The following is a 72089-nucleotide window of genomic DNA, read 5'->3' as shown; positions in this document are numbered from 1 at the left end:
GGATGCTGCTGGATATTTGGATTTGAGGCCTTTTTGACTTTCTTTGGATCACTTTTGGATTCGAAATTCGACAAGTAAGTTGATGTTGTTTGTTTGGGGCATTACAGTTGCTGCAACTACAATTTTGGAACTTTTTCAGAACATTAAATAAAATATATTGTGGGTAGCCACAGTATCCAGTAGGACCAGGGTTAGTTATGGGTGCATGATGCAACTGTTTTGTTGAATTTCAACATCATTTAGGGCATGGATGGCATTGGATTGTGGTGATTTTTGTGTGTTTTTCGATTTTTTGGCTGTTGTTGGGGCCTTTTGCCCAGGGGTACTCAGTGGTGCATGGGCCTAGTCTTTCTGTGGGGTCTCTTTAATGTAACCATCATGGAGGGCATGGATGTCATTGGATTGTGGTGATTTGTGTGTGTTTTTCGATTTTTTGGCTGTTGTTGGGGCCTTTTGCCCAGGGGTACTCAGTGGTGCATGGGCCTAGTCTTTCTGTGGGGTCTCTTTAATGTAAACATCATGGAGGGCATGGATGGCATTGGATTGTGGTGATTTTTGTGTGTTTTTCGATTTTTTGGGGTATTGATGGGGCATGGCCATGTGGGTGGGGGCCATTTTGAGGACTGGTACAGGTATGGCCTGGCCATGTGGTGGGGGTCAAGGGGCCATTTTGAATCCAGGCAGTGTGCTTTGTGCCATAGGCCTGCATCCAATGTGCCTTGCTTTCATCCATTATGCCCAGGGTTACCCAGTGGTGTATGGGCCTAGTCTTTCTGTGGGGTCTCTTTAATGTAAACATCATGGAGGTCATGGATGGCATTGGATTGTGGGGATTTTTGTGTGTTTTTTGATTTTTTGGGGTGTTGATGGGGCATGGCCATGTTGGTGGAGGCCATTTTGAGGCCTGGTCCAGGCAGGGCCTGGCCATGTGGGTGGGGGTCTAGGGGCAATGTTGAAGCCAGGCAGTGTGCTTTGTTGTGTCATAGGCCTGCACCCAGTCTGCCATACTTTCATCCGTTATGCCCAGGGGTACTCTGTCAGTGGTGCATTTTATTGGTCTTTCCATTTTGGGGGGTGGGTATAATAAAAATGCTTACTTGCAAACTATTAGTTGAAGCGCTACATATGCAACATTTATTTAACTGATGTTCCTCTGGCTTCATTTGCTTTTAGTTGCAGATAGACGAATCATCAGCCTCATCGTTCCTGATCAGTGCCAGGAAGAAGTCCTGCTGCGGTGTGTGCAGCACAACGTCATGTGTGGCCACAGACAACTCTGCAACTTGTGCAACTGCGGCCTGCTGTTCTGACATCTGAAGAAGATGGCCCCAAAAAAAGTTGCCCGTAGCTCCTCTAGCAAGAAAGTTGCCAGTAAGGAGCAGAAGAAGCAAGTGGCGCCACTTACCAAGGAGACAGGTGTGACAACTGCCACATTTTTTGGGGAAAAAAAGTACGCCTGCAGCAGCAGCGGGGTCTGCTGGGGACCAAGCTGGGAGCAGCACCTCCGCTCCATTGGGCTCATTGCCACCACCACCTCGCCAACTTAGGTCCAAGCCCTTGAGCGCTGCAGAGGCAGCCAGTATAGTTGTTCAATCACCATCAACCAGTGATGTTGGCTCATCGCAAGAGAGTAGCAGCATCCCTCAATCAAAACAGGATGTTGTAACTCATCTGACGAGTGTTCAACAACCACAGCCGCAACAACAACCACATTTGCTGCAAGTACAAGCCCAAGTACATGTGGAAGGAGAGGCGGCGAAAGGAGAGGCGCAAGCAGAGGTGCATGGAGCAGCACAAGTGCCCACAATAGTTGTTCCTCCCGAAGTAGGGGCACATCAGGAAATCGACATTCAAGCTGAGGTATCATATGAGGAAGCCACTCCTCCTGATGAATCATTGTCTTCCAGATCCCCAGCAAGGAAAAGATCAAGGATGGTGTCTACATCTTCTTCAAGCCCCCTTCCTTCTGATGATATGGATGAAACTTGGGAACCACCACTGCTGTCTGAGAGTGAGGCACACCATGATCTGACAAAGGCAGCTAAGCGTAAAAGGAAGGTCCCCGAAAGTCTCAGAGTTATGGAGTGTGATGACGACGCTGAACAAGAAGTGGCGTATACTCCTGCTGATGAAGACTCTCACGACTACGACGCAGTCATCATAGACGTCACTTCAGCCTCAGCGGGCATGCAGCACACAGACATTTTAACCCTAGCCCGAAATGCTGCTGAGCGTGATGATGATGATGATGGCGACGTGGGAATGGGACCACCACGAATGCAGTTAACTAGTACACCACCACCTACAGCTTCCATATTTTCTCGCCAGAAGGGACCTCCATCCACCTTGACCTCCATTTCCTCAATTAGTGGTGCTGTAAGTGCACAACGTACTAAATTTCGGCAACACACATCCTCCAGTTCATCTGGCATTAGCACCATTCCCAGTATCGCCTCCTCCGCCCCCCACAGACATTTGAAGTCCGCAGTTTGGGACTTCTTTAGTGTTAGCCCAACAAGGGAAAATATAGCCATTTGTACCATTTGTAAGGTTCGAGTTAGTTGTGGTAAGCTTGGTACCAACTATGGTACCGGAGGCCAGAGAGGTCATCTTGAGAGACAGCACACTGTCAAATGCCATGCGCACCTAAGGGAGATCAAGGCAGACCGAATTGCAAGTCAACAAATTGTATCCATTGATGTTTCATCTGCTGATGACAAGGAGGAAGAAGCGTCAAACATTTCTTCAGTTACACCCAGTACCCCTGTCAGCAGCACACCCCCTGCAAGATATATGAGCCAAACTAAGAGTGTGGGAGAGAGTGAGACACCAATGCGAAAAAGTTCATCATCACTGAGCGTAATTGGGTCGAAGAAGTCATCATCATCATCCCGTACAATGGTCCAGCCCACCATTATAAGCATGTTGTTTTCAGATGGGCCATTTGAACGCAACCACCCAACGGCACGTCTGTATAACACTAAGCTGGCTAAAATGCTAGCGCTGGACCTTCTCCCTTTTTCTTTTGTGGAAGGGGTGGGTTTTCTTGAAATGGTGGCAACGCTCTGACCTAAATGGAAGGTTCCTAGCCGGTTCTATTTTGCCAGAGTTGCTGTTCCAGCACTACATGAAGATTTGCTGGAGGCAGATTGGGGCAGCTTTGCAGAAGAGTGCTGTTCACACTATACATCTGACAACAGACATGTAGACCAGTTGGACAGCCACTGATTACATGTGCATCACTGCACACTGTGTCTCTTTTTCACGCGTTAAAGCAAAGATAAACGCAGGTGTTGACTCGAACAAAGTTTATAAAGCTGCTCGGAAACATGCAACAATAGCCATGTTTTCCATGGAGAAAAATCATACAGGAGAAAACATTTTGCATGAGTTTAACACAAAGGTCTTTAAATGGCTGTCCCCAAGAAAACGCATGACGCATGATTGGTTATGTTTCCACGGATAATGGCGCCAATGTAGTTAAGGCCATGGATGTGGGTAACTATTTCAGAGTGCCGTGTTTGGCGCACTGTATAAACCTGGTTGTTAAAACATTCTTGAGTGAAGTAAGTCCAGTCTCCAAGTTACTGACCACCTGCCGAAGAATGTGCACCCATTTCAACCATTCTTTAAGTCCCGGAAGCAGCTGAGGTGCTTGCAACATGAACGTAAATTGCCAGTGAAAGCACTCATCCAGGAGGTGGCAACAGGTTGGAACTCAACCTTCTACATGCTTGAGCGTCTGTTTGAGCATTATGCGGTAGTCGATCAGTATTTCTTTAAACTGGGTACACCTATGATAGACATGAGGAAACAGGTGGAGCAATGGGACCTAGTTAAAAGCCTGACAGACATGCTTCGTCCTTTTGATGTCTCCACACGTGCAGTCAGTTGGGAGGACTGTAATTTGGGAAAAGCTATCCCATTGCTGCGCATGCTAGAGCACCGACTGAAGGCGGTGTGTTCTAAGTTTGAAAAAGATGGAAAGGAAGAAGCATTTGAGTTGGCGGAGAAGTTATTACACCGCCTACTTCGCGATGATCGTCTTGAAATGATCTACACAGAACAGCATTACATTTGTGCTACTATTCTGGATCCACGTTACAAAAAAGGCAGTGGCAGGCAGAGTATTCTTTCCTTTTGATGACGCAGATGTTACAAAGTACAAACATTGGCTAGCTGTGTCAGCCACTCAGTTGGAAAGAGAACGGCAGGCAATTGAAGGAAAAGGCAGTACATCAGCATCAGCAGGCCATCCGCAGTCAAAAAAATCCACTTCTGCATCTGTGGCTGTGGCAGAAGTGAGTGATTTTCCCTCTCAGCCGTTAACGACACCAGCAACCGTATCATCTGCACCAGACACAACATTGTGTGAAGAAGAGGATTGGCTTACTCAGCTTGGGTTTGCTTCTCAAATGGTCCCAGAAAAAAGTAAGCAAAGTGGAGGAACCCTGGAGAACCTTGAGTCGATGGTGCAGGCCTATCTGAATGACTCAACAGAGGTCCATGTTCCTCATGACCCATTGGCGTATTGGCATGGGAAAACAGATGTGTGGCCAGAGATCACCAACCTGGCTATAAATTACTTGTCTTGCCCACTCGCAAGCGTGTCTTCTGAGCGTGCTTTCAGTGCTGCTGGTGGCATTGTAACTTTCAAAAGGACCCGCCTCTCGCCCAAAAATGTGGAGAGGTTAACAATGATCAAGATGAATCAGCACTTCATACCACCAAATTACAAAATACGAGAATGCACGCAGGAAGAAGACGAGGAGGACACCAACTTAGATGAGGGAAGTTCTTCCCTGTTAACTGACCTACTCCTGTCTGAATTAGCAGAGTTTGAGGACGAGCTCTTCTTCCCTGACACAGAGCCCTGAATCACCAACTTTTTTTTCGTCCTTATTCACTTTTATTCCTGTGTGTCTGTCTTTCTTTGTTTTGCAAAATCTATATAAAAAAACTTTAATCACCTAATCACAAAAACAAGCCCATCAGCAGAACTGTCTTCACTTATTTGCTTATTGATTTGAAGGTGCCGCAGTCTGCATTCTTCAGGTTCACAAGTTCACAAGAACATGCTCCTCTATCCTCCTCCTCCAGACTCCTATTTCCCTCAAAGCAGATGGCTGGGTTACGCCCAATGAAGAAAGACTCTGCACTTGTGGGGGTGTTCTACTTCTTTGCGGGTGAGTTGACGGGTCTGGGGCATTGCTGTGAAGGTCTAATACCGTATAAAGTGGTTTGGAGAAAATCGGAGCAAAAAAAGATTTTGCGCTTTTGATCACTTGCCTGTCTTTGGGGTGCTGTTTGAAGGGCTTTTAGGTTGTTGTGGGTGGATTTTGGAGTCTGGGAGCACTGCTGGCACAGTCTAATGTTGATTGCATTTGTTTTTCAGGAAATCCATGGTGGAAAAGGGGAGTTAGGGCCTAGCTGCACAGCGTATTTGGACAGAATTGAAGGTAGTAGGCTTATTTTTGCTTTTGTCTGTTTGTCGGTGTTCTGTTTTTTGTGGTTGGCTGCAGGGGTCTGGGGCCATTTCTGGGAATGTCTAATACCGGATAAAAGTGGTTTGGACAAAATCGGAGGTGAATTTTTTTTTAGTTTTTGCTGCCTTGCTTGTCTTTGAGGTGCTGTTTGGGGGGGTTCCGGGTGTTTGTGGGTGGGTTTTGGGGTCTGGGAGCACTGCTGGCACAGTCTAATGTTGATTGCATTTGTTTTTCAGGAAATCCATGGTGGAAAAGGGGAGTTAGGGCCTAGCTGCACAGCGTATTTGGACAGAATTGAAGGTAGTAGGCCCATTTTTGCTTTTTGCCTGTTTTGGGGTGTTCTGCTTTTTTTGCGGGTGGCTGCGGGGGTCTGGGGCCATTGCTGGGAATGTCTAATACCGGATAAAAGTAGTTTGGACAAAATCGGAGGTGAATTTTTTTTGCGTTTTTGCTGACTTGCTTGTCTTTGAGGTGCTGTTTGGGCGGGTTCCGGGTGTTTGTGGGTGGGTTTTGGGGTCTGGGAGCACTGCTGGCACAGTCTAATGTTGATTGCATTTGTTTTTCAGGAAATCCATGGAGGAAAAGGGGAGTTAGGGCCTAGCTGCAGAGCGTATTTGGACAGAATTGAAGGTAGTAGGCCCATTTTTGCATTTTGCCTGTTTGGGGGTGTTCTGCTTTTTTGCGGGTGGCTGCAGGGGTCTGGGGCCATTGCTGGGAATGTCTAATACCGGATAAAATTGGTTTGGACAAAATCGGAGGTGAATTTTTTTTGCGTTTTTGCGGACTTGTTTGTCTTTTAGGTGCTGTTTGGGGGGTTCCGGGTGTTTGTGGGTGGGTTTTGGGGTCTGGGAGCACTGCTGGATATGGATACTTTTGATTGCAAGAGGTTTGAAGCAAATCCATGGTGGCAAAGGGGAGTTAGGGCCTAGCTGCAGAGCGCGCGCGGAGTGATTTTGGAAATTTGCCTGAAAATTTCTAAGTCCCCATTTTTGTAGTTTTGCTTTTTGGCTGTTTGGCGGTCTTCTACTTGTTTCCACCTGGGTTGACGGGTCTGGGGCCATTGCTGGGATGGTCTAATACAGGATAAAAGTGTTTTGGATAAAATACATGGTGAAAATGTTTTTCACTTTTTATAGTTTTCGCTCTCTTTCGTGTTTTTGGGGGCCTGTTTGGGGGGTTCCTGGTGTTTGTGGGTGGGTTTTGGGGTCTGGGAGCACTGCTGGGTATGGATACTTTTGATTGCATGAGGTTTGAAGCAAATCCATGGTGGCAAAGGGGAGTTAGGGCCTAGCTGCAGAGAAAGCGCGTGGAGTGATTTTGGAAATTTGCATGAAAATTTCTAAGTCCCCATTTTTGTAGTATTGCTTTTTGGCTGTTTGGGGGTCTTCTACTTCTTTCCGCCTGGGTTGACGGGTCTGGGGCCATTGCTGGGAATGTCTAATACCCGAAAGAAAGTGTTTTGGAGACAATCCCTGGGGAAAAAGTTTTTGCATTTTCTGAGATTTCGCTCACTCTACCGTTTTCGGGGGGCTGTTTGTGGGGGTTCCTGGTGTTTGTGGGGGGGTTTGCGAGTCTTGGAGCAATGCTGGGTATGGATACTTTTGCTTGCTTGCAAGTGGTTTGAATACAATCCATGGTGGATAAGGGGGGATTTGGGCCTACTTTACTTTCAAAGTACAATTTGTCACCATTTTCTACTAGGCCTCGTTTTTGGAGATCTGATTGGGGGTCTTCTACATTTTTGCGACTGGGTTTAGTAAGGGTCTGGGAGCACTGCTGGGAAGGTCTAATTTTGTTCTAAAACACAGTTTACAGTACACCTAGCTTGAGGGGAAAGATCCGCTAAATTAATTCGCCCATACTTATTTATCCTTCAAAAGGAGACTCAGACAGAGTAGGCACTTTCAAAAATATTGTACTGTCTATTAGGAAACTCAAAGTGTGACTTTTTGCACTACACAGCGTACATACCTTATATTTATTTGTCAGTGGTGTTCTAATATCACTTCCTGTTTTTCCATCAATAATTACAGGCCGGGTTTCAGCCTGTGCAATGGGAAAAAAAGGATGAAGTCAGGCTTAACATTAGCGAGCCGCAATTCAGCATCCGCCAGGCAGACAGTGGACAGGGTGTCTTCTGGTCACCAACATTGATGGACGGAGCGTCAGATGGAATGGAGGAGTCCTGCTAATAAGAGGAATGGTTGGATGCATGCAACGTACCTAATTCAACAGGGACAACTACAACAACATGCAGATACAGTATCCGTTCTTTTCTAATTATCTTTTAAGTAATGTTATTGCTGTGAACTTCTATGAGTGTGACTCTGCATTTCTTTGATCTCTGCTTCTAAATTCATCCCTACAGCCATTCTATAGGTTTTACTTCTGCTATTTTTTAAACCTAATTTAATGTAAGAAGTGTTTCTCTGAGTGCAGAGATAGGCAAGTGAAAATGCATAATTATTACTGCAGCCCTGTACTGTCGCATTCCTTCATTCACGGTTGTCGAAAGTACTACTTACTTTTCAGTAACCATGCATGCAGTAGTGCATGCACTTCCTTTATGTCACTTAAAAGATTTATGGATAGCTTTGTACCCAAAGATTTGTTTATCTTCAATTATTGTTTGTCCAAGCTGTGCTTTTTTTTTCTTCTCTCAACAAAACTTTCCCAAAAACCCCCATTCCCATCCATTTTCCAAACCCTAACACTCTTCCCCTGGGCTGTGTGGTTTTGATTGATGTGTGATTAAATGACAGCAATAATTCCACACACTTGCTGGGGAGGATAAGGTCATAGCAACAGGCTGGTGAAGGAATCCGAGGATATACTCTTACTCAGCTTGACACTGAGTCACTATTGGCAAATGAAAGCAGATTTTCATGTGCGCCATCAACTTGATTGGTCATCAAGAACATCCTCCTCCTAGACGTGGCAAATTATTACGCTGCTGTGTCCTTCACCTTCAGTACTATTTCTTGTAGTATTAGCCAATGTCAAAGAAATTCAACGCAAGTACTAGTTATACTTTCAATACTTTACCATTTGTTCGGCTACATTGTGGCACTGTTCTAGTGTACTGTCACCTGCTATATTGATTCTCTATCGTACCGCTCTAATGCTACGGTAAGGACAAACAAGGTTTCATTTTCTTTTTTTTCAGATGCTGCAACTGCCACTGTGTAACACCACAAGTACCACTGCAATGATGACATTTCATCCCCCCAGGATTGCCAACCTTAATCGCCATTTCCCATGCAGCCAGCCCTGTGTCTAGCCCTATTTCCAAACACAAATTACAGGTAAGATAATCGTTTGGGGGGAGGTAGTATAATGGAGTATTAGGAGAGACGAGAGACTGACGGTCCTAGGACTATTGAATTCACTTACTCTGTGACAGGCACTTAGTTTTGAAAACATTTGGGCAATTACTAGTACTTACACAACTTGAATCAAGATGCCACTTAAGTTTCAGGAAAACAAACTTACTGTTAAACCCCCACCCACTAGCCTCAAAAGCAGTGAAAAACACGTATGCTAAGATAAAGTTTAAAGTATATTTATATATCCCTAACATAAATAATCTCCCGCAAGACCCAATCCCCACCCACCCCCCCTCCCAAACCCCAACGAATGTCCGTGGAAACTAAGTCCAAAAAAGTAGAAAACCCAACTCCCAATTCCCACCCCCCAGAAGTCTTTAAAAAAGGGGCAAGGGACAGTCTCCTCCTACTGCTGGCTGCTGTTGACTTTTCAGGCCAGGTCGGCATGCTCCTTGTGGAGGGTCTCGAGCAGGGTTTTGGTGTTGAGGAGCTCCTGCTCGAGGTAGGACACCCTCAGTGAAAGGCGGTGCACGCATGCCTTGCACCTGCTGTGGGGGTCAGCTGATTTCTTTGCTGCTCGGCGCTGGGGGGTGGCTGCGGTACCCCGGCTCTGTACCACTGGAGACCTGCTGCGCTGACTGGCTGACCCAGGGAGCGCGGAGGAGGATGCAGGTGTCGCCGTGGAGGTTGTTAACGTACTCTGCGTGACCTCCTCCTCCTGGGCCACCAGCTGCCGATATTCGGCGACAGTGGCCTCCAGCCTCCGTTGCTGGGCACTTTTAGCCAGCTCCTTCCGTGTTGGTTTGGAAGGAGCATCTATATGAAGATAGAAAGACGTAGTCTGTAACCAATGCTCTTTAAGATTAATACAAAATGATTCAGCAGAAAGTTGTGTCACAGTAGAACTAGCAACTTGCAAGCGCAGTACATAACTATTGTGGCCAGTATCTATCTAACCTCCCACTTCTTCATCCTTGCTCTAACATTAGTGGGAGTTAAAGGAATCAATTCTACGAGCACTATGGACTCACTCCGTTAGAGTCGACTATGACAGTACACCAGTCTTATTCTTCTTCTTCTCTCTTGTTTAGCAAAATTGGTACGTTAACTTCTGCAAGCCGGCATAATGCCAGCGCAGTCAACTTGCACCCGAGAAAAACAGACGCCCACCATGATGAGTGAGACAGACTTGCGTTACTGTATCAGTCCAGTACATGCAGGTGGTGATGCTCTTACTTTTCTATTACGGGTGGCACTGAGAATACTCTGTTACAAGGGCTACTGCTAAATTAATTTAACTTTTACCCTACAGTGCCAATGAATACTAGAAAAGGAAAATGAAGAAGATAAATAATCTGATTATCTATCACTGCACATGGTATGTATTTGCTTACATATGGGATGACTTTAGGTGCTTTGCTTTTTATTGAGTGAACAGTGATACATCCACACATGAATGACCAAGTTCTACTAAACTTATTAACAGAGGTAGTGAGTGGCCATCGTAATAGCCGGATATATGATGTGCTTGCAATACAAACTACTGCTACTATTCATGGTAGTATTCGGACACAATTACAACTTCTTTTCCTTGCCTTTCCTACACTGGGATGGACGTGCGGGTGCGGTGTTACATGCTCTTCAAAGTAACACTTAGTTCATCCAGTGACAGTCTACTCTCTCTAGATACACATATGCTATCTAAGAGTCAGATAGTACCATGATCCAGGCATCCATCCATTCAAACTATATGTCAATCATTCTTCTTCATGTCTCTCATCTGGACAAACCTTACGTTTTCTCACGGGAAAACAACCTTTACATTTTATTTGGGAAACCGCAAGCCATACATCCGTGCTTGAATTGCATTTCAATTTCAACCAAAGCATATATTGCGCACACATACAGTTTCGGTTTCACCCACCCAGGCTGTTCTCCTTCCACCCATCCTTGCTTCATCCTTCACCCAGCCATGCATCATATTCCTTCCCAGCTACCTCGGGCACCAATCAAACACGTATCATTCTTCTTTGTCAGTCATCATTACTTTTAACTTGCTCGTCCTTCCACACTTACTTACACCCTTCTTTCGCTTTTCGTTCATCCCATCCATCAAGTTCATCTCAGATCTGATTTGGATTCTCGAAAATAAATTCACCGCTGAGTTGAAGTAAATTTAGAGGAGGCTACTACCTGGTTGATAAAAACGTTGTTCTAAATTTGAAAGTCTGCCTAACAGTATAGTAACTTAACTGTAGAACATATATACTACACCCATGCAGAGAGCACACTATGCAGTCTGAAATCTCAATAAGTAAGGAATATAAGAGCTTACCACTGCCCGCCACTACCGTGGCAACCCGCACAGCAGTTTCGTCCAGCACTTGCACCGCCTCCTCCCCAGAAGTGTCCTCCTCCACCTCCGCGCTGGGCCCAGCACCAGATGTTCCACCTACAAACTACATTTAAGAATGTTAGATGTCATAGACATACACCACTCACTAGTATTTTGTCGGAATGAAGAAATGTGAATACAGAAACCAATCTAATAATTTGTGACTGTCTACTTTTCCAGGGAAGGGTGTTGTCTTGCTGCACTTTTTGGCACAACTGATGAATGCTTGCTTTTTAACATGCACCATTTTTCTCATAACAGACAGAAGCTTCACTTCTAAGAACAAATCATCATCACTAGGACGGAGTGACCAACGATTCAGCACCAAAAAGAAAAATTAAAGTTCAAACAAGGTGACGGCCCGGCTCACCCACAATAAATGTGTGAAATAAATCACTAAGCACTTTTCCATTTTTAATCAACCGTTTATATTTTATGACAAGCTTGATTTTAATAAATATTTTTACTTTTAATAAAGCTTTAAAACTTAAATAGACTTTGTGGTTTTTGGTCAAGAGTGAATGAGCAAAAGGTTTTGCAATTTCCAAGCATGAGTCCGTGCCTCTTACACTTCCGGACTCTGACTCCGTACTCTTGTCCTGCGTTGGATAATCATCATTGGGGATCAATCATCCATGAATTCGGGAGCTAAATGACTCTGCCACACTATCTAATCAGTAAGGAGATTGCGGGTTCTTCAAAGTCTGATATAACTGAGGTATGTGGAAAGTCTACCTGCGCCTAGTATAATTGATAAACAATGCACTATTTAGTGTCCATAGTTCTGTTTGTGCAGATGTGTCCCTGCAACAGTAGTAGTATGGATTGTCCTCCTATCCAAACCAAAAGTAAAGTAGTATCTTATTCTTTCTTGGTGGACATTCACCTTTTTATTGTTGGTAATTGTCAAAGCATAAACATTTAGAAGACTTGAAAAGACATTATGGACAATCCCAGAGGACTGCACTATGCAGAGGACATAGAGCTATTGCTGACTAGAATGGGAGTTTCGTTTAACACCTTTTGCCAAATGTGCAATCTTAGTTAGCTACACAGACAGACTAATAAGAATAATCTAGTAATACCACAAGGAGTCATAGTAGAGGCAGGATAAGAATTTAGATTCAGTCTACAAGAAGATCAAAGACGATTTAGAAAAAATCGAATGAGGAACGCTAGGAAAATATAGGTACTCTATATTAAAATTAAAACTTACCGGGGCCAGCAAAGGAGCCCTTGCCTGACCGATCCTGGCCTTGAATAGCAGCAGCAGCCGATAACCCCTCCTCCTCTTGCCCCTGGGGGGAGCTGATGTACAACATGAAAGAAAGAAAGACCCGAAAACATGGATGATTGTTGTCAACCAAATCAAACATTTCAAAAGAACAATAACAAAATATTTTGGCAAAATAGCAAATAGACAACTATTCCACGGGATATATTGACCTATCTCATGTGATCTACTACGATATTAGTATTGCTTGATTTGCGTACCGTCGACTTGGAAAGTTATGTAACTCACTAAACAAACTACTAAAAAGGTTTGCCTAGGACTGGCAGGCAGCAGTCCGCAGCACGCGAAGTGACAGACAAACTCCATCGTGATTGCAGATCAGCGACAACACTAAAAAGTTTCCTATTACATTAACCAGTCATTAAAATACTCAAACTATCAATCCACCACCACTATTTCTTCCTATGTCCAGGTGTACAAAGGAAGGACTGGACTTGAGTCTGTAGGGGCAGATTTACAAGCCCCTTTCGGCTCTTTTGCTCCATTGTTGCGTGACTTTTGTGACGCAGCGGCAGAACAAAACAGGCGCTATGGTGCGGTGTATATTAACAACGTGACGCATATGGGAGATGCATCACGTTGTAAAGCCCTGCGCCATCAGGGGGCGTACCGGCGCAAGGGAGGGCGTTCCTGCGCAGGAACGCATCCTAAAAGTGGCTGAGGGAAATCTACAAGATTTCAATCAGTCACTTTTAGGACAATGATGCGTGACTCAAACCCTGCACCTGCTTGAAGCAGACGTACGGCTTGACACAGCATTAGGGAGATAGGGCACCCCAGAGCATTGCTGGAGCTGCGCCATCGTTGCGACGCAACTCCAGCAATGCGCCGCCTTTACGGCACAGACGCGTAACGCTTTGGTGACTTTTTGGGCCCATGGTGCGCCGAATTAAAAATATGGCACACCATGGGTGGTGGTGGCGTGGCGCACAATTACTGGCGCATCCCTGCTACTTTGCAGGGATGCGCCGGTAATTGAAAATCTGACCCTTAGTGTCTAGCATTACGCAGTTCTTTAAACTACACTCATACATAATTTCTCAGGCCAATGAAATGAACACAAAATCGAAAACAAATAAGCATAGTAGCAACGCTACTGAGAAGGAGAGCAGTGCACCTGAAATGCACAGAAGATTTTGAAATATAATTTACCTACAATGTAATCGGCAGCATTATTGCTCTTGGTAAAAAACACAAATTTGCAATATAATAACACACAGAGCAGGAGAAAACAGAGTAGTGATGAAATAGCTAGAAATAGCTACTACTACTCACCAAGCCCGGGATCTCGATGCCGAGCAGGTCGAGCAAGTCGCGTTCCCGGTTCAGGAGATCTGTCCAACGGTGGGTGGCCTTGCTGTAGGTGCGCCGGACCCGAGAGTGTTGAAACATGGCCCGGCACACCTTCTCCCACCGCTTCTGGTGCTCCCGGAGCCCGTAGCCGTCAGCGATCTTGCCGCCTGCCATGATGGTCCTGGGGAGGCGGCGCTGGACATAAAACACTAGTGCGGCCACCTCCTCCGCGCTAAAGATCTCCCAGGCTATGACTTGCTCCCCCCTCAAACGCCTGCACGGGAGCCGGGCACGGGGTTCGGGACCCTTCCCCTTCTCAGGCTGCTTCCGGGCTCCCTTTACCATGGTCTGGGCAGAAAGGAAGGTAAATAATACATTAGAAATAGAATAGGGAAGAAGAAAAGAAAAGAGTTTAAAAAAGTAGTTTAAAATTAACCAAAAGTAGCAGAAAACACAAAAATATAGAGCTAGAAAAATAGAGGGATAGATAATAGGTAAAATAGATTAAAAAAAACTTCAAACAAGCAAAGGATGGCAGAGATTGACAGAGGATACAGAAAGCATGCCCAGAACCATAGCAATGAATGAAAAACAAGATGGCCGCGCCCATTCACGACCGCGTGGGTAAGTTTGCGCGAGATTTCCCCTGCGATCACACGCGAACTTGTACTAGCGAGCCGCACACTTTGCGAGATTACACATAGCGCACGGAAACGGAAATACGTCACGCAAACAAGATGGCCGCGCCCATGTACGACCGCTAGGGTAACTTCGCAACGTTGCGCTACAAGCGGCTTGCGAAAATGCAAAAAATCATGCGAACTAACACGCCGCAAAAAAACCAAATCGTATATTTGCACGAATTCGCGGCTTACGAATTCGATCTCGCACGAATTTACGCCCCGCAAATCGCGCGAAATTGCAGAAAAACGATTTTTGCAAAACTGAAAGCACTCAGCAGGCGCAAAAGTTCAATCTTATCATTAGTAACCATTCCCTGTAGTGCTTCCTGAGGGGCCCCTCCAGAGTTCAGTTGCCTACTTGCAACTATTCTATGACCCTGCTCTGACCCTCACAGCAGGCTCAGAGAATAGCTACAAGTAAGCTACAAAGGTCCTGTTAAAAAAAATGACACTGCAACAGAAAGCAATTACAGATAAGGAAGCAGGTGCCAGACTGGAAGTTCAAATTCAGTGACACATTAATCAGCCCCTAATTCATTCATGTCAGTTGAGGCAGGGCAGGTGTGCTAACGAATTTTACAAAACTGAAAGCACTTAGCAGGTGCAAAAGTTCAAGCTCATCATTAATGAGGAAGCACTTACAGCTAAGGAAGCAGGTGCCAGCTCAAATTCAGTGACACATTCATCAGCCCGAAATTAATTCATGTCAGTTGAGGCAGGGCAGGTGTGCTTTTCCCTCCATAATCTACAGTGATGAACCAGAGGGTGGCAGTGATGAACCAGAGGTGGCATGGGTGAACCAGAGGGTGGCAGTGGTGAAAGAGGGCGGCAGTGGTGAAAAAGAGGGTGCTGTGATGAACCAGACGTAGAAACAACATGGTCGCGACCGTTGCTACCCGACAAGTAAGTTTGCGTTTGCGAACTGGTAAAAAACCCTTGCGAAATGGCAGAAACACTTGCGAACACAAAAAACAATCCGCAAAATTTGCGAGAGTTCGCGAATTTTGCGGATTGCGAATTCGCAAAATTCGCCCATACTTAGTTAACAGATAGGTCACAAGGGGGATTACACCCCCTATTACACAACTTTTATTTATATGTATACATGTGCAGTCATATTACAATTGAACTAGAGATATGTTTGTTTGTTTGAGGTGGATTTAATGAGTCACTCAAATCCTTTTGCACTGTCCTTAGGAGGTCTAGAGTAAAGGGATGAAAGAGTCAACTAGTTCTATTATAGGTAGTTCTTCAAATTGTGACTATACAGTACATTTTTGGGTGGTTTAAGGAGCACCCTCAGGCCATACATAAGCCACAAAGTTTTTAGCGGGCTGGTTATGGACCTGTTTGTAACAACCATAGGAGTGAATTCTTTGTTTTTTAGAACTTATTTCGAGATATCAAGTAAATGATTTCATAAGGAACGTAAAAATTACTGAATTATGACATTTGTTAATTTTACTTTTTTTGAGTATTTGTGGTCTAATATGTTGTATAATGTTTAGTATTCAACTAATGTATGTTCAAAGTGTGACAGATCTATAATAAAGTAAGCAATCTCAAGCTGCATTACTCAGATGATATATCTTCTGTCTTCAATAGTGAACTATGTCTCTATTGTAGAGCTAAAAATGGTAATAAGATGAGAACCCTATTGAGAACCCCTTTTTCCTGTGAAATAACGTATTTATGCAGCACTTCAAACAGTAATGAGGTGAAAACCCAACATAGGAAAATATTCACACCAATTTAGAAAACTAGAGTAAAGTGTAATCAAGTATTGGAGACAAAAACAGCAAACATTCAATCAGTAGAATCTAAGATGTGGAACTTTAAAGATTTAAGTTAAAATAGTGTCTAGAAGCACAATAAGCCAACAGTGGTGATCTAGTTGTGCTGGGCTGGGACACAGTCACAAGTTTAGGCTGATAGCAGTAGAACCTGGGCCTTGTACAGGGACAAAGTTAGGCCTGCTGCACAGAGTACCTTAAATTATCATTTGCAGAGCCTTGCAAGTTCTTGCTTCGTGAATGAGCCATGCAGCACTGGTTCCATAGTAACCCTGGGCATAGTGGGCGTAGTGGGACTATGCGCTGCCCGCCTCCCTCCCGCCCTCTTTTACACCCCTAATTTTGAATTTTAATAGGTTAAAAAGTAAAGAAAAACACCTAGCTTTTATGCGGCGGCCCGGGGCTCCATCTTCTTCTTTGCGCCGACTTCTTCCAAACCAAATGCGCATGCGCGGGCGCCCACGCATGCGCATTTCTCGCAATAAATGCGCATGCGCGGCCGCCCGGGCATGTGCATTTGGTTGGGTGAAGTCGGCCCAAAGAAAAAGATGAAGCCCCGGGACGCCGCATAAAAGGTAAGTGCTTTTCTTTACCTTTTAACCTATTAAAAATCCAAATTAGGGGTGTAGAAGAGGGTGGAGGGAGGTGGGCGGCGGGCAACTTCGCTCCGTCCACGGGTGTACGTAGTGTTGCCTACTACCCCTACTTTGTGAATCGCGTAGTAGGCAACACTACGTGCACTCCGTGGGCGGAGCGAAGTGCTCTGCCCAGGGTTATTCCAAAGGTGCAACAGGGCTACGATGCAGAGTCCTGTGTCATTTTCAAGAATGCTGTTGATGAGGGCCATGCGATGCAAAGACCTGCTTTAAGAATGATTCGTGCAGTGGCAGTTCCGAAAAAAGCTGTGGGCTGGGGTGTGAGATCCTGCATTGGGGATGCGTTGCACACCAGCTGTTTCCATGTGAATGCAAGGAGAATCATCGCACTGCATCGGTTCTGCTGACAGGACCACCGCTGGGCTGGAAGAGCACCTTCAGGCCTACTTCCAAATCCCCAGGATTGGGGTGGCATAACTTGGGTGGTAGGACTCACAGCAGACAGAACCCAGGTGCTGGGTTTAAGGCAGAACAAGCCTTTTCTGTCCCTGAAGCTCTGATCAAGAGACCAGCTATCGAGCCCTTGCAGTTACTCTGATGGTCATGGAATCAAGATACAAGTCCAGTTCTCAATCAGGCATCAGGCCAGCAGGGAAACAGAGTTACAGTCCTTCTTGCACAGCAACACAGCAGTTCTTTGTGTCTTCCACAGATCAAGAGGTCTACTAAAGAGTTGGGTCTGAGGGTCCATTATTCACACCTGATGCCCACTTTGAAGTAGGAGAATGTTCTAGAGGTTTGCACCCCCAGAGGAGTTTGGAATTTCCTGCTTCCCTGCCCTGGACCCAGTGTGTTTGAGGTTGCAAAATACTAATGTCAAACCCTTTTTGAATATGCTCAGTCAGAGCCTTTGCGATGTGCTTGTGTTGTTGGTGTCAGATCCCCTCTACATCAAATCAAAGATTGTTCATTCTAACAACACCTTTTCCCCTTTGTCTCACTGTCTGGGAGCAATACAGAATGGCCAACTGCCAGCTACACCTTGTCATTTCTAAAACTGGCATTTTCAGAATTGTGGCTTAAAATATGACTCTGCTATTAAAGAAGGTTCGAAATTATAGTTCTTTATATTCCATAGTCTACATTCCTCCTTGCTCCCAATTGAATGTTATCACTTAATAAATCCTAGTAATAAGTTAGACCAATGCTATCCCATGCGAAAAGTCGGCTTTGCAGTAGTGAAAAATGAATGTAGGAGTTTTTCACTCTCAAGACATGTAAAAGTTACAAGTACATGAGGCGGAACTTGCCTGTGCCTAAGATTGCCATCTAGAACGAGAGCTCCGTCGAGCCATCACATTACTCGTTAAGAATCCTACATTGAGGTGCTCTTAGCTGCTTGTTTTGCACTGTTCTGTGCACCGGAGTGTATTCTGCATGCAGTGATTGTAATTGTGCCCACTTGTACTGCCCGTGACCAGTAAACGACAGTGAAGACTCCGGGGCTGGGAGCAGAATCACGGGGCCTGTGGCACCAATGAGAGCTGAGTGATGCCTCGAGGCGCAAGAGCTGAGCGGCCGAGGCGAATTCTGTTGGAGGAGCGCTGTCAGAGAGCTTGAGTGTCCCTCTGGTGAACGACGAGTGTGAAGCCCCCATGCACGGCGTACACCTGGGATGCTGCCGATCTGACTGAGGTTGGCCACATAATGTCCCAACTGTGGAGGACTCACCAAACGGGAAGCGGCAGCCACCACATGGGCTGAGTGGATTGACCACCGTGACTCCTGCGGGTGGTCTGATTTACCGGCTTCTAGTTGGAGGTGTTGCTATGGCACCTCTTTGGTGAGCGTGGCTGTTCATTAAAGCTGCGACTGCTCTTCTGATCAGCAGCTCGGGAGAGCGAAGCGACGAGCTGCGAGAGCAGACCAAATAGAGACACGTAACAGGCATCAGAGACTCACACAGGGCGTCTTGTAGGCCTTGGACACACAGCGGGGCAGGATTCCTTTGAGAACAGGTAGCACCTCCTTGAAGTCCTAAAGGGGGAAATAAAGTTCTGGGCCTGGTGGCATATAATTGAGAATCCCCTGCTCCAGACACTAGCTGGCGAGAAAGGGCTCTGCCCAGGAGACAGCAGTGGTACTGCCGGCAGTATAGTCTGGGGCCATAGCTGTGTGAGAGATCCTGGGCCCTGATTGCTGGTGGAGGGATAGTGAGCTCACTTAAGTGAGAGCATGTTGAGGGTAACTGCAGTGCCTTTGTTACACCCCATATATTGAGCATAAAACACTACCACCATCATGGCTGGATCAGCTGGTAAGCACTCCACATAGCTTAGTAGAAACAGCTGCAACCTGATTACTATCCCCTTACGGTTTTACCATTTGCTGGGTGCTGCAGCCTTCCCTTGGCTGATAGCGGAGATGTTGTGGGTTCCAAATAAAATACAGGAAACTGAGGAATTGTTGGTTGGTGTGTTTATTCTCAGAGCAATGAGCCACCGCACCAAGAACAGGCACAGGGAAACACCAACTGACACTTTATAGAATCAGAACCCCATTAGCCCCATGACAACATACAGGTTCTATGAAAGAGACATAATAAGCACTAGTAAATACAACCTTATCTCTTTTTTTCTTTCCAAAGAGAAGTTTAGAAAAACAAAAGAAAAGGAAAAAGGAAAGAGAAAAGAAAAATGTAGTACCACAGTAAAAGAAATGTAAAAACTAACGAAGTTTCCATGGAAGTCGGGTTACGCGAGTAGACTTTCTCACCGAACCACCATCAATGGGACTCACTTCAGAAACACAAGTCCGAATGGAACGTTTAGGGATTTCCACAGGATCAGGAGACACAGGTTGTGATCCACGATTTGAATTTAAAACATTGTCATTCACTTTCACTTTGATGACTTTACCAAGATTCCACCAATGTCCACCTTCAACCATGACGGCATTTCCACACACTTTCTTAACACAAACAGGTTCACCAAAGGAGTCACAACCTTTCTTAACAGTCCTATAATTTTTAACACGCACCATATCACCCGGTGAAACATGCACTGTTTTAGTTGATTTCTTGTCATTGTACCTGTTAGCCATTTTATCTTGGGCTACCTTGACACGCATTTGCAATTCATCATAGTTGTCAACCTGACAAGAAACCTTTTGAGCAACAGTTCTCAATAACCAGGCAAGATGAAGTGTTAAAGTGGGCAATCTTCCTCTGAGGGAAACAAATGGTGCAATCTTAGTGACAGAATGTGGTGTTGTGCGATAAAACCAAATCATAGAAGACACAGCATTTTCCACATCAAAATTGTCGTTCTTAGCCCATTTTATGCACTCCACAACCACACGATTTATTCTCTCAACTAGACTATTTGTTTGAGGATGCCCCACATAGCTCCTCAGGTGCTTCACACCTGATTCTGAAAAAAAGAGACGCATTTCAGCATTTATAAACTGGACACCATTGTCAGAAACAAGCGTTCCAGGAAATCCCTCCCTCATAACAATTTCTCTTAGAAAAAGAATAGCACATTTAGCTGTTGGATTAGCACAAAATTTAACTTCTGGCCATTTACTATGAAAATCCATTAGCACAAAAGCAAATCTTAAATGAGAAGGAAGAAAATTAAACTGACCCACCAGATCAATTCCTACTTTCAGCCAGGGTTAAGAAGGGAAAGGTATGGGCTGTAAAGGAGGGGAAACAACCTTCAAACCTTTCTCAGCAGAGGCACAGACACAACATTCCTTGACTCTTACATCAACCTCACTATCCATTGACGGCCACCAATAATGTAATCTCATCGCCTCTTAGTCATAGAAAGCCCGAGGTGTCCATCATGTGCCCTATCTATCAACTTCACTAGTAACTTCACAGGAGGTATACATCTCTCATCCCTCATGACAACTCCATCTTCAATGGAAAGTTCTTCAGAGACCTTCCAAAAAGGTTGATTATTGTTAGGTAAATTTCTTTCCATAGGCCAACCAGCAACAATATAATCCTTAACTTTCAACAAAGTTACATCAGAATTCATAGCATCTAACCATTCATTCTCACAACAACCAACATTTTCCACTGCATCCAAAGTAGTAATAAAGCAATCCTCTTTATCCTCATCCAAATCCATACCTTCATTGTCTTGCAAAGGCAGTCTAGAGAGCATGTCAGCTGTACAATTAACTTTGCCAGGTATATGTTTGGCAACAAACTGATATTGCAACAATTTTGTCGTAAGACGAGCTATATGATAGACGCGCCATGCGAATGGCAGAGCGTTCCTGGAGATCAGCTCCCTCTGCACTGAACCTAAAAAACCTGAAGAAAAAGAGAAATGCCTACTTCAGGAAAATAAAACGATCAAAATCAGACTTCTTCAGCCGTCAGCTCGACCAAGCCAAAAATCGTCCGAGAAAGCTGTTTGAGCTTATCCGAACACAAACCAAAGAACAACCCCAACCTCTCAACACTATGTGCGAAGCTCCCTCCTGCGAAGACTTCGCCTCTTTCTTTAACCAAAAAACTGACAACATAAAGAATGATCTCCTCATGGACGCAAGCCTCTATCCCAAACCCCACCGCATAACACCCACTAAACCAAAAAACAATGCAACCTGGTCAACCTTTGTCACCTACACGGAAGAAGAAATCGGCAAACTGCTCAGCACTCTGAAACCATCCAATCACCTCATGGACTCCCTTCCTGCTAACGCTGTCAAAGTCCTTACCCCGTCGCTCCTTCCACTCTGGACCAAAATTATTAACAGCTCACTTCAACAAGGGATCATTCCAGACTCCCTCAAAGTTGGACAAGTAACACCTTTGCTAAAGAAACCTACAGCCGACCCCTCTGACCTAAACAACTACCGTCCCATTACCAACATTCCGACTCTTGCCAAACTGCTGGAAAAATGCGCACAAACACAATTGACTAAACACATTACTCAATTTGATCTCCTCAACTCTCATCAATCAGGCTTCCGAGCTAATCACAGTACGGAAACTGCCATGATTCACATAATCGACGACGCCCTCCAAATCCTAGATCATAACGATACCTGCCTCCTCATCCTCCTTGATCTCTCCTCCGCATTTGACACCGTCAAACATGAGAGCTTACTCGAACTATTAAACACAAGAATGGGCCTATCTGGAACTGTGCTCAAATGGTTCACTTCCTTTTTGCATAACAGGACGCAGAAATTCAAGAGCAACAACTTGATGTCCGCACCAAGACCTGTATTGCTAGGCGTACCACAAGGATCCTCCCTATCCCCAACTTTGTTCAACCTAGTTATGGAACCTCTCACCACCTTGCTGCAAGAATCCAATGTACACTTCCACATGTATGCTGATGACACCCAACTCTATCTCAAACTACAATCACCCAAAGACATCACGCTCTTGAACTCAACGATCAGAAGCACCCAATCTTGGTTGGCCGCTAATCATCTCAAACTCAATGCCCTTAAAACAGAGTTCCTTCTGATCTCACCTCCCGCGAAGATCACTACCGCACAAATGTGGCTTAAAGACCTAACGGCACTCAATGTTCAACCCACCATCGTGGACTCAGCGAAATCTTTGGGCATAACACTTGACACCAATCTCAGCATGCAGGAACACATCAACAAAGCAACTAAGGGAGCAAACTACCAAATCAACACCCTTAGGAAACTTAAACCTTTCCTTCCAGCCAAAGACTTCCAAACTGCGGTACAATCACTAGTCATACCTCGAATAGAATACGGCAGCACCGCCCTCTGCGGTCTCCCCCTAGCTACTACGGCACCCATAAGAGCCTCTCTAAACGCCGCAGCGAGACTTATCACTGGATCAAAAAAACACTCACACATTTCCCCTGACTTCAAATCACTGAACTGGCTGCCGTTTGAAGCCAGAATACACCTGAAAATCGCTTGTTTGACCCACAAGGCTGTCCACCTGAGCTCACCTAGATACCTCGCTCAGAAGCTGACGATTTCTGGAGGCTCCAGAAACACTAGAGGCACAAACAATCTTTTGCTAAAGCCTAAAAGATTCCGCAAGGAAAAAACCTATAAACGCTCTTTCTCAGGAATGGCTCCCAGGATTTGGAACTCGCTCCCCCCTGAAACAAGGCTCATCACCTCTACCATACTTTTCAAGAGAGAAGTAAAAGCGATCCTCATGGCAAAATACACTTGAACCACTACTGGGGAAAAACTACAAAGACTCGATACTCATCTGTACTACTTGTACGAACCCTTGTATTTTTATTTTGACTTTGAAATTGACTTACTTGATTGTTCTATGATATCACTTCAATGTACTGTTAACATGATTGATGTATCTGCGTATACATGCTCCCCTCCTCTGTAAAGCGCTCTGATATCTGCGAAGATCTTGTTCGCGCTATATAAAACTTTCAAAATAAATAAAATAGATAAATATGTGGTGTGGCATACTTAACACGATCACCAGACAATATGTATACTAAAGGCTTATGGTCAGTTTGAATAACAAACTTCCTTCCCCAAATATAAGTCTGAAACATTTCACAAGCCCAGTAGCAAGCTAGCAGCTCCTTTTCGATCACTGAACAATACACTTCGGGATCTCTCAAAACCCTTGAAGCATAACTAATAGTGACCTCTTCCCCATCAATTTTTTGTGTGAGTACAGCTCCCAATCCATAATTACTCGCATCAACTGTAATGGTACAACTGACACTGGGATCATACGCCTTCAAAATTTTAGCATTGACCAACTCAGATTTAACAAGATCAAATGTTTGTTGACAGACCTCATCCCAAACAAAAGTAACACAAGATCTGAGCATATTTAAAAGAGACTTCATTTTAGATGCATAATCCGGGATAAAACGTGAATAAAATTCACATAAACCCCAAAATGAACGTAATTCATCTTTATTTTTGGGTACTGGACAATCAACCACAGCCTTAACCAAACCAGGTCTAGGAGAAACACCCTTACCAGAAACCAAATGTCCAAGAAACTCAACTTCCTTCTTCCAAAACTCACACTTGTTCTTCTTAACCACAATCCCCTTTTCATCAAATTTCTTAAGAACAGACCTTAGAGTACAATCATGTTGATCTAAAAATTTGTCAAAAATCAAAACATCGTCTTGAAAAATTACTACTCCCTTGACATCCTTAAGTACACTCTGCATGACTCTTTGAAAGACCGAAGCCGCAGAGGCGAGCCCAAACGGCATTCTACAGAATTGAAATGTCCCAAAAGGAGAATTGAAAGTGGTGTAATGCCTAGACTCAGCTTCCAAAACAATTTGGTGGTATGCAGAAGCCAAATCAATCTTCGAAAACCACTGCGCATCTCTCAATTCTTCCAATAAATTACCAATTTTGGGAAGTGGGTGGGCATCCACCCAGATCTCTTTGTTAAGACTCCTGAGATCACAGCAGAGACGAATCTCTTCATTCCTTTTTCGCGCGACTACAAGAGGACTAAGCCACAAACTAGACTCAAAGGGCTATATTATGCCATTACTCTCCAGTCTCTCAAATTCAGCTTTGAGATCTGCCCTTAAACTAAAAGGAACAGACCTGACCTTATGTTTCACAGGCACAGCATCACTTTTCACTTTTATTCTGTGTTTAAAGCCTGCAATTTCTCCAAGCGAATCAGAGAAAACCCTGGGAAATTCTTTCTCAAGACACATTGAATCCGGCATGTCCAGCACAACTAGTACTTGTTCTTTAGCCCCCGGTTTCAACATCATACCAAACAAGCCCTGATGGAACCAACCTAATATGTTCAGCCCACGTACAGCTACATATATCTTTCCCTGTATCTTCCTATCTTTGAACTGCAAGACATCTTCAATGTAGCCCTCCAAATCTATCCTGCGACCCTCATAAGAGACAGGTGCCCTGTCTGGAGGAAAGAGTTCCCTATCTGCCCAAGATTGCTTGAATAACTCCAAAGTAATCATCGTTATCCTGGCTCCAGAATCTACAAGAAGCTTTAAACAAGCCTCACCCACCAGAATATCCACATAAGGATTTACATATTCATCAGGATCCTCAGTCACAACACCATCATCAATAACAGTGACAATCATGTCCTTAAACTCTTTCACCATGTCACTTTCCAAAACATGTTCATCCTCCATCACACAACTAACTTTTTCAGATTTATTCAAACTGGCTTGACAAACTTTGGCCAAATGACCAACTCTTCCACACTTATAAAAGACCCCTTTTCGTTAAACCTCTCTTTTTTAGAAAAAGTATTCTTTGGTACTTGAGAAACAACAGCATTTACACTCTCTTTGTGCACATCTGACTTGCTCAATCCCTTAATAGAAGTTTGAGCCAATTCAAGACTTTTAGCCACTTTAATAACCACTTCTAAAGTAGGGTTTCCCATGGAAAGAAGTGTCGGTTGAATGTGTTTATCGCTGCAGTGTGCGATAAATTGATCCCTCACTAATTGATCCCTAAAATCACCTAACTGACACTCTGCACATAGTTTGCGTAAGGCACTTAAATATGAATCAACATCCTCACTCTGGAGTTGCGCCCTCTTGAAAAACTTGTGCCTCAATACAACCAAACGTGGTTACACATCGAATTTTATGACAAGTTTCTTTATCGTTTCTTGATATTCATCAAGAATTTCACCCACATCAAGAACCAAATCAGGTAAGTGCTTGTACACCTCCCTCTCTTCAAATACCAAACAGTTCAATAACAAAAATGTCTTTCTTTCTGCCCTGTACCTAGAAGCACCTATAGCACCTATATAGGTCTCAAATGCATCAAACCACTGCCTCCACTGAATCTGTGGTGTTCCAGGACTTTCCAAGAAAGGAGGAGGTTGATTGACAGATTGCATAATGAGAAAAATATATCACAACTTTTCAAATTCAAACAATAGATAAAATACACTTCTGCTTAATATACTCTTATTCTACACACTTTTCATCCTATAAGTTCTGGGTGTAACAAATAAAAGTAAACAAAAAAAAATAGAGATTAGCAGCAAATGTTATCAATCAATAATGACTAAAACAGAGTTAAAACAACATAAATTGTCAGTGAAGTAAAGTTCTTGCACCAAACAAAAATAAAACCTTACTACAACACAATGAATGTAGAATTTATGTAAACTCCGCTTTCCATAGAGGCAGTTGCTGACACAATCTGTATCTTCCTTCAGTTTTCTTTCGATAATGCGAAGAAAACAAAATAAAACCAAAGACGCTGTTATCAAAACACTTAGAATACGAAGTTCACATCACAGAGGCGATGAAATAGAGGCTCCAGAAGCGCGCTGAGACTTCGATGACGCGCAACGCTTTGATTCAATACACGTCAGACGCGATGATGCACACGCTCATAAAAAGCGCTGAAACTCAGATGACGCACCATCCTTTCGCCGACTTCCCCAGTACGTTCTACAACGTCATCAGTTGAAATCAGCACACAGCCAGAGAGGACCTCGCAGCACGACCAACTGACAACAGCAGCAAGTGGAGTTCAAGACGAAACAAGCTTCACACGTCGCCTCAAATGCAATCTTTAAACCAAGCGGTGAGCTTGTTTACGATTATGCTTATCCACAGACGAAATTTATTTTTAAAATCCCACACCCTTCGACCTCCTCACCTTCTAAGTAGACAAATGCACGCACTGCCGCTGGGGAAATAAATTTCCCTTTCAAATTTACAGCCGCTGGAGAAGGTCATAGGATCATAGGGGTTAAACAACACTTTACAACGAAAGCTTGCTTTTTAAAATTGTGTGCTCATAAAAGTCTTGAAAAATTCGATGAATCTCGTAGCAGTGGCTCGTTTTCCTTTTGACTCCTAGTCCTCGTCGCCAAAATTATCTTGTGGGTTCCAAATAAAATACAGGAAACTGAGGAATTGTTGGTTGGTGTGTTTATTCTCAGAAATTTTTTTTTTCTCAGAGCAACGAGCCACTGCAGCATGAACAGGCACAGGGAAACACCAACTGACACTTTACAGAATCAGAACCCCATTAGCCCCATGACAACATACAGGTTCTATGAAAGAGACATAATAAGCACTAGTAAATACAACAGGAGACTTGCCCTACACCTTTTCACAGCAGTAGAGTATATAATTGCACACACCCTCAATCTACCACAATGGGATAAGTTGACAAAGCGCAGCCAAAAAACACTTTTGAGCAGCAAAAGCCCAGAATGAGGGAGAGCACCCCAGAGGGGAGCCATAATGTACAGGGGGAGGCACCTGAGCCGGTGGTGGGGGATATTCGAGTCATGCTCGCTGCCATGCAGAAGAGCCTGCAGTACAGCCTGTCTGAAATTGATACCAAACTACACTCTCTGTCATACAGGATTGACAGAATGACAGAATGAATGTTCAAACAAGTAGAGAGGCTAGACATGGCCGAATGCAGGGTAACTGAAGTGGAGGAGGCACAGATAGACATGGATACTACACAGAAACAGCTGGGTAAGGTGCCTCAGGCTCTACAGGATAAGGCGGAGGACCTTGAAGCCCGGTCCAGAAGGTGTAACATATGAATTATGGGCCTTCCAGAGTCTACTCTGGTTGGGAATGTGGAACTCTTCATTGAGAAGCGACTGGTTACCTTTCTGGGTCCGGAAATGTTTTCTTCCATGTTTGTGGTAGAGAGAGCGCACCGATCGTAGGGCCCAAGGCCTGCCCCAGGAGCTCCCCAGAGACCTATTATTCCTAAGCTGCTAAATTACAGGGATAGAGATGAAGTGCTGAAAGCAGTGCTGGAGAAGCAGACTCCACAATATGAGGGATCTGCTATCTCTCTTTATCCAGACTTCACACTCCTAGTGCAGGAGGCACGAAGGCAGTTTGCACCACTTGAGCGCCAGCTGCGGGAGCAAAATCTCGATTACGACATGTTGTACCCAGAAAGATTGTGGGTTAACAGGCAGGGCAGATCCAGGATCTTTACAGACCCCAAAATGCTGCAAAAAGCCCTGAAAGAATGGTCAAGGGAGTGACAGCAAGGCCCAGAACAGACTAGACCAGAGGGTGCGGCCGGAGGCAGCCTTGATGATCAGGACTAGACCTCGTGGTGTACATGATGCCAGATAAGATGGGGTCCTGCGGGGGTACTTGGGAGGTCTACAGTGTATTACTTGAGCTAATATAATTATACCTAGTAGGGCAATAGAACTTTATTGATACAGATAGAATGTATAAAGTACACTGTTTATGGTGGGTACTTTATGTTGTAACTCCGGGCATGGTCGGGACAATAATAATATCACTTGATGCACCAAATGTGCTAGATGGAAAACGGTAATAGACATTTAGCCTAATAAGGGATCGTTTTGAGAAAGGGTAGGCAATATCCGCCCATGTATGAGAACCACAACTTGTAACAGTCCTAGTTTGTTGTTTGAATATCATTGTCAGTTGTTCATTTCATTATGGAAACTGGGGATTACAATGGGGGATGCCGCCATTGCAATGTTGGGGGATGCTTGGTCTGGGTGGGGGTGGTGGGGTCCAGAGGCTAATGAACTGCAATGCTCTTATTAATACAGTCATTAGGCAGGACTTTAACAGTTTACACTGCTACAACATGACACAGAACAGTCAGCAAATAAACCCTTTGCTTTCATGATGACAAACAATACTGCGTGTGACATAGATACGCACTGTACGATCAGAGCCTTAACCTGGAACGTACGAGGCCTGAACGATTACAGAAAATTAAGGAAAGTCATGGCTTACTTATCTAGGCACAACATAGACATTGCATTACTACAGGAATCACACTTGCCCCTGAACAGCAGCATGCTCCGGAGCAAAGGATTGATCAGAAATACGCTTTCAGTAGGTTTCTCCTCACATGCACGCAGGGTGAGTACTTTGGTGAACCGTAAATCTAATCTAACACTGGAACCACTCGAATTGGACCAAGAGGGCAAATTTGTGATTTTTAGATGTAGGGGTAAAGGTTTAGATCTGATACTAGTCAACATATATGGCCCTAAATACGACAACCCGAAATGTTATGCTACACTGACAGAGAATATGCATGGATATGAAGGGGGGAATCAACTTTGGAGGGGGCGATTGTAACTGTGTGCTGGACCCTCAGATGGATAGGTCAGGAAGTCCGGAATGGCGTGTCACAGCAGCAGCACGCACGGTTTGGGATGCGATGACACAGCTAGAGCTGAGTGATATATGGCGACAGCTCATTCAAATAAAGGTGGATTCACACACTACTCTGCATATCACAACCTACATACTAGGATAAATTATTGGCTTGCTCCACGGAATGTATGTGATTGGGTCCATGACTATGTTGTGCTGCCTCGCACTCTTTCTGATCGTGCACCGATATTGCTAGTGTTAGACATTCCACAGAAATATATCCCTCCTTTCACCTGGAGTTTCGTACCATACTCATTATTAGACACTGTTTTTAAATCAGATATGACAGAGGCTATAGACACCTTCATTGCCTGTAATATTGGTCTGTGGACAAGTGTGAGGTAATTTGGGAAACATTTAAAGTTTACATTCACGGGATAACCATATCTAAGCACTCTGGAGTACTTTGGACTCCGTAAGTGATTATCGGACATGGAGAACTCTCTTAAAGTTTTAGAAAGCCAGCTTTTAGATGGTGCCGATGACACCATTACTGCTGAACTCCATACCTTGTTAGCAGAATACCACAATGCAGCATATTTGGAGATCAAACATCTAGGCAAATATGCAACGGCCCGCACGTATGTTGAAGGTGAGCGCCTGGACGCTGTCCTAGCATCGTTCTTGAGTAAATGTAGAGAGATGACAGTGGTGACAGAGATCAGGGGAGCAATGGTGAGACCCTTACTGGTGAACCATAGATTGCCGAAGGTTTCAGCAGTACTACTCATCCCTATACAGTTCTGAGACTGACATTTTGGATGATTTGACTTACATTAAATTGCCTAGGTTACCTAATGAACACCTATAATATTTGATGCGACCCCTAGAGCTGGATGAAAAAGTCTCATCATTGGCAGGGTGAAATCTTCCAGTGTGCCTGGTGCAGATGGTATCAATGTTCATTTTTATAAAGAATTTAAAGACTTGCTGGTTCCCCACCTGGCTACACTGTTTGAAGAGTTGTTCGTTGATGGCATTATGCCATCTTCGATGAGAGAGGCAATCATTGTAGCTAATCTACAGCCGAACAAACCCCCGACTGACTATTCTTCGTATTAACTCTTGTCGCTACTGAATGTAGACGCTAAGGTATACGCAAAGATTTTGGTGGCCCGGCTTACTCCATTTGTCCCTATACTAGTGGCTCCAGACCAGGCGGGTTTCGTACCCAGCAGAAATGTTACTAACTTTAGGACTGTGTTCGGGGCAATACAGTACACTCATCAGCATGTGCAAGCATTAGCAGTATTTATTGATATGGAAAAGGCGTTCAACTCGGTCGAATGGCCATTCATGAAGCAAGTTCTAACACGATTGGGGCCGGGAGGAATCTTTCTGCAGATGGTGGGGGTGTTATACAACTCCCCAACTGCCAGAATCAAGATAGGCAATCTGGTCACTACCCCAATACATATAACTAGAGGCACAAGACAGGGCTCTACTCTATCCCAGATACTATATGCACTAGTGGTGGAACCACTTCTTGTGCACTGAGGGAATATCATAAACATAGGGGAATTAGTTTCCTCAGGCTATTAATTAATTGTTCTAGAGTGGTGTCATTGGCTGCCCCCTGCAGAGATCAGTGGGAAGCACGAGCACTAGGCACGGTTAACGTGCAGATGATTGGGGCTAGAGTCAATGAGGGCACAGCAAAGAAATGGGAAGAGGTGGGGGAAGCTGCAAACAATGCAACATTACTACAGAGGTTCCAGTTTCCAGAATCAGACATGCCCTGATGGGAAACTTAGGCAGCGATCTTGCGGAGCTGCCTGAATAAGCCCCCCTCACTTAAATGATTAAATCAGACTCCTCTACCCAAATAGTGTCTAAGCGTTACAAACTGTCTCTGAGAAATCGGGTAAACTGCTATACTAAGGCTCTCCTCGCCTGGCAAACTGATCTGGGCACAGAACTAGATGACACAACGTGGCGATACTGTTGTGAAAGCATGAAATGTATTTCCCTAAATGGTAGACACCGGCTTATACACTTGAAGTTCTTGAATAGGGTATACTACACACCTGAGAAGTTATGTAGATATGGGAAGAGAGACATGGCGAGGTGTGAACGCTGCAGCTCACACCTAGCAGATTTCTTACATTTAGCCTGGATATGCTCAGGGATAGCCAACTTTTGGGTATTGGTATTCAAGGACTTATGCAATATTATAGACCTGACAATCATACCTGATCTATTGCTTGCATTATTGGGTTTGCGCAAGCCTCTGCCGAAAGCAGTGAGGTGGCTGGTAGACATGGGTTTGCTATTGGCCTGGTGCCGAGTAGCAATGGGTTGGTCATGGGGTCTGCTCCCCACTATTGCTGGGTGGGTTAGAGACATGATGTACTGCAGCACACAGACCGAGAACTACAGCGTGCTGCTCCCCCCACACAGATGTCCGAAAATGTTCTGGGCATTTTTCAAGACATACGTAGCACTGAAGGAAAACGAGACTAAGAATGCTGATACTCTTGCATATGAGGAATAGGGGCTGGGTAATGATACACAGCAGAAATAAGGAAATTTAAACTGTCAAAGAGCCTGCCACTGCTGAGTTAGCTAGTAGGAGAGGCACAGGGTGGTCCTGTGCTATGTAAAAGAATTGTAAGCAATGTGGCATTGAATGTGAAAAATATCATTCACCTATGTAACCATTTCTGGAAAGTAGACAATGCTAGATACGAGCTGACTTGATAGACTATGATATGGTATACTGTGCTTGATTTATTTTCTGTGCTACTCTGCACCTGTATTGAGCTGAGTTACGTCTCTTTGTTATTGAGAAAATGTTAATTAAAAAAAGAAAAAGTACATGCCAAAGTTTTTAAATACACTGCACTCAGCCCTAAGTGCTATTTAGGCTCTAACCTCGGAGTGTCTTATATGTATTAAAAAAGAATGTTAGGGACTGGCAAACGGTTTATTTTCCCAGGCCGAAATGGCAGTTTAAATCTGCGCACAGGCTGCAATGGCAGGCCTGAGATATCTTTAAAAGGCTACTTACGTGTGTAGGAAAATCAGTGCTGCAAGCACGCTAGTATCATTTTAATTTACACGCCCTGTGTACATGCGAATCTGGGGTAAGCCAATTTTACCATGTTTAAAGGAGAGAGCACAGGCGCTTTAGCACTGGTTAGCAAGTGGTAAAGTCTGAAGAGTCCTAAAAGCCAAAGTAAAAAGCTTTAGAAAACAGGAGGCTGAACGGAAAAACGTTGGGGATGACCCTGCAGAAAGGGTCATGTCCAACAAATGGGTAATGACATTCAAACATTCAAAAATGTTACGAAAATAGAGCCAAATATATGACAGTGTGGATAGTTGAAATAAGGGGTGAGTGCATGGACAGTTGGCTGCATGAATAAGTTAATTGATGAATGAACAGTGAATGCATGGATCGATGAATGAGAACATGAATTAATGAATTGTAAGTTGATGATGGTGGATGAGTGGATGAATGGAACTAACCGGAGATGCTTGCATAGCCTTGAAGTGTAACTTTCCACTAACAGAGCAAAATATTGGTTGTTTTGTAACACCATACAGTGTACATTTTAAGGCATTCATTGCCATCACAAAGACAAGAGAATCCACAATATGCAAAGAATAGCAACGGTTTATCTAGCAAAATCAAGGCCCAAAATATGTGGGTCTCCAGATGACATCACTTATAGGCTACCTGCCTCTCCCTGCTGTGCTTTGGAAATGCAGCAGATGTGCAAGGGACTCTTCAAAAAATGCAGTGCATGCCAAAGGTGCACTCATATACCTAGTGCACAGTAAAGTGTAAATGCATCTGTCGTCTGACAACAAGAGGGATATTTACAAGCCCCTAATACCACGCGAGCGTCACTTTTTCTGACATTTCGGTGGCGTTGCTCCACTCCCTATTTTAACAAGGTGGCGTTAAGACACTTAACTTGGCTTACGACCAGCTTGAAAATATGCCCCTTTCTGCAACAGTCAATTGCATCGCAACACCCATTACTTTTTGACGTTCTCCATATTTAAAAGGATGGGGCAGTGCCAAAAACTAGGGCCAGGTAAAATCTTGGTCTTAGGATGGTGCTACAAGGAGAAATTATTAATTTCTCCTTGTATTTTGTTCTTTCTATGTGTGCTGCACACATAGAAACAGTAAATCACCTTTAAAGATTGTTTATGTGCAGAAAGGTGTCCGTTCCTGCACATAAACAATTGCCACTGCAGTGCAGGCAACCTTGTAACCGGGCACAAGCATGCCTGCCCTTGGGGCTATGCAGTTTTTTTTGTTCCGAACTTTTGTAAATACAGTGCATCCCTGTGTTTTGAAAATGTCATAGTGTGGCATTACCAAATCTTGCATACACCACCCTCCAACATTTTCTTGTACATATCCCCCTAAATCTGAAGGACGCTGTTTTCAAGCAAGGCTGAAAGGGTACAACTCGGAGAAACCAATGCTAAAAGGGGTAGTACTAAAGTCCCTGAAAAAAATGAAGGCACCGGGAATTTATGATTATCTAGTATGTAATAGGATCTCCAGCAAATCTAAAATGATGCGGAATTCACAGTTTATGGCAAGAGCTTAACCATAGCTCCCATTCCTGCCATTCTCACTCAATTAAACTATATACCCACCATATAGTATTTTTAACATTATACATTTCCAGGCATATTTTACCAACATACAAAGTATAAAATACCATATACTACATCTGTAGTAGAAGGAATTAACCTATTCTCTCTCTTATTCACATTATACATTAAAATTCTGCAAGCGATGGTGCAGGAGGAAGATAAACTTACACCAAAATTAGCTAATCACTCAGCACTACCACACCCCCGCAATGCCCTGTTTCCAACACCATATATGCTTGCACACAGGCAATACTACATAACATAACATAAATTATGTATCTAAAAAACATGATTGTTAGCTTTTAGTTTCATACATATTCAATAGGGAGTAATTTTTTTACTTTCCTTATGTATTTCTTTTCCTGATGGCTGGCTTCAAAGGTGCAACTGGCGATGAAAATCTGATTTCTGGGATGAAAAAAGGGTGCAGTTGTTTCCCTTGCATCGGCCACACTCACACTGTCTTATAAAATGTAGGGATGTGGTTCTGTGAGGGACATATCGCAGGCCAGTTGAATGGGCAGTTCCTTTTAAAACCTTCCTCGTTACACATTTCTGTGATTGGTAGAAATTCCCATTGGCAACAAGTGTGCCCCTTCTCCTCCCGTCCATGACTTTTGATCCATTTCGCAGACTCAGGATTTGAATTTTGAATGCTGTTTCCTTTAGGTTTGTGGCAAATTGGTCAAAGGGGTAGGGGGTGGATACAAAAATTGCATTTTCTAAGAAGGTGGTGGCAACCCTAACTAAAGATGGACATTTACATCTTTGTAAGATATATTTTTTAGCCACATAAGGAATGGTATACAACTTAAGCTGTCTCCAAATGGCCACAGAGAGCAAATTATGTAAACTGGCAACAACAAACAAATAGGTTCAGTGATAGGCATCCACTGTGCGATCTGCTATAATTCATGCAAGATGAAAATAGGAGGATAGGGGTATAATGGGCTGTGCCCAAGAAGGGCGAGATAAACAATTGTATACTCTTATATCTCCTTTTTTGACAGTTATAGTTTATAATTCTTCTAAGCTGGCAGAAAAACTATGATCAACCGCAGTAAAAAGCAATAGTTTGGAAATATTCAAGAAAACCTAAATCAAACCTATTTTGTAAAAATATGTTTTTGGCTTTCATGTTTGTACGAAAACATAAATCAAGCAAACAATGGGGTGACCCAGTGTGCCTCAGAACCTGGGTATGTATTAAAGAAAAAACAATGGTTCTGTCGAAAACATGAGCAAAAGATACAAGGAAACTCAAGTTGTTTCATTTTTTTAGAAGGTAAATGATCTGGTTTTGAACTTTATTATAACAACTATTTGACTCAGGCTTCCACTAAATACATTATTCATGTGTTTGGTAGAATTCCATATATACTATTTGGTAAACCCCTGTACATAAATAAATGAATGCATAATGATTTTAGGGCAGATTATGTATAATTAGCTTACTATACCATTATGACTACTTTGCTGCTCCTTCAACTACCAATTTGAGAACATCCGTTCCTAACTTTGGAACGTCTGCGTACCCTCACTGAATTACAATGGGAAGCCTAAGCTATTTACACAATTTGAGTCTCATAATAATACACTAAAATACAGAAACTGTTATGCCTCAAACAATGTACAAATTGCAAAAAATTTGCAAACTATGAAGTATTTTATTTAGTTCACAAACAAAAAATATGCCAAAATCTAAATATTATTTTTATCTTAATGGGAATTCAGAGCTTTTCAAAATGTAGGTTTATTTCTAAAAGATAAAGTGATATGCTAGGCAGTAGCTCATCACTTGGTCCTTTTGACTCCTATTGCGTGTTCTTTTTTTGTCTATGCATACCAGCGCTTCTTCAATAGAGACAACTAGTTGTCTATTCCAGAACAAATATGCTGAATTTGCACTGCTCCCCCACATCAGGTTAAGGTTACCACTTAGGCCCAGATTTACTAAGATTTGATGGAGTGCAACATAGCAAGACAACTTGCTCCGCTGGGTCAAATGGAAAGGGCAGGAATGTGCCATATCTATAAAGAAGCAGCACTTTTCTGCTGTCTCGCTACATTGGTGCACACAGTGTAGAACCAGCGCAGTCACCCTGCGCCATGGTGAATGGGTGCCTAAATTATGGGCTGGTTTATTTTTGTGCAAGAAGGGACACCTTCCTGCTCCAAAATAACCCTCAGAGGCATTTTCCTCTTTCTACATGTGCTGCAGAGAGAAGCACACAAAGGCAGAGGAAATAAAGATATTTCTCCTAGTTAGGTCTCTGTTGAGTAGGCCTTTCATTTTGAGGTATTTCCAGGTTTATTAGTCTTAGTAATGCCATGCCATGAGCAGCTGTGTGAGAACACGCACACTCCACCCATGGCACACCTTCCCAATGCAGAGTAATGAAAGGGAGCCACATTTGCTCCATTGTTTTACTCAACACTTACTAAGCCATGCAGAGCCACACAAGTGGATTCTCCTCTTTGGTATAATTCTCTTATTCTTCTCAATAATAGGCCCATTTTCTGGAATTCTTGGAGGGCAAAGAACATAATTTGGTTAAACACCTTTTCAATGGCCTTTTGCAATGCTCTTTCCCCAAATTTCAAGCCTTATTCCACTATCCTCATTCCTTCTTACAGAAGTTTACCACTCTTATGGCAATTATTCTAAACCTCCCTAAACTACCTTTCGTTCCTTTACTTTCTCTAGTATTCAATTCTATATGTATACATTATGATGCCTCTCTCCGTGTACATAGCCTCATATATTTTTTATCCTTAGCCTCATTTTCTTTTTTCTCCCCTATAATTTTCAATTGTTGATATTTCCTGTTGTTACCTCATTTACCTTACCTTTTGATGATAATGTATCTCATTTCTTCTGATGTACTGACACCTCTGTTATATTAATAAAGATTTTATTTGAACTGAAAACTTCTCTCCTTACCCAAACCAAAGCTTCTCTTATATATAAATATTACTTAGCCCCCAATCCATATTGAGTTAAAACTAAATTGGAACTTTCCTGGGAGTCTGATCTGGGATGTGAATGGACTATATGCTTCTGGGACAAACTTTGGTCTAGATCTTTAAAAATTGATCGCTCTGCCTCTCTTACTCAATCTATGTTTTTTCTCTATCATAGACTTTATCTTACCCCTGTCTCTATTGCCCGTTTTTCTCCTGATTCAGATTCTAACTGTTGGACCTGTTGCTCTTCTGGCGCTAATCTTATGCATCTTCTTTTCCTCTGTTACTTGATTTCCAATTTTTGGAGATCCGTTTGGTCCTATATCTCTCGTACCTTTAACCTCTCAATCTCTTATTTAATACCCCTATTGTTTTGATCTCATACTCGCACTAGCCTTTCAGCACATAACTCTCAATTGGAAAACTCTCAATAATCGTTCTACACAACACTGGTGGAATAGCCTTTGCCACTTTCATAGACTTGATGTTGCCTTCGACTCCTCCTGTAAACCAACACTTAATAGAGAACTTTTTTTGGATACCCCTTACAACTTATTTAGATCAATTTGTTTTTAAACATAACTCCTCCCTCAATTCTGAAAATGTTAAACCTCCTTGAATATCTTCTCTCTGTTCTCTTTCCATATCATCCAAGATAAGTTGATTTATGTAGGTAATTGACCAATTGCTTGTTCACATGTTGTTGTGTTATGCAATGTATTATGCATTCTTCTTTCATATTAATATGTTAATATTTCCCCTCCCTCCGCCTTCCTTCCCTTCACTTTTTCCCATCCATTTCCATATAAAACCTTAAAATGGCTTTTATTTATTTTATTGTACTAGCATTATATCTTGTTATAACTATGTTTCAATATTCAAATCTGTTGCTGGTATTTTTGCCTATTTCTCTGTTCATTCAATAAAGCTTTTCAAACATAAAGAATCGCTGAATTAGAACATTCTGGAAGCTGTGAGTTGTCCTTCTGCACTCTTTCTGACTTTTTCTTAATTAATACTTCTGACTGAATCTCAAAGTATTAGTAGAATGTAGCTAATTATCCTCTGTGAATTCAGCAGATGTGCACTGCTCACTCAACTTTGAATGAAGTTGCACTTACCAATGGAACCAGCTAAACACAGTGCGACGAGTACAACCCACATCGTGCCAGCAGTTTTCAGCTGCCTGAAAAAAATATTATTAATAATAATAAAAATAATAATAATAGTCACAAAGGCAGTCTTTGATAGATAAATAGGAGTGTGTGCCTGACAGCATTTACAATAAGTGCACCTGGTGCAGGTCAAAGACAACAGGTGGCTTCCCTTTTAGCAGCATGGGGCCCTCAGCACCTCAGGGTATGTTGAGACCTGTATTAATCCCATGCTCTGAGTTACTCACACATGAAAAAAGAAAACCTGTGAGATCTGAAGTTTTATGTACAGTATGTCACAAATATAGGGCCAACATCAGAGGTGATGCAAATCCCACGTGAGTAGATATCAATAGTGCAGTAGGTTATATGAGGGGTATACTGAGCCCCTTTTATAGGAGTGTAATACTACCTGACTAGGGAATGAGGGAATTCCCTTGATTATATTAGCACCCACGGTACCCTTGCGACACCACTAGTACATTCTATTACAAAGCATACCCTCTAGCTCAATTGATTGAAAAGGCAAGTGTAAAATCATATATATGCCTAACAATCTATTTACACACAATGACTAACTGACAATATCTATACATTTGTATGCCTACTCTTCTCATGATCCCATGGTAGGCACACTCTGATTTCTCCCACATCATGTACCCATGCCCTCTAACCTTACACCTTTCACCTCTTACAGAACCACTACATGGGAGTGCAATATTAGACCAACATACCTGTATAACGTTACTCTTAACTTCTTTCCTCCCCTCTGCGGGTGGCTGCTTGGATGTAGAGCTTTATATATTTGGCTGATTTATGTAGACTGGCACCATGTCCTTCCTTTATAAACAAAGCTAGTCCTGTGAGTGTTCTTTTATGGTTATTGAAGAAATGCAAACATCCAATATGGATCTTTCTAAGAGGAAGCTAATCAATCCATTTGTTGTGCACTATGGTTTTCTTATACTGCCAAACCATTTTGAATCTGAAGTGGTTAAGGTTAAAAGCTTATAGTAATATGTGCTTGTGAAACAATCGCAAATAGGCCATTTTACAACTGAAATGATCACTTTAAGAGCAATGCATGTACTGTCATGAATAACGTTGACTCTCAGGGTGCAAGTACACAAACGTTTATCAACTATTTAGAATAGATATATAGAAGTCTCAACCTGAATGTAGAGTCTTTACTTACAGTCTGGAGCTGGGCCTTTCCTCATACTCATACTGCATTGAGCTCTTTGGGTCTGATCCTCCTCCCCTGACCTTTGATCACGCTTTCTGAGAATGGGCACACTGAAACAAGAGGCATCCCTAATGTTTTGTGATACACAGCTATTGCAACACTACAACTGTTGCTTAGTTATGTCAAATGCTCTAGTCCATTACAATGATTAGTCTTCCTGGAGGATTGTGGATGGGTCAGTCAGTCAGTCAAAAATACTTTATTCGGTTCATAACAAAAACCATAAAAGTATACTAAACAATCTATGTCAAGACCATGATTAACAAAAAAGTAAAAATACAATAGAAAGGTGCACACTGACAATGTATACAGTACATATTATCATATAATTTAAAAACATCCTTTAAAACCTTAAAACCAGTGAAATAAAGAGGAGTATGCTCAGTCACAATTCATTTAATCAATAATCATTATAATAACTAATTCCATTTCATTTTTTTCTTTAGTCTTACAGCCACAGTGAGGAAATTAGCTATATTAAAAATCTCCCACACATTAGAGAGTAGCTGCAAGTAAAGAAGGGCCGGTTTGACTTGTGTAAAACATTTACCTTTTATGAGAGGGATAATAAAACACTTACGAATGGGGTGAAAATGCTCATAAAAAAAGATAAAGTGCATAGTGTCTTTAGTGGAAAAGCCATCACAAGAGCAAATCCCCAAATCTTCCTCCCTTATCCACCCTGGAGATTCGGAAAAAAGGAGATGGAATTGGTTCAACCTGAATCTAGTCAATAAAAAACGATGATTAGCATTATTTACAATATTCAGGTATGGCTCAGTCACATCTAAAGTTTTTAATAGTTGATGAGCCCTTACAGTCGGTTTACCCAGCTCTCTGTCCTCTCTGGCCGAGCAAGCCGCTAACTTGTAGGAGTCCTTGGCCCACTTAATGTCACCTTTTACTAACTTATCTGGTGAGTTAAAAATTCTGGTTGACCTAGTTTAACAGCTAATTTATGGACATAACTCAGCCAGGGAATGCGATAGCCAAAATCAAGTGCTAGACAATCTCTTAGGATTTCCTGATTCAGCTCTAGCTCAGGGTTTAGCCAGGTAAAAATCCATTTTATAAGAGGCGCTATGGCTATTCGGTCTTCCAAAAAACCAACTCCACACTCCTGGTGGACAGTATAACCAGATGTGGATTGAGGAACAGATAGAATAGTTTTCAAAAACGTATCCTCCGCCACTTGAATGGACTTCACGTTATTAAAACCCCAGAGGTCCGCCCCGTACATAGCTAGCGAAATACATTTAGCTTCATATATCTTTAGCAGGGCTTGAAATGGTTTAACGCCCAGTTTACGGGCAAAGCCCAAAACAGCCAGGATGGATCTCGCTAAAACGTTGCGTTTAACTATTATCTGAGGCGACCATGTGCTCTTGTCATCAAAGATAACACCTAGGTATGGAAAAGAAGTTACCCTGGACAGCACATTCCCTTCACAATGCAGAGTTTTTACCCCCTTCACTTTAGTGCCCACCATCATACCATGTGATTTGGAAAAGTTAACACTGATATCTATTGATTTCATAAAAACAGAAAACGAATTTAAAAGGTTTTGCAGCCCTACCACTGTGCGTGCTAGAAGGGCGGCATCATCCGCATATAACAATGCTGGAATTCATCGTTTGCCTACCCTCGGATGTCCTTACAAGCCTCTGTTAAAACAGAGCCTAGGTCGTTAATGTACAGGGTAAAGAGCAGGGGAGCCAAGATGCACCCTTGCCTAACACCATTAACAATACAGATCTTCCCTGTACAATTACCCCTGCGGTCGTATCTCACTGTGGCAGATAGGTCCATATGCAGGTCAGCGAGGAAGTACACAATGTTTTTATTCACGCCTAAATGAAGGAGCATCGCCCATAATTTAGACCTGCTCACACGGTCAAAGGCCGAGGAAAGGTCCATAAAGGCTAAGTATAGGGTGCCCTTTTTGGCGATTGTGTACTTTCCGATTAGTAGTTGAAGGTTGAGACTTTGATCGATTGTGCCTCGCCCTTTCCTAAACCCAAATTGCAGACCCGAAAGGGTATTAGTTTCTGCCAGCCACCCTGTGAGTTTACATAAAACCACCCGACCAAGCACTTTAACAGCAGAATCGATAAGGGAAATGGGTCGATAGCAGCTGGGGTCCCCTCTATTTCCCTTTTTAAAAATGGGTACTATAACAGATTTAAACCAGGTTCCCAGCAAACCTGATTTGCACACACTATTAAAAACATTACATAAAACTTTTGACCATGTCTTGACATCTGATTTAAAAAGGTCGGCTGGGACGCCATCGGGTCCGGGAGCCTTGTTACATGTCATCTGGCTGATGGTCTCTGCCACCTCTATCCCGGTAACCGATAAAGTATAAGGATCACGCATGGGTAGGGATTTAATCACCTCTCCCAAATCTTCTCTTTCATAAACTGATTTAAAATGGGAACACCACACCTGTTCCTGGATACCACAATCTAATTGACCATTACAGGAATCATTAAAGAAAGGTTTATTGACCACTGCCCAAAATTTGGAGCTGTTTTTAAGGATGTCAATATATGTTAGCTCGTCCCATGCCTCACCTCTGATTTCGGGTGTTATACCATGGCTACTTTATAGGCCTTCCTTAGGGTTGCCACAAAGGCCTTATCTACTGGGTTTTGTTTCAGGGCCTCCATCAGTTTCCGATGTGCTAGCGAGCAGTTATGATCAAACCATCCCTCCCCTGCTAAATCTTGCACCCTACCAGGCCCTTTAAGGTCATCCGCAACCCGAGAACAGATTTTAATGTATTCCTCTAGAACCTCCTTGTCCCCAGCTTGCTCATTCATGCAGATACCCATCTCTACTCCAACCTTAGTTAATAGGTTGGTGTGAAAATCTCCAGGTACTACTCGGCACCATCTGATTCTGCAGGCCTGATCTGTGGGCGGATATCTAGATTATCTATCTTCCTGTTACATGTTTCCTGTTTCTCGACCACGTCCACCATGGTCAAGACCACTGGGTTATGGCCACTTAATGTAGACCAAATTGCTGTGTATCCAAAGACTTGGCTAATGAAAATATAATCAATGGTTGACGATGTTCCGTTCCCTTTAAAAGTAGGTACAGCATCTTACCATATACAAGGGAGTATTAATCCATTATCAGCCATTAAAGCTTCCAATAATTCACCTTGTGGGGAATGCTCAAAGTGGATGTCTCCCTGGTCCAGGGGGCCTAAACAGTCCAAAACCTGACAATTCTCAGAGCAGCCATGTACATTGAAATCTCCTAAGACAATAGCCGAGAAAGCGTCTGTGTGGGCTTCTCTATAGTTGTCTAGAAAATGATTTAAACTAACAAGGTGTTCTGTGGCAGTGGCTCTATCAAATGAGTTATAAAAGTTAATGATCAGAATAGTGCCCGCATAGCTAGAAGCAATTTGCAATGCCAAAGAGTGCGGTGACCCCGTGTCCAATTTAGTATGGGTACCTGAGATACTGGCTGAAACCAAAGTCACTAACCCACCCTTTGCCCTCCCCATACTAGAGGCAATTGCTGGAATAAAGTGAGTTGTATAGCCATCTAAGTATAGCAAGGTCTCAGTATCCCATGTTTCCTGCAACCCAATAATGTCAGCCCCACATAAGGAGTTTCTCCAAAGGACATCGTCTAGTTTGTTTTTTAGGCCTGCAATATTCCAAGTTAGGATCTTGGTACCTTCTATAGTTTCAGTCAGACCCTCTCCTTCTTTGGTGGAGGTACTTACTTCAAATTATTCCTTCCTCTGAACCCCATTCGACTGAACAGCGATGACCGATGCTTCTGGGATCGCTAATCAGTCAATTTCTTCCAGGTTCGAGAATACCTCAAATCTATTTTTAACAGGTACAAAAAAAATCACAAGGGCCTCGTACCTGGGGTGGTTGCCTACGTGCTGACCTTTCGTTTGTCACAGCTAGGGGGTTTCTATAGAAAAACCCTAAGGGTACAATAACAATACCATACTCTAAGCCATGCCTCGTTCCCGCCCTCTCCAGGATCAAATTAACAATCTGTGGTGAGGCAAAATTCAAAACTACACAGTCCCCTCTAAAGGTTTTAACAGACTTCCCTACCCAAGGAATCTTACGTGTCATTTTAAATTCTTTAAATAAACAACTCCCCAAACCAGTCAGATTATTTACGTGGTGTAGCGCCTTATTTCGCAAGGACATCCAATGTTCATCCACACCACTCTGTAGGGGGGGCACGTTTGTCAAAATGATAGTATATGGGGTTGCCTCGGGGGGAAGATTTAACCTGTCTGTTAAGCGCTGATGTACATGAATACCCCGACCCGGTGCCTCAATTATACCATCCCGGGAACCATCCCTTGATCTTTCATTAGGAGGCGGGCCAGGCTTACCGCATGCATTCGGTGTGGGGGCCTTAGTGGTTGCAATGCCCCCTGCATCAACCGCTGTAGGGTTCTGCATAGGCATGGACCCCATAGGCCCGGTCGAGGCAATAGATTTACTAGATCCTCCTCTCTGTAAGTTACCTGCAGGGGAAAACAGCTGATGTTCAATTTCAGCCAACCTAGAGTCTATTTCAGAGAGTTTAGAAGAGATGGGTCTCAATAATTCTAATAACTTCTCTTCAATTTTAAATACAATTCGATTCTCCGGGTCACATGACATCTGCTCTCACCCTACCTGAAGACTAATGTCTAACGGACTGTGTACACTTGAACCAACAGCCTCGCATGCACACCCCTTCTTTCCCTGTGTGCCACCCCCGTTTTTGGACACTTTACTGGCCTGTTGTAAGGTGGTTGGGATACTACCCGCTTTCCTCTTAATTGAGATTACATTTGCCAAATGCTCCCCCCTAATAGTTTTATTCATACGTTGTTGACGAGTCCATATTTTAGGTGGGGAAGGGGAAGGGGGGGTAAGGGGTGAATCCCCTTCTTCATGAGAGTCAACTTCAAGTGGCTCTAGTGAGGGCATTGATGGACCCTGAGGTAATGATGAGCCCACCTGGCCCTCTCTATTGTCCACAGATCCATCTAACTCTAACAATGCCACTGGGCCAGTAACAGGAACACCGATAGAAGAACGACGATGATCCAAAGAAAGGCGCCTTTGTGTTAATTCAATCTCCCGACACAAAACAGACTCTGCTCTTATCAAAAATGCATCAAGAGTTCCCACTACCCATGAGCCCCCCGCCCCCTTATCACCGCTTTTACTCATGATCACAAATAGCTGCCAAAATTTAAATAGCAAAATATAGGACACAAGGATCAATATAAATGCACCGACGGGAGAAAGCTAAAAGGCACAGAGTTGTTTTAAGCGTCTCCGGGCGCTTCACGATGACGACGGTGGTGTGCGCCCCTCAGGGGACTCTGGGAGATGTAGTCCCGGGGTGGCACACATGACGCGCAGCCTCCTCTGTCCGGCAGGAATGGTAGCGGGGACCGGTTCACGCAGCCAAGCGGATACCCCCAGCACAGCAGCAACAAAGTCTCAGGCCTCAAGTAGGGCAAGCAGGTAAGGCAAGCACGCCCAAAGAGACCCGCGCTGTGGGAGGCGCAGAGTTGTTTTATGCGCCTCTGGGCGCTTCACGATGATGATGGTGGTGTGTGCCCCTCAGGAGACTCTGGGAGATGTAGTCCCTGGGCGACACACACAACGCGCAGCCTCCTCTGTCCGGCAGGAATGATAGCGGGGACCGGTTCACGCAGCCACGCGGATACCCCCAGCACAGCAGCAACAAAGTCTCAGGCACCAAGTAGGGCAAGCGGTTAAGGCAAGCACGCCCAAAGGCGGGGTCAACTTTCAGGTGCAGACAAAATTAGCAAGATGGATATGGTCCAGAAGCTTCCGGTCAAGCTCCTGATGTCAGACACTACTATAAGTGAAAGTCCATGCTATTTTAAGTCCCACATATTGGTTTTCATTCACAATCTGCAAGGCAAACAACAGCTGCATCACTGGCCTGTAGACTGCACTTCATGTCCCAAGACTCATCTGGATAGCAGTTGCCCCCATATCCTCTTCATTTTCCTTGGCTTAGTTACCGAAATGCCCCTATCTTCCTAAAAGACCCATTTGCTTTGTCCTCTCTGCTACTAAGTCAATTTGAGGTCCCTTGCTTTGCTCCAAAGGCCCCTGTTGACTGAACCCTTTCTCCTGATGACTTTTGTTTGGAGCCCAACTGAGTAAGACTGTGAAGCTCTGTCTCACATTTCTTGAGGTACTCATCCAATCAGTGGCTCCTCGCTTCAGAGGGTTTCATTTTATCACTTCCCCTTTTAGTTACCTTTTTCCACTCTCCCAAGGACACTGATTGGTATTTTCAGAAGCTCCTTGTGGACAGAAAAAAGTACTCTCACAAGACGTGTGCCTAAAACAACAAAACAATTCTGACTTAGAAAGCTTAACGTGATTAAGGAGTAACGATAGTCCAATAAGATCCATAGAAGCAATATAATTCATACTAGATTGAAAACGCAATTTATTTTTCAAAGAAAAGTCATAATAAATTCTATGTCAGGATGGAGGCTCCGATTATGCTTATCTCAATTTCTTTACTGAACACAGCAGCCAATAAGAACACAGTAAAGAAAAACAAAAAACTACACTACCCATAAGCACTGGGTAACCATAGAGTACATAGAAGGTATATATTGAGTCATAGAGGTTCCCACTTCCTCTTTCTTTGCTGCTCCACAGCCAGTTAAGTGCTCTTTCCTTATTTACTTGATATTTGCCTTAATTCATGGTACTATTGTGTGTGCTTTATATTTTACTGCAGCGTTATTGCTAAATGCTACTTTGAACCTTCAGGTTCGCGTGTTACCGCTTATTGCCGTCAACGCTTTACTGTTCTGCATTGTTGTTTCGCCGCTTCTCGGCGTCGGCTTCGGGGGCGTGTGCTCCCCCCCCGGTGGCAGGCTTGCTTCTTGCGCCAGTTCTTTGTTGTGGAGCGGGAGTGGGGCTGGAAGACGCGTGTCCTGCTACGCGCGTCTCCCATTTTTGACAGGTTTCATTCAGCGCATTCGCAGTCCACCGGCTGTTCTCGCGTTGCTGTCGGCGGTGGTACTGCGCATTAGTTCCTGAGAGAATTCTGACAGGACGTCCAGCGCTCGAGTGTCTCTTAGGAGTTTAGTTGAATTGGCTTCTGCCTTTGCCCTTATTCCTGTCGTTAGGCTCCCGACGCCCTAGTGCTATTTAATTACCTGGGGTTGTAAAATTATTGCAGAGGCTTTGCCTAGAGTGTCTTCAACAAGCCCTCCCTCCACATTCTACTATTGGTTTTGACAGGTTTTTTCCTGTTCTTTGGCTTGTTTTGGGGCTACACTCCCCCTGAAATGCCCTTTGGGTCTCAATATATTTCGCCTCCTCTTTGGAATATCACTTCTCCTGAAGTCAGAATGGCGGAGTATTATGAGGATGAGGAGGCATATTACAATGCTGAGGAGGAGCCTGCAGGCTCTGAGGGTGCTGAATTCATGGACCACGCATTGTATCAGGCTATAGCCCCTCTCAAGAGACATTTGGCTGAATATGCTACTCAGCAGGGTTGGATTCCTTCTTCAGGTCGGTCCAAAAAATCACCTAAGAATCCTCATAAAGCAGATTTTGTAAAACTGGCAAAAAATCTGTCCACTACCAAGTCTTCCAAAAGATCTGCCACTTTTTTTCAGACACATCAAGCCTCCACTGTGACTGAAGACTTGTCTTCCACTGATTCTTCTTCGGATCCCGTGGTTCCACCTCCCGAAAAGAAGGCTCGCAAAGAGCATTTCGTCGATGCCTCTTCTACACCACAGGTATTAACCTTTGAGCCTGATGATATTATTCACCCAAACTCTTCAGCTTGGCTCCCCTCACCAGAGGTTACTGAATATGTGCAAGCACATATTCGTCGTCCCTTCGAGAAAGATGTTCGCGCCAGGCTGCGCTCTGAGTGTCCCCGCCCAGACCTGGCGGACAAGTTGGCTGAGACTCCTGAAGTCGATCCGTCCATGGTTACATATATGCGCAAATATGCCAAAGACCCGAAGAAGGGTCTGGATAGGTCATGGAGGTCCTGTCAGGACAAATTACTAGATCTCTTGGGTCCACTGACCAAAATATTGGATTTGGCCTATTCTGCAAAAAATTCTAATTCGCTGATTGATCCCGATGAGTTGGCGGGGTGGTCTCAAAGGGCTATATGCATTTTAGGTAATGCAAATTGCGCATTGTCCTGTGAGCGCCGTCGCTCGATCCTTATGAAATTGGACCCTAAATTAACAGATCTTGCATCTTCCGAATCCGGCCCTTTGGCACAAGGTTTCCTTTTTGGACCTCCTTTTCTGAAAGAACTCACTAATTTTGTTGCGACCTTTAGTGGCCTTGACAAGGTGCAATCAAACTCGCGCCATGCCTTCCGTCCGGTTTTCGGACGGGCCGGACGAAGGGGACGTTCGTCCGGCCGGGGAGGTAACCAGCCTGCTCAAAGAGGAGGCCATTCCCAGAGAGGAGGAGCCCAGGACACTTATGGCTCTGGGAAAACCAGATTCTACCCCTCTCGCAAGGGCAGAAACAACTACGGCAAAGGCGGCTACGGAGGTGCCCAGGGAGGACGTCAAGATTCCTCCAACTCAGGTGAGCTTAATTCTGGCATCCGAGGTTGTTTTGGGGGGCAGACTGAAGTAGTTTCTTCACAATTGGCAGCTAATCTCCAGCGATGCTTGGGTGTTGGAAACGGTGCAAGGTTTCAAACTAGAGTTCTACGACCACCCTCTCCAACACCGCCTTCCTTTACCCCTACTTTTTTCCCAACGAGATCAAGACTTCATCTCCGAAGAAGTCAAATCCTTTCTGACGAAAGGAGCCATCCTTCCATCTTCCCGTCATCCCGACGGATTCGTCAGCAATATTTTTGTAGTGGAGAAAAAAGGGGGAGGTTCCCGTTTAGTCTTGAACCTCAAGGATTTCAACGGCGGGGTTGTTTACCGTCATTTCAAGATGGAAGGTATCCATCTTCTTCGAGATCTTCTTCGAGAAGGGGACTGGATGGTCCATTTGGACCTGAAGGACGCCTATCTGTCTGTCCCGATCTATGCTCCCCACCGGCGCTTTCTTCAGTTTCAAAGGTTGGGGAATTGGTTCGAGTACACTGTACTCCCCTTCGGTCTTTCTTCCGTTCCATGGTGCTTTACGAAGCTCATGAGACCGGTCATGGAATCTTTGCGGGCCCGGGGAGTCCGTTTGATTGTGTATCTGGACGATATTCTGTTGATGGCTCATTGCCCCCTTCTTCTGCAACTTCATTTACAATGGTCCATCGAACTATTGCAATCTCTAGGTTTTCTAATCAATCCTCTGAAGTCAGACTTTCAACCCTTGCAGAAGATGGATTTTCTCGGTTTCAACATCGACTCAATAGCTTGTCAGCTTCTTCTTCCAGGTCAGAAGATCAGAGCGATCAAACGGGAATTGCGTCTGGTCTTGTCCAAACAACTGGTCTCTTTGCGAACTGTGGCTCGGATTGTAGGTCTCCTTTCCTCTTCAATCCAAGCCATATTCCCAGGTCCCTTATATTATCGCGCTTTTCAGCGCCTCAAGATCAGACATCTTCAGAAGGGCCTTCGTTACTCCGATCTCATTCCCCTGTCGGAGGATGCTCGTGGGGAGATGTTGTGGTGGCTGGACCACATGGAGTCCTGGAACGGTCGAGCTCTGTTCGGGTTGACTCCAGACATCATTATCGAGTCCGACGCGAGCCTTTGGGGATGGGGAGCTCGGTGCGGTTCTATGATGACAGGGGGCCGTTGGTCCCGGGGGGAATTATCCCTCCACATCAATTGTCTAGAGCTTCTTGCGGGCTCTTTTGCGATCTGCTGTCTTTCCCCTAACGCGACGAACTGTTGCATTGTCCTCCGCATGGACAACGTCTCAGCGGTGAGATATGTCAACAAGCTTGGGGGCACGAAATCCAAACTCCTTTCGGAGATAGCCAAGGACTTTTGGCATCTTTGTTTACAACGCCAGAACACGATTATTGCAGAGTACCTTCTAGGTCACGACAATCTAGTGGCGGATTGGAATTCCTGTCATCTCCGGGATTACAGCGACTGGCGTCTCCACCCTCGAGTATTTCGGACCTTGGTCCGGGTTTGGGGCCCATGCCACTTGGATCTATTTGCCTCTTGCCTGAACAAACAGCTTCCACTATTTTACAGTTGGCGCCCGGATCCGGAGGCTCTGGCCATGGATGCCTTCCTCCAGTCTTGGCCTCCTCTCCTGTGCTACGCGTTTCCCCCATTCATGATGATTCCCAGGGTTCTGGCCCGCACGAGGCATTTTCTCTCGGATCTGATTCTCATCACTCCCCTTTGGAGGGCTCAGGCGTGGTTTCCAGTTCTTCTGGAGATGAGTTGCTCTCCGCCGCTCCTTCTACCCAACAGGTGGAACCTGTTGCTGGACCCTCTTCTGCAGCCCCACCCTCTCATTCTGTCAGGTCATCTCCGTCTTGTAGCGTGGCGGATTTCGGGGGACGCTGGCATATCGCAGGCCTTTCTTCTGACGCTGCCCGATTTATCGGCGAAGCTTGGGCCCCCAACACCCACAAACGTTATTCGTCAGCTTGGAAACGGTGGTGTGATTGGTGTACTCAAAGATCAATGGATCCCTCTTCGGCAGATGTCACCTTAGTTTTGAATTTTCTTGCTTCTCTTGCTTCTTCCGGTTTGGCATACAGGACAGTCAATAACTTTCGTTCTGCTATTTCGGCTGGTCATATTCCGGTGGATCCTAAGCCTACTGGGGAACATCCTTTGGTTTCCAAATTACTCAGAGGCATCCGGATGGTAAAACCTCCTTGCCCTAAGTATGTTCAATTATGGGATGTATCTGTGGTTTTACGTTTCTTGAGTTCTTGGCCTGACAATTCTTTGCTGTCTAGGAAACAGTTATCCGCCAAATTAACTATGCTGCTTTGCCTCTTGTCCTGCAAGCGTGTGTCAGATGTTCGGGCTCTAGACCTTGCCGGACGCTCTTTCTCACCTGATGGTGTTTCTTTTTCCATTTCTCGCCGTACTAAGAGTAACACGTCTTCTGTGCCTTATCCCTCTTTTCCACACAATCCCAAGCTGTGTGTGGTACGGTGCATTAAGGATTATGAGGTGAGTACTGCACCTTTCCGTCATGATATGCAGGGTCAACTGCTTATAGCTTTGCAAAAGCCTTTCAAGCCTGTCTCCCCCGCTACCTTGGCACATTGGGTTCACTGGCTCATGTTGGAAGCGGGCATTGATGTTTTTGTCTTTGGCGCCCATTCTGCTCGGGGAGCTATGGCTTCAAAGGCTTTTTCCTTGGGGGTTGGCCTCCAAGATATCATGAAGGATATTTGATATTTATGTGTACTTATAAAGCGCTGACGTTCGCTCCCAAGGGAGCATCATGGCGCTAAGCAAGCTGCGGAGGATAACTGAAAAGTGGGATGTGATGAGAGATAATAACTAGATGATAGCTAGATGGCAGCCAATACAGAGGTGTCTGATTGTTGGTAGACCCATGTCTTGAGGAGTTTTCTAAAACTGTTCTCATTTTCGATAAGTCTAAGGTTGACTGGCAGGTTGTTCCAGGCCTTGGCTGCCAGGACAGTAAAAGATTTCCCACCTTTAGTCTTGTATTTGAATCTGGGGATCATGACAAGGTTTGTCCCAGAGGATCTCAAGCAGCGCGGGGGATTGTAACGCTTAAAGCGATTTGCAAAGTAGTGGGGCCCTGTGTTTTGCATGGATTTGAAAACTGTAAGGAGCAGTTTAAAAAGAATTCTTTTATGCAACGGTAACCAGTGCAGAGATTTTAATGCTGCTGAAGCTGATGACCTTCTAGGGAGTTGTAAAACCAATCTGGCCGCTGCATGTTGTATACTCTGCAGCTTTCTGAGGGTAGATTTTTTCACTCCGGCCATTAAACCATTGCAATAATCAAGTCGGGAAAGAATTAAGGCTACCGCGACTGACTTTCTAGCTGCAATGGGGAGGAAATCAAAAAATTTCTTAAGGGATTTAATTAGGCCAAAACAGCGACCAGCAGTGATCCTAACGTGGTCATCGAAGGAGAGGGATGAATCGAATTGCACGCCTAGGTTCCGAGCTGAAGATACTGCACTGGGAGGGGCCTCTGATCCTAAGGGCCACCAGTCTTTCGGACAAAAAGACAGATTTTTACCCAGTGGAATGATTTCTGTCTTGGCACTGTTGCATCTTAGATGGTTTGTATTTAGCCATTTAAATACATCGGAGAGACAGTTTTTGAACCGTAGGTCTGCATCCGTCCACTGTTTGTCAATAGTGAAGACCAATTGAGTGTCGTCAGCATATGACGTGACAAGAATCCCATGTGATTCTATCACAGCGAGGAGGGGTGCCATGTAGATGTTGAAAAAAAGAGGGCTTAATATAGAACCCTGGGGCACTCCAGATGTAATGGATTTTTCGCAGGATAGATAGGGACCAAGGGACACAGTCTGGGACCTATTAGATAGGAAAGATGAAATCCAAGCCAAGGCTGTGTCTGTCACGCCAATCTCTCGCATTCTGTTAATCAGGATGGCATGCGAGATAGTGTCGAACACTGCTGTCAGGTCTAGCAGGATGAGGACAGCTTGCCTACCCTCATCCTGCAGGAACCTGATGGAATCAGCAAGTTCGATCAGGGCTGTTTCAGTGGAGTGACCGGAGCGAAAACCCGATTGTTGAGGGTGCAGGATGTTATGGGCCTCTACAAATGTTTTAAGCTCCTCATGTACTAACTGCTCCGTGATTTTGCTAAGGACAGGAAGTAAAGAGATGGGGCGCATGTTGGTGAGGTCCGTTGGCGATTTGTTCTGCATCTTCAACAAGGGTTTTACAGTGGCCTTCTTCCAATCGTCCGGTACTAGACCGGATTTGAAGGATTCATTAATTATAGCATTTATGTAGGGGTTGACTGCCTCAATCAGGTGATGTAAAATGATAGGAGGACAGGAATCAGTGGGTGCTCCTGATTTACAGGCTCGAATTGCCTTGCTAGTTTGTTGCAGGGAGACAGGTTTAAAGCTGGAGAGAGGGGGATAGTTATCTGTTACCTCTAAGAGGTCAGTCGAAGAAGGGGGAAAAATTTTCTGGATGTTGACAATTTTATCAACAAAAAAGTCTGCGATTCGATTGCATAAGCTCTCTGAAGGAGGTATTTCAGTCATGAGGGCTTTCGGATGAGTGAAAGACTTAACTATTGTAAAAATAGTTTTTTGATTTTGATAGGCTTCAGTTATGACTTTAGTGAAATATTCCTTTTTGGCTGTTTTGATGTCAGCAAGGTATAATTTCCTCTGTTGTACATAACGTGTTCTAGAGGCCTTGTCATATGTTTGTCTCCATTGTCTTTCTAATCTGCGACAGAGAAGATGGCTCTCGGATAAAATCTGAGTGAACCAAGGAGCATTGGGTTTTTTCTTAGGGCCTTTTATCTGATGGTTTTTAGATTCGGAATTGGCTGAAACAATTTGGTTCATCCAGGTATGAAAATTGCGAGAGTCAATTTCAACATCTCCAGTTACTTTAGGGGATAGAGGTAACGGTTTTGACTCCTGCTTTATGCGTTCAGTCACCTTCTTCCAGTTAACTGTGAAGGAGGCCGAGGGACGCCTAATGCTGGGTAGGGTAGGAGGGGGTATAACAATATCAAACGGGATAAAACAATGATCAGTCCAGATTTGCGGTAAAGGAAAGGACGTGGAGAGAGTTGAAAGATTAGAACATATGCCGTCCAGGGTGTGTCCAGCACTATGAGTGGCAGCAGTGATGTGTTGGGAAAGTCCGAAGATGTTTAAGGAGTGTAGAAAGGAAATGGTGTGGGGGTCAGTAAGCGATTCCAAATGTAGGTTCATGTCACCTAATAGTGTAAAGTTGGGGTATTGTAGCACAAGCGCTCCAAGGACCTCATCCAAAGAATTGAGGAAAGGAGTGGCGTTTCCAGGAGGGCGGTATAAGAGCCCCCCCGAGAAGGAAGAAGAGGCATTAATTTTAATGGAAAAGCCTAGGCCTTCAGTATCCTTGAGGTGGCCTAGATCAAAAGTGTGACAGGGAAAAGTTTCCTTAATGATGAGTGCGACCCCGCCACCACGACCCGAAGGTCTGTCCCGCCTGAAGATAATGAAATCAGAAGGGAGGGCAATAGCCAGATCAGGGTTTGAAGAATCATTTAGCCAGCTTTCGGTAATGAACAGAGCATCCAGTTCATGGCTTAATATTAGGTCATGTATGTCCTGACAGTGACAGGCTAGGGACCTGGCATTAACAAGGCCTCCCTTGAAATGGGTGGAACAATTTTTTAAGGGGGAGGGCAAGTCAATAACGTCATATGTTGTCGCAGGGGGTGTCCACTTGCAGCGGGGACATAAAAGGGGGCTGATAAGGGGGTCAATAGGGGGGCAGTCAGAACAGTGGAGGTCAGGAAGAGGACGTAGGGAGAGTAGGTAAGTGCTATCATACCTGATAGTATGTGGTGACAGGGCAGCCTGCCCTGCGCCCGGCGCAGTCCGGTCGCGTACGGGCGCAGACGGGCTTGGCTTAGGCGCGGCTTCGGCGCGCGTCCGGCGCGCCCGCTGCGCCAGCCCGCTGCGCCGTCTGACCGGCCTACACATAATGTAGGAAGAAAAGGGGGCGGGAGTATGGCGCGACTAGAGCGCTCTCCCCGCCTCACTCAAGATGGCGCCCACCGTCGCCGAGATTCGGCAAAAGTGGCAGTGCCGAATGTGGGCGTTAGAAGTATGTCAAGAGTGTCAGTGTGCCTCAAAATTATTTCCCCTTAATTCTATAAAGCCCCCCAAGAATAAGGACATCAATTAAAACAATTCTGTTTAAAACGCTGAGATGCTAGCAAATGGTAAAAATTCACGCTGTTTCAAAGGTACACCACGTTTGCAGGAACACACACAGCTCGCAGCCCCAGTTGCCTCACCGGGGAGAGCTTCTGTAGGGCACCGAGCGCGAGGGAAAAGCAGATTAAATATTCTAAGGGGGCGGGAGTATGGCGCGACTAGAGCGCTCTCCCCGCCTCACTCAAGATGGCGCCCACCGTCGCCGAGATTCGGCAAAAGCGGCAGTGCCGAATGTGGGCGTTAGAAGTATGTCAAGAGTGTCAGTGTGCCTCAAAATTATTTCCCCTTAATTCTATAAAGCCCCCCAAGAATAAGGACATCAATTAAAACAATTCTGTTTAAAACGCTGAGATGCTAGCAAATGGTAAAAATTCACGCTGTTTCAAAGGTACACCACGTTTGCAGGAACACACACAGCTCGCAGCCCGAGTTGCCTCACCGGGGAGAGCTTCTGAAGGACGCAGATTGGTCTTCGGAATCTGTTTTTAAAAGATTTTATTTTAAACCAATTGTTGATGTTGCTTTTGTGGTAGTGGATAGCTTCAAACAAGCATAATTGGAGCCTCCGTCCTGACATAGAATTTAAAATTTGCTAACATTCGAGCCAAGAATTTTCAATTCTATTAAGGACAGGAGGCGAGGATTATCCCACCCTTATTGGCAGTATATGCATTGTATTGGTTGTATTGTATTGGTTCTTGATTTTATGAAGTTTCCCGCCCGCCCTATGTTACTTTTGAACTCCTTCCTTTTGGAATGGCCTTTACGGCTCTATTTTCCATTTCCTCCAGGCTCCGACCTTAAATGAGATGTGCTGCGAGTTCCTTCTCTTCGTGGGCCTACTTCTGTTCCTGTGGCTTTGGGAGGTGCCTTCTTCCTTTCCTATGGATGATGACTTTTCCTTTGGACGTTCCTAATGGATTTTTTCTTCTGTTGTTCTTATTATTCTGGACAAAGAAAGAGGAAGTGGGAACCTCTGTGACTCATTATATACCTTCTATGTACTCTATGGTTACCCAGTGCTTATGGGTAGTGTAGTTTTTTTTTTTTTTTACTGTGTTCTTATTGGCTGCTGTGTTCAGTAAAGAAATTGAGATAAGCATAATTCTCGCCTCCTGTCCGTAATAGAATTGAAAATTCTTGGCCCGAACGTTAGCAAATTTTAAATTGTGGCTCTGCAACATTGCTCTATCTGAGCTGCTTTCTCCTAAGATTCAACTAAGGATACTCACAACACCTCTTGAATTGTAATCCTCCTATCGGACATCTGTAATTTACTAAAACAACAGTACTTTGCTTCTTCCCCTGCTTTATCCCTCTCTAGTGTGCATTATTATCATGGCTCAATCCAACAAAACCCCCTCCTCATAAAATATCCATTGCTGGTCCTATTATCTATAAAATAATTTGTTCGCCTAACCTCTCCAAAAATGCTGCAAAGGACTTCAAGATAAAAGGTCATGAAATAATTCCTGGAAGAACTATTTGCTGACCAGTATCTGTGGGGCTGTGAGAGATGCTAAAAAAAAAGTTATTTTCCCACCACCTATGCCTCTGGGAAGAAATGCTCACTAAATATCTGAAAGTGGAGGAATCTAAAATAATTATTTATGAATATAAACTAGTGGTACTTCGCTCTGCACTCTTCAATTGTAAGCTGCCAATCTCAGTCTTCAAGAATGGCCGGATAATGATTCATTCAACTGATGATGCCCTTGCAAAAATCAACTACCAATTTTTGATGCTCCATCACTCTTGAATGGCTCATTCTAACTCCCGGCACTCGCAGTCCTCTTTCTATGCTCTCTTCCTGCACGTTTACAACGCTGCCCTTGTTTCTGGCGTCATTACCATGCCGCTGAATAGCTGAATTTTCCCCGAGACGCCCGTAACTTGCACAACCTGCGGTAAGATTAATTGAGAGTTGGCTCCTTTCACCCCACTTTGTATTCGTTTATGTCCGGCATTTTTAAACCTTATCCGCCTTTCATGACGGCGGACCCAATCACACTTTGAGTCACTTTGTTTTACTTTTGCATGCCTCCGATGCTGTCACTGACGCTGTTGTTCACTGCCGGGCCGTGTATTTGTTGGAACACACATGTACCCATCCGCAATGAGTATTTTCACTATTAGGGTATTTTATTCATTCACCAGCACGCCTTCCCCTTTTTCGCGCTGTCATTCACTCCATTAGTGCCATCCTTTTAACGTCCGCTCGGGCTGGTTATCACTTTCTTCATATTTACATCTATAATTTCTATGACCCCAGTGTCTTATTCAGTTCGCATTTTTCTCGCGGCTATGTTCACTCCGCTAATTTTAAACTCCATCACCTCGTTTCGGTTTGCAGCCTAACCTGTACACCTTCATACCTTTTGAGACCCTTTTGTCCTGTCCTGCGATAAATACTCTGTTATTTTTGATTTTCTTGTAGAAATTCCCCCTGGCGAAGAGCATTTGCTCGAAATGCATTGGGGATGCATTTGTGACTAAATTTACAGATTTAACTTGTTGGATATTCATCCGTGATACTATTCATTTTGAACTCATCATGTATAAACTTTCAATCACCCAGCATATGACGTAATATGACTTGAAGATCAGTTTACAATAAACTCCTTTATTTTGGAAGATACCCATTGATCAACTTGTGATTAATCCTACAGCGATATCTTATCGCGTCTTGTGGACTCGAGATTGCAACCTTACACTGCGTAAGGTTTTTCTTCGCACATTTTCAGCCCAGTACCTCATGGCCAGGAGGTGATCATCTCGAAGTCCCATATCTTAATTTTCCAGCTTTCACCTAAGATTACTTTGTAATTACCCTGGAGTGCTGCGGTCCTCTCACTTCTCATTCTAACTGCTCCCAATCTCCTCTGAACTCATGCTTGCGTAATTAACTCCCCTTCAACTTCCTCCCTGCCACCTAGTACCCCTCAAACTCCCCACAACAAAGAAAGGCATCTGAACATACCCCATCCTCCTCACTTCAAACTCAAAGCAGCAAGTCAGAGACCCTAGCCAGAGCATGACACTCATAGATCTATTCTTTGGAAATGTTTTCCCCTTGAGGTAATAACTCTCCCCCCAATTTCATATCTTTCTCTCTCACACTCTGTAAGTGTTCCCATAGAGCAACATTCCTCTTAAAGACATTCTACCATCACCACCACCCTACCCCCGTACATGCTAGTAGATCAAACTTTCAGACCTTTAATCAAATTTGTGTGCTGTTATTTCTGAAGTTAAATATTTATTGCCCTTTCATACCCAGCTGCCTCTCGAATGAGGTCAGATTCTTGCTACAATGTCATTCAGAAACCCCCCTGCATCCCCAAATAGAGTCTGTATACTGGAGACAAGAAAGTCCCTTAATGACAATCTTGACGCTTTTCTGGCTAGAATTGAAATATTTATCCTCATCCAATCTGCTTTTGAAAAATGCACTGTACACCCTTGAATTTAGGCTTAACTGTTTTTTACAGTCTCCCATGCCTCCTACCAAACGCTCAGGCATGTTCCCAATTCAAACAAAATCCCTTATTCTAGGTTAGCTCAACAAACTCTCTCAACTGATAATATGACTCTCTCATACAACACTACCGTTTCCCAAAATCCTAGCAGTTCAGATAGCCGTTCATATTCCTCTCAACAAGCTCTCTCATAGGACAACAGCAATACTCTAAGGGGGAGATGTACTAAGATTTTATGATGTGTTTGCGTCACAATAGTGACGGGCATCAGTGCAAAATCTCTTTTTTCCAATTTTCTTTCCAACGCTGAACAAGTAACACAAAACTTAGCACCAAAGGAGCGTACCGTGAGTGGTGCATGGGCATTCCACCCTACGTTTCTGATTTGAAGCCCTATTTACTAAATAAAGTAGAGAGGGTGTAGCATCAGAAAATAATGCCCTTTTGAAGTAAGCTCAAGGAAAAAGAAATGCTTTTTTCTCCTTCCTTTTCCAACTTTGTAAGTGTGCTGCTCTTTGCAGCACACATAAAAAGAGGAAAAAGGGGTAAACTTAGTCTAAGCATGGTATTTATACTGGAAGTGTACCCTTCCAGTAAAAGACCTTTGCTAGACTCAGAGTCACCTATGCACTATGACCCAAGCAGCTAATTTCAACGTTGGAGCTATGGAAATATGGTGCGCTCCTACTCTCTCTCCTTTTCACTCAGCATTGCATTTCTGTCTGTTGCACTGCGCTGTGTGAATACATTTTAAATCTGGCCTTCAATCTTTTAAATAACCCTACCACATTCCAAGGTCCTACTGCTGTTGCACCCACCCATGCTCCGTACGACTCGGTCACTATATTTTAAAACTGAGAGGTTCAAGAAGCTAAAGGGAGATCTGAACAGTTTCATATGAAAGAATAGAGCTGCATGGACAGCCTGGAAAGAATTGTGAAAAAAAATAGATGGGGGATTAGCTTTACCAGACTTCCAACTGTATCATTGGGCTTTCTATCTCAAAAATGTCAGATATTTCTTAATGGGCAACAAACAAAAAGTACCCCCTCATTTAAGGGTTCTGAGAATTTGTTTTCCAGAAGAAGGTAACTCCTTTCTATTTGAATATGATCACCCATTTTTTTTTAAAAGATCAAATATAAGGTTCTACATGCAGCTTGTGAATTATGGGTTCAAGTTAAACAGATCCTTGGAATCCCTTACTACAGTTGTAACACTCTAATATGAAACTCACCGGGAACACCTGAATTCCTCGTAGATGCCTTAGCTGTGCCATTGTTAACATCAGGCTGGATGAAATGGGGGCAGCTCTTTGATCAAGGCTCACTGATCCCATGGCACATGTTAGCAATAAGCAACAACTTCACTCTATCAAGATCAAAATTTCACCAATTAGCTAGTTGGTTGCATAACCAGCAACAAATAGGGCTAGAAACTGAGTGGGAGGGTGAGCTGCTGAAGGACCAAAGTTTTGCGAAGGAGGTGTCCAAATGGTATGGATTTTTGTGGGATCAAAAGATCATCCCCTAAATCTGCCTAGGATATGTGGAAGATGGACCTGTCGCTGTCAGAAATCCAGAGTTTATGGCAAGTATATATGGCTACACTTTGGTCAACAGTGAAATCGGCACCTCTGAGGAGGGACCACCTTTTTACTTTATATTGATCATATTGGTCCCCGAAGAGGCTGTCTAAGATGGGCGGAAGTAAGAAGATACAATTTCCCAGTAGTATCCTAGAAACCCAGACAATGTCCATCTGTTTTAGAAGTGTCTGGTAATCCAACTCTCCTGGCAAGATGTGGGTAACTTTCTTTCAAGATTACTTGGGGGCACCTTAGAGGTAAGCCTTACACTGGTTATATTTGGGGTCCTATCAGGTGAAGGGAGAAACTGCATGTTAAGTAAAACCCAATCACAGCTTCTTTTTGTCTTAATCATAACTGCATGGAGGGAAATATGCATGAAATTGGTATCACACGACTCACCTTCTACACACAAGTGGGTTTTGTATGTGAGACATACTAGTAGGCTGGACAGCATCTGGGGTTCAGCAAGAAGGATAAAAATGTAGGAACCACTGTATGCAATAGATACACAAGACTAACCTGATTAGGGGGGGGGATTGTATTGCCACATCATCCTTGAACTGTCCAATTAAAACGCACTTTAATAATGGAAGAGGCTGGAAACATCAAGCAATAACTCCTTTTTTTAATGTATTGAAGTTGGCCCAAACAAACTTGAAGACTAAGCTAATTGATATATTTGGTATTCGTTTGATCGCCTTCAGCTTAGATCATGGGCCGTGTCATGTATAAGGACTAAAAAAGAAAAAAAGAAAAAAAAATAAGAACTGGTCAGACCACTTCCAATTCCATAGTGCACATCTGCAGTCCAATACTGCATCAAAATCGTGGATCTGATTCAGTCCCATTACCTGGACTTGCTCTTCCTGATGGAAACTTGTCTCTTTGACTCCTCCCAATCTATAAATGACTCCTGATTCCTCAATGCTATGAGATCATTCACCATGATTGGGAAGTTAAATAAGGCAGAGGGAGTGCAATTAGCTACAGTTCTTCAATACTGTGCAAAAACCAAAAGGCAGATCACTTTCTCTGGGTAGAATGTCTCTCTGATGAAATTAAGACATCAGACCCGAAGCCTACTGTTTCTCATATCACCTACAATACAGTCTATGGGATAATTTTCTCTTGGTCAAACAGCCCAAAGAACTAGTAGAAAAAAGCGAAATAATAATTTCTAAAACATCTTCCTGGGTTACTTTAGCCTTAACTGGTGTGACGAGTCCGGCTCGGCTGTATCACAATTAAAGGTGTTTTAAATGTAATATATATATATATATATATATATATATATATATATATATATCTATATATATATATTACCTACTGGCGGTCGCCAGTAGGTATATATAGTTAGGATTTTTTCTCTATGGGATTTTTGAAAATTCTATGTCTAATAACTTTGGCGTTTATGGACGGAATTGGCTGAAATTTTCAGGAAAATGGAACATTTTGTTTCTGAGCAGCCCCTGGAAATTTGGGGGGGGTTCGTCAAGGGGGGGCCGAGAAAAAATGGGGGTCCCAAAACGTGTTTTTAACATTGAGTTTTCCATAGGGCGGTTGGCCTCACTTTTAGCCCGAACGGCTGAATGGATTTGCACGAAACTTGGCAAAATTGTAGGGACTGGTAGCCCGATGTGCCTTTTGTAGGTCTCAATATATGTGCTCCAGTGGATTTTGAGAAATTAACGTTTAAAAAAAGATATATATCTGTAACAGCGGACCGGGCAGCGCTCCAGTACGCGGACTTTTCGCGCAACGGAGCTTTGTGAAGCGAAGCTGATTGGTTCTCCGGCGTCTGTAAACATTCCAAACAGTCCGTAGCGGCCGCCATCTTGTCTCTCGGTAGGATCGAGAGACAAGCGGAGGCCAAACCGAAGGGGCAAATGACCATAAGGGGGCATAGTAGATCCTCCCTGACCGTTTAGGTTTGATGTGGAGGTTTTAAAAGGGCCCCGCGGGGCAAAAAAAAAAATAATAATAATAATCGAACAGCTGAATGGATTTGCACGAAACTTGGCAAAATTGTAGGGACTGGTAGCCCGATGTGCCTTTGCTAGATCTCAATATATGTGCTCCAGTGGATTTTGAGAAATTAACGTTCAAAAAAAGATATATATCTGTACCAGCGCACCGCTTCGCGTACTTTTCGCGTTACGGAGCTTTGCGAAGCGAAGCTGATTGGCTCTCCGGTGTCTGTAAACATTCCAAACAGTCCGTAGCGGCCGCCATCTTGTCTCTCGGTAGGATCGAGAGACAAGAGGAGGCCAAAGCGAAGGGGCAAATGACCATAAGGGGGCATAGTAGATCCTCGCTGACCCCCTAGGTTTGATGTGGAGGTTTTAAAAGGGCCCCGCGGGGCAAAAAAAAATAAATAATAATAATAATCGAACGGCTGAATGGATTTGCACGAAACTTGGTAAAATATTAGGGACTGGTAGCCCGATGTGCCTTTGCTAGGTCTCAACATATGTGCTTCAGTGCATTTTGAGAAATTGACGTTCAAAAACAAGATATATATCTGTAACAGCGCTCCGCTTCACGGAGATAAAATTATATCTGTATTACCTAGCTGTTGCTAACACCAGTTAGCGACGGCTAGTAGGAGATAGCGACCATCTTGGGCCCCACTTTGCATGTGAGTGATATTTATCACTAATGACATGCAAAGTGGGCATGCCAAGATGTTAGCGACTGGAAACAGTCGCTAACATCGCTATCTCCTATTATCAACTTTTGGAAATATTCGAGATAAGCGCGAATATCTCCAAAAGCTAGCACCTGCCCTGAGCAGTTCTTAGCCATGTTATCCAATGGGAGGTGGATAACATGGCTAAGAGCATTAGCTCGGTAATGCATGAATATCGCTGAGTTTTCAGCGATATTAATGCATTGCGGTCGTTTTTTATCGTATTTGCGATAAACCTTGATAATAGCAAGGTTTATCTGCGATAATTTCTGACGGTAAAAAAATCGTTGCTAAGCATCGTTAGGGATAAATATCGCTTAACTTTGGTAATATGCCCCAACGTCTGTTAACGTTCGATTCGAAGGAAATCAGGAAGTGTTGAAAAACATTGTCTGCGCCATCTTGTCTTTTTTCAAATGCCACACTTTTGTCGTGCACGGCAGCCATTTTAGATGCCTTGACCAGACCCACTCTGTGCACGCTGTCGATCCTTAGCATGGCTCCCCACCCTCGCAAGCATCTCCCCCAGGCAGTGGTCACCCCCGCTCTCTGTCTTATGCATGGGTAATAAACCTCCCCCCATCTGCGCTGCTCTTCCCTGAGAATCACACCCTGTGCCCGCCCGACACCTCCCTTTCGCCCTATTCACTACCGCACCCTCTGACACTCCTTTTCCTCTGTGTCCGTTTGTCCAGGCTGGTCCTAGGGTATCAGCTAGCCCTGCAGATGTAGTTTATGGCCACAGCTGTAAAGAATCACCCCTCTTCAAAGGAGTTATAGTAGATCAAGGCCCACACTCGATGAGATCCGTCACAGCAGACGCGTTCCTATTATCTGAAAACCATCCTGTATTGTGATTGGGGAGGGGACCGAGCCTGAAGCGGAAGATTCCAGGGATGACTCTTTGTACATCAAAGTTTTTACAATATGTGTCACATTAAAAATATATAGCACTCCGACAAAGTAGTAAGATTATAAAACTTTAATAATTTATAAATATATACAAGAAAACAAAAATAGTAATAACATATAAACATTTTTAGGGAAAAACAACGAAGTAGCGGTCGGCTGTGCGAATAGTCCCAACGCAGCACAACGTCCAGATTTCCGGCGTGGGGCGTCGCGGGGGGTGGGTCATCAGTAGCAAACTGTTGTGCGAATAGTTCCAAGGCAGCAGAACGCGCTGAAATCTAGATGACACGAAAGTGATGTCTAGTAAGTTGCCACCCAGCAAATAACGGCGTGGGGCGTCGCGGGGGGTGGGTCATCAGTAGCAAACTGTTGTGCGAATAGTTCGAAGGCAGCAGAACGATGGCACCAAGGTGATGTCCAGTAAGTTGCCGCACTGGTTTTGGTATCCTACAATGCTGCTCCGAAAAACGGCGTGGGGCGCCCCGGGGGAGGCGGCGTGAACGGGCCTCTCCAGGTGGAGTGTCATCTGTTGTAGTGGGCGCCCCTTTACCGTTTCAGTTGCCATTCCGTCCGTTTTTGGTCCACTGTGTCAAAAGCCGCAATTCAGCTGAGTTGCGCCCACTCTTGCGGTGCAGCGATAGGCGGCTGTCACAGGACTCTCAAAATGGCGGCAGGCTGTTTCCTTTTTGGGCCTGGTCCACTGAAATGGCCCTGGGACACCTTGGAAATCGGACGCTTGTCTGCTAGGTCTTGGACCCCATTCTCGAAAGCGTCCCCTCCGCCTTGAGAATTCATCAAAAGTTTTGGGGGCCCCGACTCCTGCAGGCTTCTGGTGGGGAGCGGCTGCCATGATTGCTAGCGGAATGACCACTACGGAGCTACGAGATGGTGGTGCTCTCATGCTGACGCCAGCTTCAGTCTGAAACATCCAGAAACAAGGTGGGGCTTTCATCGTTTGGGGAAAAAAAGAAGTTTTCATCCAATGAAAAGTGTTGTTTTTAGGTCATATGATCAAGCCTTCCATCATTAGGAAACCAAAAGTAAAATGAACCAATGAAAAGTTTTATAAACAAGTCACATGACCTGTTATGCGGCATAGGGTATAAAATGCGGAGAAAATACGTTGGCACGTGAGGCGGCGTCAGTAGCGGACCGATGTGCGAATAGGCCGAAGGCAATACAACGCGCCAAGATCCGGATGGCACCGAGGTGGTGTCATAGTTGAGAGTTCTGAGCAGCGGTTGTAACATTGTCTGAAGCTTATTTGCAGCTGCTGCAGCTTCACTACGCGCCAAGATCCGGATGGCACCGAGGTGGTGTCTAGTAAGGTGCACTGGTGTGGCCATCCTACAATGCTGAAAGTCGGCGTGGGGCGCCCCGTTGGCCTGTGAGTTTGCGTCAGTAGCGGACCGATGTGCGAATAGGCCGAAGGCAGCACAACGCGCCAAGATCCGGATGGCACCGAGGTGGTGTCTAGTAAGTTGCCGCACTGGTGTGGCCATCCAACAATGCTGAAAGTCGGCGTGGGGCACCCCGTTGGCCTGTGAGTTTGCGTCAGTAGCGGACCGATGTGCGAATAGGCCGAAGGCAGCACAACGCGCCAAGATCCGGATGGCACCGAGGTGGTGTCTAGTAAGTTGCCGCACTGGTGTGGTCATCCTACAATGCTGAAAGTCGGCGTGGGGCGCCCCGTTGGCCTGTGAGATGGCGTCAGTAGCGGACCGATGTGTGAATGGGGCCGAAGGCAGCGCAACAATATTTTCGGAATAGAAGACACCACTAGGCGCTGAGATGCCAAGATCCGGATGGCACCGAGGTGGTGTGTAGCAAGTTGCCGCACTGGTGTGGCCATCCTACAATGCTGAAAGTCGGCGTGGGGCGCCCCGTTGGCCTGTGAGTTTGCGTCAGTAGCGGACCGATGTGCGAATAGGCCGAAGGCAGCACAACGCGCCAAGATCCGGATGGCACCGAGGTGGTGTCTAGTAAGTTGTCGCACTTCTGTGGCCATCCTACAATTTTGAAAGTCGGCGTGGGGCGCCCCGTTGGCCTGTGAGATGGCGTCAGTAGCGGACCGATGTGCGAATGGGGCCAAAGGCAGCGCAACAATATTTTCTGATTTGAAGACACCACAAGGCGCTGAGATGCCAAGATCCGGATGGCACCGAGGTGGTGTCTAGCAAGTTGTGGCACTGGTGTGGCCATCGTACAATGGTAAAAGTCGGCGTGGGGCGCCCTGTTGGCCTGTGAGATGGTGTCAGTAGCGGACTGATGTGCGAATGGGGCCAAAGGCAGCGCAACAATATTTTCTGACTGACACCACAAGGCGCTGAGATGCCAAGATCCGGATGGCACCGAGGTGATGTCTAAGTTGCGGACTGATGTGCGAATGGGGCCAAAGGCAGCGTAACAATATTTTCTGTATGGAAGATACCACTAGGCGTTGAGATGCCAAGATCCGGATGGCACCGAGGTGATGTCTAGCAAGTTGCTGTACTGGTGTGGTCATCCTACAATGCTGAAACTCGGCGTGGGTCGCCCCATTAGCCTGTGAGATGGCGTCAGTAGCGGACCGATGTGCGAATAGGCCGAAGGCAGCACAACGCGCCAAGATCCGGATGTCACCGTGGTGGTTTCATAGTTGAGAGGCACTTCATCTGCAGTGGGGCGCCGAGATCCGGATGGCACCGAGGTGATGTCTAGCAAGTTGCTGTACTGGTGTGGTCATCCTACAATGCTGAAAGTCGGCGTGGGGCGCCCCATTAGCCTGTGAGATAGCGTCAGTAGCGGACTGATGTGCGAATGGGGCCAAAGGCAGCGCAACAATATTTTCTGAAGAGAAGACACCAAAAGGCGCTGACATTCCAAGATCCGGATGGCACCGAGGTTGTGTCTAGCAAGCTATGCAGTTGAGTTGTGTGCGCACTTGCGGCGAATAGGTCGAAGGCAGCATAACAATGTTTTCTGAATAGAAGACACCACAAGGCGTTGAGATTCGGTTACCACCGAGGTGATGTCTAGCAAGTTGCCGCACTGGTGTGGCCATCCTACAATACTGCTCCGAATAACAGCGTGGGGTGCCCGAAGGGGGGGGGGGAGCCGGCGTGAATGGGCCTTCCTAGGTGGAGGCTCGTCTGCTGTAGTGGGGCGCCCCTTTACCGTTTCAGTTGCCATTCAGCTGAGTTTCGGCTGCTCTTGATGCTACTGCGTCAGGCGGCTGCAAGAGGACTCTCAAAATGGCGGCCTGTTCTTTGGATTTGGGCCTGGTCCACTAAAATGGCCCTGGGACACCTTAGAACTCGGACGCTCGATTTTTTTTTCCTTTCCTGTACATGCAAAAAAAGGTAAATGCCCGGTACGTTACACGCTTCATCTGCCACGATGAACTCTCCAGAGGAACCGAAAAAAATATAGTTGTGGTAACTATACCATGCATCGTCATATGGAGAGGTGGCACCAATTAATTATAGTGCTGCATAAAAGAGAGATTTGGAGGAGAACCCCTGACCTGCTAGTACATTCATCAAATAAGTGGCACTGAGAGCTTCAGAGGCAAGGGAAACGGTCCCAAATATTTAGAAGAACTTTGGAAAGATTAAAATGACATGTTTAGATTGTGGCAAATTAATTTCATGTGGACAGATGAGTGTTACTCTAATAAATACAGCATATGAACATCATCATAGTCGATGGTTGGTAGAGACATTTTGACTATATCCTGGACCTGCCCGTCCTCGCCCAAAATGGCGCCGGAATAAATGGGACTCGTAACTCCTTGTTGTGTACTGGTTGCAGAACCTTTAAATCACGAGATACGTATGCAGTTTTGAAGCACATGGCGGGCGGGGACGAGAATTGATTGAATATTTCGACATCCCTATTGATATTAAGTTCTGATGTGTTATTGATTACTGTACTGTTGAAAGTTCGAATTAACGTCACCCATGGTACTTGCCCGCAAATGTATATCTAGATAATTTTATTGTAACTGGCCCTGTCGTATTTTAATTATAAAATGTACGTCCACCGATTCCGTAACTGTTAGACACCTTAGTTCTTGCAACCTAATGGCCCGCCCGTTACGTTCCTCTACAGTGTAAATGTCTATTCATCATATACGATTACAGTTTGCTCCGTGGCAGGCCCACGTGGTTATAGGCTCGTATTTGTATAATGAAATTTTCACAATAAAGGTTTTTAAAAGAAAACATGGTAGTAGTATATACATTGGTAAAGTTTTTAATAATAGTCACTGTTTTAGAATCATTAAAAGGCAAGTGAAATAAAGCAGACCAATTACATGAAGGGTAAAAGGTATAATACGCAGGAACGCAGTAAAGATAAATGGTCAAGGGCTGTTGTGTTTTCTACTCCTGCAACATAAAGTGATCGATAAGAATCTCATATTCAGGCGTATCGGCGACTAAGACAGCAGGTCGACCCTCTTTTGCTCAACGGCTCCGTCATGGGACGAAGAAACGCTCTTTTTCTCGAAAAAAGAATATATTTTACTTGCAGGACAGTTGTAAAATTTCCGGGAAAGTACATTAGCCTGGAACATTATAACATATATTTAAGAAAAAATAATGTTCGGAAGTAATGAAAAGCGTAATTTTTAGGTCATATGACCAAGCCTTTCATCATTACAATAAGAAAAGTAAAATGAACCAATGAAAAGTTTTATTAACAAGTCACATGACTTGTTATGCTTACGTTACGCGCTGCGCGCCCCGGATGACTTCCGGATGCGCTAACGCGGCGCGTCATATGACGCATTACGCGACAACGCAGGTCCAGAATATAGTCAAAATGTCTCCACCAACCAGCGGTCGGAACACAACCCCTTTCAGCAGGCTAAATAGTTCTGTTAAATGACAACAGAAGGGACAGGCAACAAGAACCATCAGTCAAAGAGGGGAGGGCTAGTTCTTCTCTACCGGGTTACATTGGGGCGCTACCGGAACTGATCGAATTGGTAGTCTACAGTGTTTCTGGATGTTTCAGACTGAAGCTGGGGTTAGCATGAGAGCAGCACCATTTCGTAGCTCCGTCGTGGCCATTCCGCAACCAATCATGGCAGCCGCTCTTTATCGTTATTTTGGGCGGGGTGGGTGGCGGAGCCGAGCTGTTTTGCAGCCATCATTGTGTGGAGTTCAGTTCATCTCACTAGTTTTGTATTTGTCATGAGGGGTTGTTCCTAATGTTTCTATTTTAGCGAGGTCAAAAAGAGATCCCATTAGTGGCCTACTGATTTTGCTCGATTCCTTTTCTTTTTTTTTACACGATTTTTCGTTATCTGCAAAGACTAAACAGAGTATTGCGACTCTGTGTTTGTTTGTAAATAGAGAATGAACCAAAGAGAACTAATTCTAAAACAGTAAATACTTGGATATCAATCAATCAAATGGAGAGAGAAGCAGGCACGACGGATTACAACGGGGGCAAAGGCCTGCGTTAACTACCTTTCACTATCTGCAAAGAGAGACTACTCCTAATAGAAATGAGGGGGGGGGGCAGCATTCAAAGCAGATCAGTGTGCATAAACACGAAAATGTTTTCACTTACCACGTACTTGACATTCGACAGCTTATGATATTTGCTATTAAAAAACCATTGAAATTCACTGAAAAAAACATAGGTTATAGACCATATATAGTTAGGAATTAGCATTTACAAAACCTTATTTTACTCACACAAAACCATTGAAATTCCATATATAGTTAGTTGCACTAACTATATATCGCGCACCCGCAATCCACTGCTGATGATGTCACATATTACATCATTCATGACATGGTCAGTGACATCACTGATGACATCACTGATGACATCTCAAATGACATCACTGATGACATCACTGATGACATCTCAAATGACATCACTGATGACATCATGACACACCAATACCAGTTAATACATACGCACTCACTGATTCCTACGTCTACACACACATTCACTCATTCACCCATACAATCACTTATACATACAGTCACTCATTATTACAACACTATCATATGCACTCATACACCTATACAGACAGTCACACACTGCCACTCATCCATGGAGTTACTCACACACCAAGTCAGTCCTGTAAAGAATCAATCACACTTCCATTTCTTCATCTATACAGTTAAACACAGAACACCATACTTCAGTGACATCACTGATGACATCACTAATGACATCTGAAATGACATTACTGATGACATCTCAAATGACATCACTGATGACATCATGACACACCAATACCAGTTACTACATACGCACTCACTGATTCGTACGTCTACACACACATTCACTCATTCACCCATACAATTACTCATACATACAGTCAGTTATTATTAGAACACTATCATATGCACTCATACACCTAGTCAGTCCTGTGAAGAATCAATCACACTTCGATTTCCTCATCTATAGTTAAACACAGAACACCATACTTTTCACACATATACTAACACATACTTACTCTCTTATACAATCACTGATACAAGTACACATTGATATGCACAGCGTCACACACCTCCCAGCCAGCCACACACACACTCAGTCTTCCATCCATCCAGTCATTCTTCAATATGTAAAACGTATTTAAACTTTACAAAAACACACAGACACTAGATGATGTCATCAGTGATGTCATCAGTGATGTCACTGACCATGTCATGAATGCTGTAATATGTGACATCATCAGCAGTGGATTGCGGGTGCGCGATATATAGTTAGTGCAACTAACTATATATGGAATTTCAATAGTTTTGTGTGAGTAAAATAAGGTTTTGTAAATGCTAATTCCTAACTATATATGGTCTATAACCTATGGTTTTTTCAGTGAATATATATATATATTACCTACTGGCGGTCGCCAGTAGGTATATATAGTTAGGATTTTTTCTCTATGGGATTTTTGAAAATTCTATGTCTAATAACTTTGGCGTTTGTGGACGGAATTGGCTGAAATTTTCAGGAAAATGGCACATTTTGTTTCTGAGCAGCCCTTAAAAATTTGGGGGGGGTTTGTCAAGGGGGGGCCGAGAAAAAAGGGGGGTCCCAAAACGTGTTTTTAACATTGAGTTTTCCATAGGGCGGTTGGCCTCACTTTTAGCCCGAACGGCTGAATGGATTTGCACGAAACTTGGCAAAATTGTAGGGACTGGTAGCCCGATGTGCCTTTTGTAGGTCTCAATATATGTGCTCCAGTGGATTTTGAGAAATTAACGTTTAAAAAAAGATATATATCTGTAACAGCGGACCTGGCAGCGTCCCAGGACGCGTACTTTTCGCGCAACGGAGCTTTGTGAAGCGAAGCTGATTGGTTCTCCGGCGTCTGTCAACATTCCAAAAAGTCCGTAGCGGCCGCCATCTTGTCTCTCGGTAGGATCGAGAGACAAGAGGAGGTCAAAACAAAGGGGGAAATAACTATAAGGGGGCATAGTAGATCCTCGCTGACCCCCTAGGTTTGATGTGGAGGTTTTAAAAGGGCCCCGCGGGGCAAAAAAAAATAATAATAATAATAATCGAACGGCTGAATGGATTTGCACGAAACTTGGCAAAATATTAGGGACTGGTAGCCCGATGTGCCTTTGCTAGGTCTCAATATATGTGCTCCAGTGGATTTTGAGAAATTAACGTTCAAAAAAAGATATATATCTGTAACAGCGCTCCGCTTCGCGTAACGGAGGTTTGCGAAGCTGATTGGTCATTCTGTCACTGGGCTATAGTTGGGCTACATCTGGCTGATATTTGGGCTACATTTGTTTTTTTGTGTGTCTGGCGGCCATCTTTGGGCTACATTGGGCTACATTGGGCTTCATTGGGCTACATTGGGCTACATTTGGGCTCCAACATATATATAGGCCAATGTAGCCCAATATATATTTTTCAAAGGTAATTTTCGTAAAAACCACTGGAGCATATATCTTGAGACATAGCAAAGGCACATCGGGCTACCAGTCCCTACAATTTTGCCAAGTTTCGTGGAAATCCATTCAGCCGTTCGAGCTAAAAGTGAGTCCAACCGCCCTATGGAAATGAAGGAAATGAATGGGTAATTTGTAATTAGCAAATAGCTAATCGCAAACTAGGAATGGTAAAGAATCGCTATTTATTCCTTAAAGTTCGCTATTTAGGAAATGCAAAAAACTTTGATGATACATATGGCGGTTCATCTCTAACAAGATAAGAAGCATAGGGATACATTTATGATGACTGGCGCATCACCAGGGATGTGTTAGTCATTCTGTGCCGCTGTTCCGTCACCTATGGTGTGCTGCATTTACAATGCGGCGCATCATGGGGCAAAAACAGCACAGATGCGTGATGTATCTGTGCCGTAAAGGTGGCGCATTGCTGGAGTTGTATCGCAAGTGTGATGAAGCTCCAGCAAGGGTCGGGGGTGCCCCTGTCGCAGGGTTTCTGTTCTCACACAGAACTGTGGACAGAGGATTGGAACCTCGGCGAATTAGGGTGTCCCAAAACTCACGTTAGTAATCAAAAACTCCTTAGCAAGCTAGGTACAGTGTCACATTGGATATAACAAACTCTCAATGTTTAGACAATCCAGAATATGAACTTATAGTACCTCAGGATACGTGGAACTCATGAACAGTCGGTCGTTATATATTTCTTAGAAACCAGAACATGGAGTTAAGAAGAACACATGTGTATTTGAAATGTTTATTTACTAATGCCGTCTTCTCAGGCGTAGTATCTTAGATAATACAAGTACACATATTATCAGTAGCAAAATTACCAGCATAGTTACTAGTACATAAAAAGCGAATGGTGATAGTATGTTAACATGCTGTAAATGAATAAGAGTTAGCAACACTTATAAGCAGCCGCGGGCCGTGGAGGGAGTTACGGTGAGGCAGGGAGGCGGGGAGGGGGAGAAGCAGGGTGGAGAATACAAGTACACATATTATCAGTAGCAAAATTACCAGCATAGTTACTAGTACATAAAAAGCGAATGGTGACAGTATGTTAACATGCTGTAAATGAATAAGAGTTAGCAACACTTATAAGCAGCCGCGGGCCGTGGAGGGAGTTACGGTGGGGCAGGGAGGCGGGGAGGGGGAGGGGCAAGGTAGAGAGGGCTCCACCCTGCTTCTCCCCCTCCCCGCCTCCCTGCCTCACCGTAACTCCCTCCACGGCCCGCGGCTGCTTATATGTCACCCTCCCTAATACACATATTATATTATTTGCTAAGAAGGTCTCTTTGTGTTGGTTTAGGGCGTGCCCATACTTTAGTGTCTTAGATTTGAAGGAATCACATCAGCATACACCAGCTCTCTCTTCATGTGAACCGCATCAACTGTTGTGTATGTGTGTTCGGCAAAGCAATATAAAACCCGCCTCATGCCCAGAATTGGCAGAAGTTGCACTTATGTTATGAGTATGAAGTCGTGGAGATCAGACCTCATAACAATTCTGTATCGTGTTGTTCTTGAAACTTTAGCACTCGCTGTACAGATATAGTTTAACAAGCAAAG

This window comes from Lissotriton helveticus, chromosome 8 (assembly GCF_964261635.1).
Source record: "Lissotriton helveticus chromosome 8, aLisHel1.1, whole genome shotgun sequence".
Lineage (NCBI taxonomy): Eukaryota > Metazoa > Chordata > Amphibia > Caudata > Salamandridae > Lissotriton > Lissotriton helveticus.
The sequence above is the reverse complement of the archived record's forward strand: the minus strand, read 5'-3'. Positions refer to the sequence as shown.